Below are 72,089 nucleotides of genomic sequence, written 5' to 3' on the forward strand. Positions count from 1 at the left end.
TTGTTGTCCTGATGATCTTTTTGGCCTTCCTGTGACATCGGGTGCTGTAGGTGTTCTGGAGGGCAGGTAGTTTGCCCCCGGTGATGCGTTGTGCAGACCGCACCACCCTCTGGAGAGCCTTGCGGTTGTGGGTGGTGCAATTGGGTGGGTGGTGCACCCATACCAGGTGTGGGTGGTGCACCATACCAGGTGGTGATACAGCCCGGAAGGATGCTCTCAATTGTGCATCTGTAAAAGTTTGTGAGGGTTTTAGCTGACAAGCCACATTTCTTCAGCCTCCGGAGGTTGAAGAGGCACTGTTGCTCCTTCTTCACCAAACTGTCTGTGTGGGTGGACCATTTCAGTTTGTCAGTGATGTGTACGCCGATGAACTTAACTTTCCACATTCTCCACTGCTGTCCCATCGATGTGGATAGGGGGGTGCTCCCTCTGCCGTTTCCTGAAGTCCACGATCATCTCAAATCAAATCAAATCCAATTTATTTATATAGCCCTTCGTACATCAGCTGATATCTCTAAGTGCTGTACAGAAACCCAGCCTAAAACCCCAAACAGCAAGCAATGCAGGTGTAGAAGCACGGTGGCTCGGAAAAACTCCCTAGAAAGGCCAAAACCTAGGAAGAAACCTAGAGAGGAACCAGGCTATGTGGGGTGGCCAGTCCTCTTCTGGCTGTGCCGGGTGGAGATTATAACAGAACATGGCCAAGATGTTCAAATGTTCATAAATGACCAGCATGGTCGAATAATAATAAGGCAGAACAGTTGAAACTGGAGCAGCAGCACAGTCAGGTGGACTGGGGACAGCAAGGAGTCATCATGTCAGGTAGTCCTGGGGCACGGTCCTAGGGCTCAGGTCCTCCGAGAGAGAAAGAAAGAGAGAATTAGAGAGATCTCCTTTGTTTTGTTGACGTTGAGTGAGAGGTTGTTTTTCTGGCACCACACTCCCAGAGCCCTCACCTCCTCCGTGTAGGCTGTCTCATCGTTGTTGGTAATCAAGCCTACTACTGCTGTCGTCTGCAAACTTAATAGAACATATCTACCGCTTCTTAGACTTGCTTTCAATGAGAATGACAGATCTATAACTCACATTTCTATGTGAATTTGGTCAGGTCTCCCAAAAAGTTACATACTGCAGCTTTAACCTCTTTCAGCTAGGGGGCACTATTTTTATGTTTGGAAAAATAACGTTCCCAATGTAAACGGCCTACTTCTCAGGCCCATATGCTAGAATATGCATATAATTGGATAGGATAGGGATAGAAAACACTCTAAAGTTTCCAAAACTGTCAAAATATTGTCTGTGAGTATAACAGAACTGATATTGCAGGCGAAACCTGAGGAAAATCAAACCAGGAAGTGACTTCTATTTTGAAAGCTCCATATTCCATAGCCTGCCTTCACTCCATTTAAAGGGATTTAAACCAGATTCCTTTTCCTATCGCTTCCTTAAGGTGTCAACAGTCTTTAGACATAGTTTCAGGCTTTTATTTTGAAAAATTAGCGAGAAAGATAACATCGCGTCAGGTGTCCACATGAGTTTTGCTTGCGCGACAGAGCTTGGGCAGCCATCGTCTCTCCCTCTCCTACTGAAAAGGACCGTGCCGGTTGATATATTATCGATTATATATTTTAAAAACAACCTGAGGATTGATTATAAAAAACGTTTGACATGTTTCTGTGGACATTACGGATACTATTTGGAATTTGTCTGCGTTGTCGTGACTGCTCGAGCCTTTGGATTTCTGAACATAACGCACCAAACAAACTGAGGTATTTTGGATATAAAAATAATCTTTATGGAACAAAAGGAACATTTGTGTAACTGGGAGTCTCGTGAGTGAAAACATCCAAAGATCATCAAAGGTAAGCGATTAATTTTATTGCTTTTCTGATTTTCGTGACCAAGCTACTTTGATGCTAGGTGTTCATAATGTTTTGTCTAGTGATCGATAAACTTACACACACGCTTGGATTGCTTTCGCTGTAAAGCATATTTTCAAAATCTGACACGACAGGTGGATTTACAAAATGCTAAGCTGTGTTTTGCTATATTGCACTTGTGATTTCATGAATATAAATATTTTTAGTAATATTATTTGAATGTGGCGCTCTGCAATTAAGCGGTTGTTGATGACAACAGGTAAACTGTGATATAACTAAAGAGTTAATCAGGGTGATTTTTCCACAAATAGACAGGTAAAACACATTATGTTTTAATACACTCTGATAAACAATATGTTACACCAAACAATATTAACACACAAGGCCAAATAAAAGTAATGTTTACTAAATAAATCCACCACATGTCACGACTTCCGCCGAAGTTGGCTCCCTGCCTGTTCGGGCGGTGCTCGGCGGTCGTCGTCACCGTCCTACTAGCCACTACCGATCCCTTTTTCGTTTGTCTGTTGGTTTTGTCTTATTAGTTTCACCTGTGTGTATTTTAGTTTAATTAGCGTCCTTATATATAGTAGGTTGTCCCGCCCTTGTTTTGTGCGGGATTGTTTTTTGTTACTCTGTCGTATGGTGGTTTTCGTGTGAGTATTCACCGGACTATTTGGTCCTGTGTTTGGCTGATAAATAGTATGCGCCCTGTATGTTGGCGTGACCGTTTTGTGCGCCGGAGAATAAATTGAGATCTACTGAACCCTGCTCTCTGCGCCTGATTCCACCCACCACTCCTAGTATCCTGTGACACCCCAGCAACATATTTACAAATAGGAGAGATCAAGAGTCATCATTAACAAGTCATTCACCTCCTCCTGAAGTGCATCAGCTTTCTCATTCAACAGCATCTGAAACAAAGGAAGACCTCAAAAAAGGACAATGATCATAGAGTAAATGCTCGTCACATCTCATCACAATCCCTTTTTCTACGATATTCAATGTTTTTATTTATTCTATATGGATTTAGGACGTAAACAGCGCAATTGTATGTGTGTGTGTGTAAGCATTTGTCAACAGTCATACTTTTGCAGAAGCAACAATCTGATTGGCTTGTTTCTTGAAGAGGTTCTCCAAAGTCTTGGCCAGGTCAGCCAGTGTCTTATATCCAGCGTTGTACAGTTGCTTGGCTCTTCCCTGTCAAAAGCAGATAAAGGGTTACAGCATGCAAAAATATTTCTGGAACAATGCCTGCATACCTTGGCTAGGACAATTGCTCTTATAACTGGATACCTAAGATGTGGATATGTTTTTTGGGGCATTTTGTTGACAGGTAAGTAGGACATTGTCACTATTTTGAGGATGATATAATGCCAATAAAATGAATAGAGATTTTTTAAAAGTCTGACCTCCATGACTCCCGCTACCTCCATGAAAGGGATGAGCTCGGCCTGGACACAGTAGGTCAGCCTGCGAGTCAGCTCAGTCAGGAGAGCGTTGAAGGGCCAGAACTCCTCCAGCTCCTGATAACAGAGAGAGGACACAGTGAGATCAGTGGGGTCAAAATGGAAGGCAAAGAGCAGATAAAACTTAAGAGCTATTCTTAGTACTGATAAGTGTTTGCAGTAACCCCAAACCCTGTTACACTGAGGTGAAATCTCAATGTTCTTATGATAATCATGCATACGATATGGATCCATTTTCAGAGTGCCTCTATGAAACACTGACATGAGGGACAAAGATAGTTATATTTAGCTTGCCTGGTCCCCAATGACATACTCACTGAGTATACCAAACATCAGAATGGCCCCGGAGGGCATGGCTGCCGTTTTACAGGCTCCTAACCAATTGTGCCATTTTGGCTGTTTTTTCGTGTTTGTTTGTAACTTATTTTGTACATAAATGTTTCTGCCACCGTCTCTTATGACCAATTCTTATGACCAAAAAGAGCTTCTGGATATCAGAACAGCGACTACTCGCATCGAGCTGGAGAAAGATTTTTTCTTTAATGAGTCAGAAGCGAAGGATTTACTGCTGATACCAGACCAGGCCCAAATTTGTTGTTCGCAAGAAAAAGAGATGCCGATACAGGGGACGCAGATCCGGGTGCCTTGTGAGAATTTGGCGGCAAGTGGGTAACCCGCCTCTACCACCCGTCCTATTGGCCACCGTGCAAATACTGGAGAATAAACTGGATGAGCACCGTTCAAGACTATCCTACCAACAGGACATTAAAAATGAATATCTTATGTTTCACCGAGTTGTGGCTTTATGACGACATGGATAATATACCGTTGGATGGGTTTTCTGTGCATCGGCAAGACAAAACAGCTACTTCCGGTAAGACAAGGGGTGGTGGTCTGTCTATTTGTCAATAACAGCTGGTGCGCAAAATCTTATATTAATAGAAGTCTCAAAGTTTTGCTTGCCTGAGGTAAGAGTATCTCATGATAAGCTGTAGACCACACTAAATACCAAGAGAGTATTCATCTATATTTTTCGTAGGTGTCCATTTACCATCACAAACCAATGCTGGCAATAAGACCGCACTCAACAAGATGCAAGCACTCCGACGAACCATCAAATAGGCAAAGCGTCAAAACAGGACTAAGATTGAATCCTACAACACAGAGTCAGACACTCATCGGATGTGGCAGGGCTTGCAAATTAAAAACTCAGCACTGTCAACTGCGTTTATTTTCAGCTAACTACCTATTAAAGCGATGGGTCCCTCTCTGGGAATGCCACCCCCCCGTTCAGCTGAAACGGTAACGCAGGGAATGCAAAACTATTCTTAGAAATATTTAACCTCCACACATTAACAAGTCCAATACCTCAAATGAAAGATAAACACCTTGTTCATCTACCCAGCATGTCAGATTTTTTAAATGTTTTACGGCGAAAACACAGCACATATTTATATTAGACCACCACCGAAACAAAGACAAGAGGCAGCCATTTTGTCCCAGAAAATATACAATTATAAAAGCAGGATTAAAAAATAAATAATTGACTAACCTTTTGAAAATCTTCATCAGATGACAGTCATATGACATGTTACACAGGACATTTATGTTTTGTTCAATAATATGCATTTTATATCCATAAATCTCGGTTTACATTGACGCCCTGTTCAGAAAATTCTCCAAAATGTCCGGAGAAATTATAGAAAGCTACGCCAGAAAACAGAAATACTCATCATAAACTTTGACTAAAGATACATGTTCTACATATAGTTAGAAAGATACACTTGTTCTTAATGCAACCGCTGAGTCACATTTTTTTTAAACGTTACGGAATTCGTTTAATATACAATAATCTGAGACGGCGCTCAGACGTAACAATATTTCTCTGCTATGTTGGAGTCAACAGAAATACAAAATTACAACATAAATATTCCCTTACCTTTGATGGTCTTCGATCAGAATGTAGTGGAAGGAGTCATACTTACCCAATACATCGTTTTGTTTCAGTTCGTGTGTCCTTATAGTAGCATCTACTACCACTTTCAGCTGAAATGCACCCAAAATGACTTCTGGTCCCGAACAGTTGCGCATCAAAACTTCAAAATTACATATTATATGTCGACTAAACTGGTCAAACTAAGTGCAGAATCAAGCTTTAGGATGTTATAAACGTACAAAACAATTCGCAATTCAACCGGACAATCATACTTCTTCTCAGGCAAGCTGGAACAGAGGAAGGTCTGTGTCCAATTCGCGCCCTAACGCACATGTATTTTCTCACGACACCCACTCTTTTGCCTCCCAAAGGGTCAAAGCTTGCGGGATTTTCACAATTAAACGCTCTACTGAATGAGGACATCTAGTGGAAGACATAGAAAGTGTCTCCAGATCCATAGCTGGTTGGGAAGGGTGGGGGCGATGACGTCAAAGTTGCCCCAACTTTCAGGATTCCAAAACTAGTTTGGGAGATTGCCTGCCCTGTGAGTTCTGCTATACTTACAGACATAATTCAAACGGTTTTAGAAGCTTTAGAGTGTTTTCTATCCAATAATAATTATACATATATTAGCAATTTTGGACAGATTTCTTTTCAGTTTACTATGGGCACGCAATTCATCCAAAGGGGGCAGTATCATGCCTAGCCTTAACAGGATTTATTAATGTGTAAATATTTGTATGAACATAACAAAATTCAACAACAGACATAAACTAAACAAGTTCCACAGACATGTGACTAACAGAAATTGAATAATGTGTCCCTGAACAAAGGGGTGGTCAAAATCAAAAGTAACAGTCAGTATCTGGCGTGGCCACCAACTGCATTAACTACTGTAGTGCATCTCCTCCTCATGGACTGCACCAGATTTGCCAGTTCTTGCTGTGAGATGTTACCCCACTCTTCCACCAAGGCACCTGCAAGTTCCGAGATATTTCTGGGGGGAATGTCCCTAGCCCTCACCCTCCGATCCAAAAGGTCCCAGACGTGCTCAATGGGATTGAGATCCGGGCTCGTCGCTGGCCATGGCAAGCCACTGACATTCCTGTCTTGCAGGAAATCACGCACAGGACGAGCGGTATGGCTGGTGGCATTGTCATGCTGGAGGGTCAGGTCAGGATGAGCCTGCAAGAAGGGTACCACATGAGGGAGGAGGATGTCTTCCCTGTAATGCACAGTTTTGAGATTGCCTGCAATGACAAAAAGCTCAGTCCGATGATGCTGTGACACACCGCCCCAGACCATAACGGACCCTCCACCTCCAAATCGATTCCGCTCCAGAGTACAGGCCTCGGTGTAACGCTCATTCCGTCGACGATAAACGTGAATCCGACCATCAACCCTGGTGAGACAAAACCATGACTCGTCAGTGAAGAGCACTTTTTGCCAGTCCTGTCTGATCCAGCGACTGTGGGTTTCTGCCCATAGGTGATGTTGACGGTGATGTCTGGTGAGGACCTGCCTTACAACAGGCCAACAAGCCCTGAGTCCAGCCTCTCTCAGCCTATTGCGGACAGTCTGAGCACTGATGGAGGGATTGTGCGTTCCTGGTGTAACTTTGGCAGTTGTTGCCATCCTGTACCTGTCCCGCAGGTGTGACGTTCGGATGTACTGATCCTGCGCAGGCATTGTTACACATGGTCTGCCACTGCGAGGACGATCAGCTGTCCGTCCTGTCTACCTGTAGTGCTGTCTTAGGCGTCTCACAGGACATTGCATTGTATTTCCCTGGCCACATCTGAAGTCCTCATGCCTCCTTGCAGCATGCCTAAGGCACGTTCACGTACATGAGCAAGGACCCTGCGCATCTTTCTTTTGGCGAGTCAGTAGAAAGGCCTCTTCAGTGTCCTACGTTTTCGTAACTGTGACCTTAATTGCATACCGTCTGTAAGCTGTTAGGGTCTTAACAACCGTTCCACAGGTGCATGTTCATTCATTGTTTAAGGTTCATTGAACAAGATTTGGAAACAGTGTTTTAACCCTTTACAGTGAACATATGTGAAGTTATTTGGATTTTTATGAATTATCTTTGAAAGGCAGGGTCCTGAAAAATATGTTTCTTTTTTTGCTGAGTTTATTACAGACTACAAAAGGAAGCCCAGCTGCGAGCTGCTCAGTGACACAAATCTACAAGACGAGCTAAATTGCTTCTATGCACGCTTCGATGCAAGCAACACTGAAACATGCATTAGAGCACCAGCTGTTCCGGACGACTGTGTGATCATGCTCTCCATAGCTCATGTGAGTAAGACCTTTAAACAGGTCAACATTCACAAGGATGAAGGATTACCAGGACGTGTACCCAGTGTTGTCACTGATATTTTCAACCTGTCTGTTATACCTACAGTTGAAGTCAGAAGTTTACATACACCTCAGCCAAACACATTTAAACTCAGTTTCACAATTCCTGACATTTAATCCTAGTAAAAAGTAATTGTCTTAGGTCAGTTAGGATCACCACTTTATTTTAAGAATGTGAAATAGAAGTAGAAAGCTTAAATTTATTTCATCACATTCCCAGTGGGTCAGAAGTTTACACTCAATTAGTATTTGGTAGCATTGCCTTTAAATTGTTTAACTTGGGTCAAATGTTTTGGCTAGCCTTCCACAAGTTTCCCACAATACATTGGGTGAATTTTGGGCCATTCCTCCTCACAGAGCTGGTGTAACCGAGTCAGGTTTGTAGGCCTCCTTGCTCCCACACACTTTTTCAGCTCTGCTCACAAATTTTCTATAGGATTGAGGTCAGGGCTTTGTGATGGCCACTCCAATACCTTGACTTTGTTGTCCTTCAGACATTTTTCCACAACTTTGGAAGTATGCTTGGGGTCATTGTCCATTTGGAAGACCCATTTGCAACCAAGCTTTAACTTCCTGACTGATGTCTGAGATGTTGCTTCAATATATCCACATCATTTTCATCCCTCATGATACCATCTATTTTGTGAAGGGCACCAGTCCCTCCTCCAGCAAAGCACCCCCACAGCATGATGCTGCCACCCCCGTGCTTCACAGTTGGGATGGTGTTCTTCGGCTTGCAAGCCTCCCACTTTTTCCTCCAAACAGAACGATGGTCATTAAGGCCAAACGGTTCCAATTTTGTTGCATCAGACCAGAGGACATTTCTCCAGAAGTACGATCTTTGTCCCCATGTGCAGTTGCAAATCGTAGTCTGGTTTTATTAAGATGGTGTAGGAGCTGTGGCTTCTTCCTTGCTGAGTTGGCATTCAGGTTATGTCGATATAGGACACGTTTTACTGTGGATATAGATACTTTTGTACCTGTTGTTTCCTCCAGCATCTTCACAAGGTCCTTTGCTGTTGTTCTGGGATTATCTCTAGGAGACAGAATGCGTCTCCTTCCTGAGCGGTATGACGGCTACGTGGTCCCATGGTGTTTATACTTGCGTACTATTGTTTGTACAGATGAAAGAGGTACCTTCAGGCGTTTGGAAATTGCTCCCAAGGATGAACCAGACTTGTGGAGGTCTAGAATTATTTTTCCTGAGGTCTTGGCTGATTTCTTTAGATTTTCCCATGATGTCAAGCAGAGGCACTGAGTTTGAAGGTCGGCCTTGAAATACATCCACAGGTACACCTTCAATTGACTCAAATGATGTCAATTACCCTATCAGAAGCTTCTAACGCCATGACATACTTCTGGAATTTTCCAAGTTGTTTAAAGGCATAGTCAACATAGTGTATGTAAACTTCTGACCCACTGGAATTGTGATACAGTGTGATAAGTGAAATAATCTGTCTGTTAACAATTGTTGTAAAAACCACCCCCAGATGGTAAGGGTAGGCAACAACACATATGCCACGCTGATCCTCAACACAGGGGCCCCTCAGGGGTGCGTGCTTAGTTCTCTCCTGTAATCCCTGATCACCCACGACTGGGAGTGTGGTGCCAGGACAACAACCTCTCCCTCAACGTGATCAAGACAAAGGAGATGATCGTGGACTACAGGAAAAAGAGGCCAAAGCACGCCCCCATTTCATTGACGGGATGTAGTGGAGCAGATCAAGAGCTTCAAGTTCCAAGTTGTCCACATCAACAAACTATCATGGTCCAAAACACACCAAGACAGTCGTGAAGAGGGCACGACAACACCTATTCCCCCTCAGGAAACTGAAAATATTTGGCATGGGTCCTCAGATTCTCAAAGATTTCTACAGCTGCACCATCGAGAGCATCCTGACTGGTTGCATCACTGCCTGGTATGGCAACTGCTTGGCATCTGACTGAACGGCGCTACAGAGGGTAGTGCGTATTGCCCAGTACATCACTGGGGCCAAGCTTCCTGCCACCCAGGACTTCTATACCAGGCGGTGTCAGAGAAAGGCCCTAAAAATGCCAAAGCCATTCTAGTCATAGACTGTTCTCTCTGCTACAGCACGGCAAGCGGTGCCGGAGCACCAAGTCTAGGTCTAAAAGGCTCCTTAACAGCTTCTACCCCCAAGACATAAGACTGCTGAACAGCTAATCAAATGGCTACCCGGACAATTTGCATTGACCCCCTTTTTTTAACACTGCTGCTACTCACTGTTTATTATCTATGCATAGTCACTTTACCCCTACATACATGTACATATTACATGGACTAACCTGTACCCCCACACATTGACTCAGTACCGGTACACCCTGTATATACAGTGGCTCGCGAAAGTATTCACCCTCCTTGGCATTTTTCCTATTTTGTTGCCTTTACAACCTGGTATGAAAATAGATTTTTTGGGGGGGGTTTGTATCATTTGATTTACACAACATGCCTACCACTTTGAAGATGCAAATTATTTTGTGAAACAAACAAGAAATAAGACAACAAAAAATAACTATTCACCCCCCAAAGTCAATACTTTGTAGAGCCCCCTTTTGCAGCAATTACAGCTGCATGTCTCTATAAGCTTGGCACATCTAGTCACTGGGATTTTTGCACATTCTTCAAGGCAAAAGTGCTCCAGCTCCTTCAAGTTGGATGGGTTCCGCTGGTGTTCAGCAATCTTTAAGTCCTACCACAGATTCTCAACTGGATTGAGGTCTGGGCTTTGACTAGGCCATTCCAAGCCATTTAAATGTTTCCCCTTAATGTAATCCAAGAAACTGAAGATCTCGTACAACGCTGTGTACTACTCCCTTCACAGAACGCACACTGGCTATAACCAGAATAGAAAGAGCAGTGGGAGGCCCCGGTGCGCAACTGAGCAAGAGGAAAAGTACATTAGAGTGTCTAGTTTGAAAAACAGAATCCTCAACTGACAGCTTCATTAAATAGTACCTACAAAACACCCGTCTCAACATCAACAGTGAAGAGGCGACTCCGGGATGCTTTTTTTATGTTGTGCAACGTGGCCTCCCACTCCTCTTTCTATTCTGGTTAGAGCCAGTTTGCTCTGCTCTGTGAAGGGAGTAGTACACAGCATTGTACAAGATCAAAAGTTTCTTGCCAATTTCTCACATGGAATAGCCTTCATTTCTAAGAACAAGAATAGACTGACGAGTTTCAGAAGAAAGTCCTTTGTTTCTGGCCATTTTGAGCCTGTAATCGAACCCACAAATGCTGACTCTCCAGAGGCCAGTTTTATTTCTTCTTTAAATCAGAACAGTTTTCAGCTGTGCTCATAATTGCAAAAGGGTTTTCTAATGATCAATTAGCCTTTTAAAATGATAAACTTGGATTAGCTAACACAACGTGCCATTGGAACACAGGAGTGATGGTTGCTGATAAATGGGTCTCTGTACACCTATGTAGATATTCCATTAAAAATATATATACAGTGGGGCAAAAAAAGTATTTAGTCACCCACCAATTGTGCAAGTTCTCCCACTTAAAATGATAAGGCCTGTAATTTTCATCATAGGTACACTTCAACTATGACAGACAAAATGAGAGAAAAAATCCAGAAAATCACATTGTAGGATTTTTTATGAATTTATTTGCAAATTATGGTGGAAAATAGGGTCTTTCAGCGTGACAATGATCCCACACACACCGCCCGGGCAACGAAGGAGTGGCTTCGTAAGAAGCATTTCAAGGTCCTGGAGGGGCCTAGCCAGTCTCCAGATCTCAACCCCATAGAAAATCTTTGGAGGGAGTTGAAAGTCTGTGTTGCCCAGCAACAGCCCCAAAACATCACTGCTCTAGAGGAGATCTGCATGGAGGAATGGGCCAAAATACCAGAAACAGTGTGTGAAAACCTTGTGAAGACTTACAGAAAATGTTTGACCTCTGTCATTACCAACAAAGGGTATATAACAAAGTATTGAGAAACTTTTGTTATTGACCAAATACTTATTTTCCACCATAATTTGCAAATAAATTCATTAAAAATCCTACAATGTGATTTTGTCCGTCATAGTTGAAGTGTACCTATGATGAAAATTACAGGCCTCTCTCATCTTTTTAAGTGGGAGAACTTGCACAATTGGTGGCTGACTAAATACTTTTTTGCCCCACTGTATATATTTTTTTTATCTGCCGTTTCCAGCTTCAATAGTAATTTACAACATTAACACTGTCTACACTGTATTTCTGATCAATTTTATGTTATTATTTAAATGGACAAAATAAAAATGCTTTTCTTTCAAAAATAAGGACATTTCTAAGTGACCCTACACTTTTGAACGGTAGTGTATAAATTATTCAAAATAAAGAATTAAGAAGCACATAAAGGCTCTAACCTATCTGAAGTAGATCATCCAATCAGGCTTGCACTGGGAGACCATGTCATAGGGTGTTGCTGGATAGTTTCCTCCACCTGGTCTACCTGGCATCAGGCTCTCCAGGCCTTTAGACAGGTCTCTTTACAGGACCCCAGAGTAGGTCAGATCCACTGAGCCTGAGGAGGAGAGGGCAGACACACTTAAGAGTGTAGGATTGATTCATAGAAAAAACATGTCTCTGTAAAAGGATTGAAGCATTTCTAAGCATGAAATACACTGAGAATCTCACTGTCAAAAGACTGGCGATAGGAACTTATCACACTGGGAGGCTGTTCCTTCTCTTGCTAAAACAAAAGCGGTACCTGCTGCTTGCCGAGTTAAAAAAATATAATTTCTACTTGTAGAATCGCAATGCTCGTCAGTGGAATCCCCACATGGGGGAGCAAATAGCAGTGACAACAAAAAGGAAAAAGAGGGAATTTTCTCCATACATCCATGGATGAGCCAGTCACACTTCATATGTGATGTAGGCTATGGGATGGTAGCTAGCTAAATGCACAGACGCAATGCACGCAACACTAAACACTTCCTCCAAGCTAGCTAACCAATGTAGCTAGTATTGATATTATAATGATTTAAAAATAGCTGTGGCCATCTGGCTAGTATCAACAAGGGCTTTCTACAAAATAGCAAGATTAGCACAGAGAGCTAGCTAGCTAACTAACAATGTCCTGGTATGGGAATAGAAATTAACACCAGCTGGAATGGAATTAACACCAGCTCTGGAGTGTTTGAGAGTAGTTCACCTTTGTAAGTAGCTCTTCCTAGCTTGGTGACCTGCAGAGTCCTATCCTGTGGCTCTGTGGACACAGTGACAAGGCCTTTCTCTTTCAACAGCTCAACACACTCCTGTGTCACCTCCCACAGGCTCCTCTCCAAGCACACCTGTTTCTTCTGGACAGACAACAAAGTCCATGAAGTCCATGACCTGCTCTAAGCTGCTCTAAGCTGTTCGTGATCTGAAACAAACATAAAAAACATATAATTAATTCATTAATAAAGACCAAGTTCTTTGCTAAAAAGACACATTAAAAAAGGAAACTGGATTTTTCTGGAATTCACTTATGGAAATTCTTCAAGAAGTGCTCACATTTAATCCAATGACTGATAGGATGAGACTCAGGACACCCTTTCCGTTATCATGCATGAGGTTGCTTTTACAGATCTCCATTGGCGCAGACACAAGCTTTTTGACCTGAAAATACAAAAAGGTGGACAGGAACAATGCATTAGATGAGTCTGTCAGAACGTGCAAACATAAGGACCCAATGTCATTACATAGTACTACATGCACATGTTTACGGTTGTTGCTCTTTACCATGACTTTGTCTTTGTCCTGTAGGATGAGGATGCTCTCTCCATGAGTGTCTATCCCGGCCCTTCAAGCCCTCCTACCATCTGCTTGTACTGGCTCCTCTTCAGGAAGTCTACTGCCATGTACGGAGAACGCAGAATCACCCTGGTTCAAACACACAATGATGGATCCAATTAAGTCTATAAGAACTGCCATTATCTAACATAGAGATGCAACTTATGTTATGACATGTCGCATGTAAGAACAGCTGTTCCTAGTAGCCTTAGTAACAGTGAAGTAGTCTGAGACAGGTTAGCTTCTTTGCTTTGGCTTACCTCCGAGCAGGTAGGTTGATCCCTGCAGCCAGTGTGGAGGTGCAGGTGAGGAGACAGAGAACCCCAGCAGAGTAAGCCTCTTCCACCAGCTTCCTCTCCTCTCTGGTCATCCCACTGTGGTGATAGTGCCGTATGGCCTGGCCTGTCTTCTTGAGCACCAGACACAGGGAGCTGTTCCCACTGCTCCTTAGCACCCCCAGCAACACAGCCTTCTCTGCCTGCTTGCACTGGATAAAGTCCCTGGAGAATTCAAGAAGAAGTGGCATGTTGGATCAATCACAATCCACACAATCACAGCCACTGGGCAGGCTTACCATGATTTGGAATACAGAGAGGAGGGATACAAAGATATGTCTCTTACTTTTTCAGGTATTTGCAGATCATCTCAGCCAAGTTCTCACAATTTTTCTTGGTGGGAAAGAAAACAAGGCACAACTGGCTGGCTTGGAATGACCTCAGTTACCAAGGCAACAATATGATCCTGATCGATCTTCTGCATTGCACTGGAGTACTGGAAAACAGAAGGATTAGTCAGGTGTTAAGACTTCAAATACAATGTGTCAGCCTTCAACAGCCGACTGCCTGGTACTGAAGACAAGTATATATTTCATTATAAACCGGGTAGTTAGAGCCCTAAATGATGATTGGCTGAAACCGTGGTATATCAGACCGTAATCAACGGGTAAGACAAAGCATTTATTTTTACTGCTCTAATTATGTTGGTAACCAGTTTATAATAGAGATAAGGAACCTGTGTTTGTGGTATATTACCAATATACCACAGCTAAGGGCTGTATCCAGGCACTCCGCGTCATAAGAACAGCCCTTAGCCGTAGTTGGCGACATACCACACCCCCCTCGGGCCATATAGAATATGATGACTCTTCAAAATAAAATGAATGAACATGCCTTAAAGTTTAGGAGCCAAGAAAACCTGAAACACTCCTCCTCTGCTGAACTGAGTCCAGGTTTAGACAGTTCTTCTGCCATTCTGAAATAGAAGAGAGCATTGATTATGATCCTCTGTAATATGAAGCAGGGCAATGAATCCAATTACTCAAGACAACCACACACTTTTAAAAAGTGGTAAAACATGGTCAAATTGACACAGAACTATAGTGAGGACATGCAATTAGACAGGGAAAAGGGGCAGAAAGCTATTCACCATATACAGTGGGGCAAAAAAATGATTTAGTCAGCCACCAATTGTGCAAGTTCTCCCACTTAAAAAGATGAGAGGCTTGTAATTTTCATCATAGGTACACTATGACAGACAAAATGAGAAAAAAAATCCAGAAAATCACATTGTAGGATTTTTAATGAATTTTATGTTAGCAACACATACCTACTGTAATGAATTAGAGTTGGATCCGTTTAGATTTGTCTAATGCTTTACTAGTAAACATGCGTTTATTTAACGGATTAGCCCATCAGAGACGAGTAAATATATAAATCTAACTTCAAATTGAGTCCAGTGGAGTAAATAGACTGTATTTATTCCGACCTATTGACAGTGATACAATTAGTTTAGTTGCAGTACCATATTTTTATATTTTAGATTCATTATATTTGTTATAAGGAAGTATTAAGATGTGTTATATGGAAATTTAACAAACTATCACTTTGAAATCCATTAATTTTGGGAGGAACTACTGATCAGGATGTGATGTCAATGTTGTTTTTAACACAGCAGGTTAAAAATGCTCGCTGTCCGATCTTTATAATGAAACATTTCACGGCTTGAAGGCAAATATAAGAATGCAGTTTTATTATTGTGTATACAATTCATTGCTAGGGACAAAAGCACAATCATACTGACGTTTGTAATGATTAAAATGGCTAACCTCTAACTGTAGCTATGCCATCCATTGCTAGCTAAGGTTAACTAGCCACATGTGTCCTATAAACTAGCTAACTATCTAGCATCCGACCCGTTTACTTACAGCTGCATTGGGGTCGGACATCATTCCTGTGTAGATTAAGAAACCAGAGCCAGTGCTGTAATATTTGGGATAATGAGACATTTCGGAGTACAAAGCATTTGTCATCCCTGGATTGATGTACATTTCCCAAACCATATATTTTGCCAGTTCCGCGGTGTCTTAATCTACACAGGAATGCTGTCCGACCCTATGTAAGCAAACGGGTCGGATCTGCTGGCTAATATACTAGCTAGCTGGCCAGAGTAAACTATTTGATGTAAGCTAATGTCTTCTTTACTCTTATCGCAGAACAATGTCTCAGAAGTATCCCAGGCTCGTCTAATGTAGTCCAGAAGAACGATGAAATTGTAAACGATTTCATCTGCATACGTTACTATTAGCTAGCTATCCATCAAGGAAGAGTGCACAAAGAAAAACTATATGGATGGAATAATTGGGTTTCGGATGACATTTGAAAATGCAAATATAATTAGATTCTTATGTACTCAAGGTGTGACATTCCACATGACGAACATTACTCAGCTTCAAATCCTGTTTAAAACTTGTCTCATTTGTTTACAACGTCTATGGCAACTACATTGTTGGATGGATTCACATAACTTTATGTACATTTTTATCTCCCCAACCATTATGGATGGAGAATCCATATGAACAAACACAGAAGGGCTGCATTCTGTGACATCACAGTGGACTTCAAGAATGTTCAAGTCTGTCAGACTACAGTACATAATACCATACTGATAAGCAGAGATGCAATTGAGCAATGTTTAATTACAAAATGCATATAATCCAAACTTCTTTCCAATAGCTGCTGTCCCTGTATATAAACCCCCACACAGGAAGAATTTACAGTAGGCATGTAACATGTGAGAACTTGGTCAGATAAAGCTAAACATGTTCATATCACATCACCAGAGGCTGTCATGTCATTTTAACAAGGTGTTATTCCTTTCCAGGACTGTGGTAAGAAACAGAGGGAGATTTCCAAAACCATAAAGAAAGCTATGGGTAAGTCATCAAATCACTCACTTTATTATTGACTCATTGACTGGTCTTAGAACAGAATATCATATGATCCAATACTCTTGGGTCAGCAGCATTAAGCCTTGAGGTTGCTTTGTGATAGTTTCTCTTTGCAAATGCACCATCACTACTTACCAGAGGGTAATGATGACATTGTGCGCTACAGACCTATAGCTCAAAATGACCATGTTTTGATCGTTTAGGCCTTTCTATAATAAATACTCATAATATTTTCCTCCGCAGGATTCATGTCTGGACCCACATTATGAAAGATACAAACACCTTCGACAACCAGCACTTGGAGTAACTGTGTCAGCCTGTATTGGGGAACTAGTGTAGCATATATACTGTAATAATTGTATTAAAATAATTCTTAATGTGGAATATTGCTTGTTAATCTAGTCTGAGCTGCTATGCTTGGGTTGAGCCATGAGACCAATAATCGTAACTCTCTACACGTGTAAATTATTTTATGTAATTATGTACAAGTTCAATAACAGCTTGAATATTTAAAAAATTGATAAACTAAAGTTATTATAATCAATAACTTGGACAGTCACTTCTAAATAAAACATGTTGCCCCTAAAAATAAGCTAATTGAAGGCATCCCTGCAAACATATCAAGTTTTCAGTTATTGATGGAGGACTGTTACAAGGGAATGTCACAGAATTTCCTATAATCCATACACAGTGACATTTAATGCAAAGTGACCATTCTTGAGCAGTCCATTTGGTCCTCAGAAGACAGGGGAATTGGACACATCTAAATCATTTCCGTTCTGATTGGCTGGGATCAAATCCTCCTCGGTCTCGGACCCACTGACTGACAAAGACTCCTCAGTCTCCTCCAGCATGCCTTTCCTCCTCTTGGGCACCTCAGATGATTCACGAAGGGGACGTTTTCTCCAGGATGTACCTCCGCCTCTCCCAAGCCTCCCCTTCCTGGCTTTAGGGAGTGTATGACTCAGGATCAAAGGCAGTGTTGTAGCAATGTCTATGCCATGGTCAGTGCTGCAGCAGAACTCAGGCAATGGAAACCCCTGGAAGTTTAGAGCCTGCGTTTGGAGTAGAGATGCCCCAGGAAATAGTGTTTTGATGACCTCACAGAGCAGCACATTCTCCTGGGGCTGTGCCGGGGTGGAGGCTCCATCTGCTGAGACTGGAAACACAAACGTAAATAAAATGTTTAATACACACAAGAGAATAAATCAAGACTGATTCATCAATAGAAACAAAGGTTATACTTTCTCCCAGCTCTTGTTTCCTATCATTGACCATCCTTCTTAGATCAGAAACGTCTGCAAGCAGCTTCTCGACCAATCGTTCACTCTCCTCCACTTTCTTACATGCCATCTGTGAAAAGAAATAAACAAATCCCAGGTGACACCATGTTTACCAAAGGTTGTACTGTACAGTCTTGTGTACATGTTTTTACATTTCTCTTGCCATCAATTCAACTTACCTTGAGTTCACCCTGCAAGGAGTTGTTCATGTCATTAATCTCATCCACCTCATGCAGAGATCCATCGGAGGAGAAGAATTTAGATCTACACAGGGCAAAAAGTGTAAGACTAGTCATACAGGTACCAGACAAACACACATATTACATTTTTCAAAGTCAATAGTGCCCAGTGCTGAGGCCCAGTAGTACCTGTGTTTCCTAACAGCATGGTTGTAGTTGACTGATGAACAAGATGCAGAGAGTCTCCAGTAGTCCTGCTCTTCCAACAAACCCAGGTTGCTGACCAGGACAGGTACACTGCAATACTGACTAATAATAAAAAATAATAAAAAAAGGGATTTCTTGAAAGGTGCTTTAAATCCAAGGACTGTACAGCAAGAGTAAAAAACAAAACTACAGTATACAAGACATTAGGAATACCTGATGATTCCATTTTATTTAACTAGGCAAGTAATTTAAGAGCAAATTCTTATTTACAAGGACAAAACAAAACCTCCCCAAACCCAGATGATGCTGGGCCAATTGTGCGCAGCCCTATGTAACTCCCTATCACAGACGGTTGTGACACAGCCTGGGAATGAACCAGGGTCTATAGTGATGCCTCTAGCACCGTCTTAGACCGCTGTGCCACCCGGGAGGCCAGGTGAAGGCCATGATCCCTTATTGATGTCACTTGTTAAATCCACTTCTATCAGTGTAGATGAAGGGGAGGAGACGTGTTAAAGATGGATTTTTTTTAGCCTTGATACAATTGAGAAATGGATTGTGTATGTGTGCCATTCATGAATAGGCAAGACAAAAGATTGAAGTGCCTTTGAACAGGGTATGGTAGTTGGTGCCAGTCACACCAGTTTGAGTGTCAAGAACTGCAACACTGCTGGGTTTTCCACATAACAGTTTCCTGTGTGTATGAAGAATATGCCACCACCTAAAGGACTTTCAGCCAACTATGTGAAGCATTGGAATCAACATGGGCCAGCATCCCTGTGGAACACTTGACACCTTGTAGAGTCCATGCCCCGACTAATTGAGGTTGTTCCGAGAGCAAAGGGGGTGCAATTCAATATTAGGAAAGTGTTCCAAATGTTTTGTACTCGGTATATATATATATACACACACACACACTTTTTTTACCGCTTAAGCTAGAGGTGACTAAGGGTTGAGCTAAGCAGAAAGCCATACTGAACAAATCTGTTTTTAGTGAAGGCAGTGATAGACTACTCACAGTGCAACACAGTTTGATTCAAAACCGTGTGAAGGCCATCAAAATGTGAATGTACTGACCTGCCATGTGATCTGAAGACTGCATACTCCAGTTTGTGAGTGGAGCCTGATGTTGTGATCTCACTGGGTGTCAGTAGCAGAAAGATCAGCTCGTGATTGGAGAGTGCTCTCTTCAGGTTCTCGTGGACTACTTGCTCTCTGAAGGTAATTTGTTGATCTGTGTTTCTCCGCTGTTTATACCAACCAATCACATTCTCCTGGATAGGAAAGTCAAATAGAAGAGGGTGAATAAAAGTGTGCTTTGTTGTCTATCAAACAAGATAGGAAAGAAATGCAAACAACTTGCCTAATGGCACAGGTTCCTTTACTCCCTGGACTTAGTTGCAATACCACCATCTGTGACATCAATATTACCACGCCATCTTCCACTTACCTCCTTATAGTTGGATAAAATGTGCCTTATTTCATCCTGGTTCACCTCCCCTATTCTATTATAGAAGCTAAGAGAGGTGGAGAGAAAAATAGATTTGTTTAAGTGACATGCTTCCAGAAATAATATATGATAGTAAGTGATATACTGTTGAAATAGTTACACACACAGCTGAATCACAATTTTAAGAAACCTTTAGTCTCTGCAGTTTACCTATTGAGCTTGCGACATGATATGTGTTTCTGAATGTCTGGAACAGAAAGCAGGGTGAGACAACAGTCAGTACACACCAAGATTATATTATAAAATGTAAGTACACAGCTGATGACTCACTTATTGTATGCTCAAACTGTATGTTGTCGATTTGAGAGTCAGTGATGTTGCTTCGCTCTTCAGCTTTGGTCTCCCCGAGAATGAGACCTTCCTGCAAAATGTTGAGGTAACGTTACATACATGTATACGCTCAGTTTAATAAAATAACTAGTATTTGAATGAGTAAGCTATTTTGGTCAGACCTATCTGTTGTGGTGTTAGCCAACTGGCTAACGTAGCTAGTTAGCTAGCGATCTAGCCAACTACTTACCACATCAGAATCACTGTTCAAGTGCTGAAACATCAATGAACCAAGAACAAATCCGGAGACGCGAATATAAGAGTTTGAGTCCTCCATGCTTCTTTTTGTCAGAAAGACAACATCAAAAGTGTTACCACACAAACATAAGGAGTAACCCAGACACGTCACAGGGGCTATAAAGCTGAAGCATCCGTTTAGAACGTTTTCTCACCACCAAATATGGTAGTGAGAGGAAGTTCAGTCGCGGGTAGTGGGAGAGGATGTGACTAGGTGAAACTGGACTGACATTCTGCTAATTTTATCATCGATGAAACATCTGATCACCAATACATTGTTCTGTTCCCAAAACTACAATCTGTTACGAACACAGTGCACTAAATTGAATACACTTGACGCTTTGCCAAAGTTTTAACAAATGGCGTTGTTTAGAAGGAGTGCATTTGTCGAATTGCGTTAATGCACACGCCCATTTCATTGCGAAGACGCCCCCTAACTTAAATATATGCCAATAGGATCTCGCTAGCTCGTGCTTGGCTTTGCCCACCTCCTTGCTTGTTCTGCCCACTAAATGCTTCAATTCCTCCCACTGTAAACGTCACAGATAAACTATCTCGGGTTAGTTATAAATATATTTGGTGTTACGATTGCGTAAAAACAGCCCTACCTGCAATTGCAGACGCATCGCTTTTTCTGCGCAGCTGAATATGCACGAAAGCTGAACTTTTTTCGAGCAACTCGCCAGTGGGGGGAGTGGTTTTATCATTTCCACTAGTTACCATAGCCATAAAGTCAAAATGGCTATATTGTAAAAACTCATATAAACAAAAAATAGCTTTTGGTCTTAATTTATGGTTAGGGTTAGGTCTAAGGTTAGCTGTTTGGTTAATGTTAGAGTTCGGTTTAAAATCACTTTTTAGGGAGATACAGTGGTGTACATTACTTAAGTAAAAACACTTGAAAGTACTACCTAAGTAGTTTTTTTTGTGTATCTGTACTTAAGTTTACTATTTATATTTTTGACAACTTTTACTTTTACTTTACTACATTCCTAAATACAAGTATGCACCTTTTACTCCATACATTTTCCATGACACCCAAAAGTACATTTTGAATGCTTAGCAGGACAGGACAATTGTCTAATTCACACACGAATCAACAACCCTGGTCAACCCTACTGCCTCTGATCTGGCGGACTCACTAACACAAATGCTTAGTTTGTAAATTATGTTTTGGAGAGTGCCCCTGGCTATCCGTAAATAAAATTTAAAAAAACAAGAAAAGTATGCCATCTGGTTTGCTTTATATTAGGAATTTGAAATGTATTTATACTTTTACTTACGTATGTTTTAGCAATGGCATTTACTTTTAATACTTAAGTATTGTAACGACCCTGGGTTTATAAGCGCCGAAATCGACCCTGCCGCATCTGCTCCCGGCTGTTTCATTACAGTATATTTAAAACCAAATACTTTTAGACTTTTACTCAAGTATTATTTTACTGGGTGACTTTCACTGTTACTTGAATTATTTTCTATTAAGCTATCTTTACTTTTACTCAATTATGAAAATGGGGTACTTTTTTCACCACTGAGAAGATGCATTGTGTTGTAGATTACATTGTAGAAATAGGCGCGGTTTCTGATTTTGTGAATTTGGTAACTAGTGACGTCCTGGTTTTATTTTTACAGCAGATCTTGCGCACTGTCCTGTGGCTGAGTACACTGTTGGGTTGCAACCTGCAACCACTACCGCTACAGCGAGGTACAGAAGAATGGAAAACTCGTTAAGACAACGAAGAGGTCTTCAGGTTACTATTTCTCTTTAATACAATTGGAAACATTTCATGTTCTGCAGTCAACCTCGGATATGGTATGCCCAATAATGTAAGCTATTTCTAGTGCTTCTCTTCTCGGCTTGGCTGTATATTAGTTAGCTAGGCTATTTCGGTGTTCATATCCCGTTTCAGATCCTGTTTACCTAGCTAACTTTACATAGCTAACTACCTAGCTAGGCCCAAGTCAAACATATGAATTCAGCCTCCTCTATTATAAAAATATATATAATGCTTATTTGGAATGAATAGCTAATAAACGTTATGTCTCTCTTCTGTAGATAACTTGAACCCTATGTGCCATACCAGTGGATGACAGATCTCTGTGAGGGAGGGATGGATGACCTGTGGAGTATAACGACTTTGTTGCTGCAGGTGTGGTTCTCCGTGATGATTGGGCTTATCATGATACCTGCTATGTTTGGCCTCTCCCTGGGGGTCACTTCGGTCTATATTCAGATTCTGGTCAAGATATTGGAGGTAACTGCTGGAAGTTCTGGAAGAGCTCAAATTCAGAAATTTCGGGAATAGCTCACTATTTCTTATTTTATTCTGAAACATTTTATTGAAGCATAACCTCATATAGCATCTAATATAGCATCTGTTATTCTTTTTGTGAACAGATTATTTATTTCTGAAAAGATAAATATTTTTTGTATAAATGCATTAATCGGTTATTAATTGATTTATATTCACTACTATATGTAGGATATTGTGCTCTGTATACTGTATTCATGTTTCCCCCTGACCCCTTAGAACAGACTGACATAGTTAATGTTCAATGCAGGGAACGCGGGGCAGTTGGTCAAGATGCAGTATGTAGAAAGCATTGTGTGTGAGGTCAGCTGAAAATAACTCTGTTCTATGGGCAGTGGGCCACCCTGCGGATCCAGAGAGGACACAGGGATCGACCCACTCTGCCAGTGCCTGCTCCGCTACCCAATGGTGAGTGACATTACACTCACTACCCATCGATGAATGAGTTCATCCTGAGGTCTGGAGGGACCCTGTCTGTGTAACTTATTGTGGATGACTATCAAACTGTAGCCTAATCTTTATTTTCTTCATTAACTTTTGTACTAAGCAATTATTTTCTGTGGTTCCTATGCTGAATGATACCATTTGAATCAATACTCTTTAGTTTGTATTTGCCCCTAACTGAAATATGAATAGCCCTGTGATAATTATTAGGATAATTACACAGTAATAAGGTAATTATACATTCAGTAAGTTGAGTTGAGTTCTGATGGTCTATAGGAGAAATATTTGAATTCAGCAGAACTGCATTTCAAACATCCCATTGGCATGTAGAGTCCTTGGTTCTGTTCTTAGAGCATATTGTTCTGTAGTATGAGGAGTTGAATTCAGCTCTATCTGGAAGGAGTAGAGTAGACCCTGTACATGTGACTGTGTGTCAGTGTGGTGGCTTATGATTGGTCAGCTTATGATTGGTCAGCTCAGCTGATGTGGGGTTGCGGAGTGGTCATCACGAGCTTCTATACCCACAATATCATAAATAAAGTCTGCCCATTTCTATAATTTATCTTCTTAAAAGTATATTTTAAAAGTAACCTTAACCCTAACCTTAACCACACCGCTAACCTTACACCTAACCCTAACCTTAAATTAAGACCAAAAAGCACATTTTTGTAGCCAAGTTTTACTTTGTGGCTATGGAATCTGACTTTGGGGATATGGAAGCTAGTGGAAACCGTGCGGAGTGGAGCAGCTGTGTCCCACTCTGATGATGCAATAGAGGATTGCATAACTTCAGGCAGAAAACTGACTCTATGTGTAGCTTAACCCTCAACCCATGCTGTGAAATACTGTATGCCCCCTTCATCAGCTCTTCCTGGAAATATACTGTACAACGTTTGAAAGACGTCACGTCACCGTCTTCAGTGGAGCTATGTTGAGTTAAATTTGATACTTACTGGACATGTATTTCATATTCTATTTTGAACTGCCTTGAAGATTCCAGAAGATTGGATATATACTGGGGACTTTTTGTGGTGTCTCTAAGTTGTCTATCTGCAATCCTACCCTATGTTGTTGAATTAACACTCAATCATGTTTTGATCACAGAAACATTGGCATTCTAAATCAGGGTTGACAGGAAACTTAAAAAATAACATTTTTTTTTGTATGCAAGGACAAAAAGGTCAAGTCAACGCAATGTTATTATGCAATAAGATTTAGCAAACCATTCAGCAGCAGAGATGACAAAACCCACCATGCTTTTGTCTAAAACTCTTCTTCTGTGAACATAATACTAAAGCATATATAACTGTATAATCATGACACAAGCAAATTGTTAACCAGTAAGTTATTAGAAAAGTATTCATGTTTTACTGGAACTGGGTAAAATACAGTACATCATTGCTGAGTACAGAGAAAAGGAATGCAAGCTCAGTGCTCTCACTGGTACCTGGTACTGATAGGCTATGCCCCAACAGTCTTCCCATCGCATTCCTCATCGGCATTTCCTTCTCTGGGATCTCTTTATACCAATAGAGGAAGAGCACAGATACAGGTAGATACAGTGCCTCAATTAGTAGGTGTATATTTTACTCTATACATACAATCCTTCTCATACATCCCCCACTCTACAGGCTTTTCCATCATATTTAATGTCCTATATCTGAAAATCTCTGACTATGCTACCAACTCAGTGATTTATCTGTGCTGTTCCTCTCTTCTCTTCCCAGGACTCATCCAGAGGGAGGGTGGCTCTATGGAACAGGAGATGGGGGAGCTGCGTCGGTATCGTACCCAGTCCATATCGAGGGGAGAGTTTGCGCTGAGCGACTCATTCTACTTCTACAGAAAGGGCCTGGAGAGCATCGTGGATGACCAGGTCACTCAGCGCTTCTCCTCTGAGGAGCTGGTCTCCTGGAACCTCCTGACCCGCACCAACCACAACTTTCACTACATCAGCCTGCGCCTCACCGTCATCTGGGGCCTGGGCGTGATCATACGTTACTGTGTCCTTTTCCCTCTCAGGTGGGTCAGACCACATCTCCCCTTAACTCTATCCATCTCAGACCAATCAACAGCCCATTTGTTCACTTCAGTTTCTGTCAACTGATGTGGATTTATTGAATAGAGTGCAATTATTACTACTAATATTATTATTATTAAACACGATTTGAATGTTATTTTATTTTTTACATTTGTTTTGTTCGTACTTTCAGGATAACCCTGGCAATCATAGGGATTAGCTGGCTGGTGATCGGGACAACTTTGGTGGGGTTTCTACCTAACAGGAGGTAACGATGTACACAACAAAGGTTTTAAAGAATGTTTTACAACTTTCATAAACTGTGGTGATAGGAACATTGATAGGAACATTCAATGTTCCTATCTCTTATAACAGCTAGCTAGCTCGAGAGTTGATATACGGCTCGAGAGAATAGAATTTCCCTGGCTGTTACTGTACTTTGCTCTTGTGTTCTAGAGTGAAGAACTGGCTCAGTGAGTTAGTCCATCTGATGTGCTATAGGATTTGTGCCAGAGGCCTCTCTGCCACCATCCAATACCACAACAAGTTAGTATACAGCCCAACCTACCTAAAATAAACATTTAGGAAGTAATATTAGTATCAATGTTTTCAATGTCATGATGTCATTGAAATAAATACTTATTTGTTACAGAAATAATAAACCACAAAAAGGAGGAATATGCGTAGCAAACCACACCTCACCTATTGACATTGTCATTTTGGCCAATGATGGATGCTACGCTATGGTGGGTAACATGAACATGGCTGTGTCAACATATCACTGATTTTTGATATTGTATACATCACTTTTGGTTCTCAGCAGACTAGAGTTGTCATGCTCACTGTGTCCGGGTTTATTCCCAGGTGGGTCAAAGTCACAGTGGGCTGATGGGGGTCATCCAGAGATCAATGGTGAGGTCCTGCCCCCATGTGTGGTTTGAGAGGTCGGAGATGAGAGACCGGCATGCTGTTACCAGTAGGTGAGACAGCAAGTAAATGGGAAAAGATGTCAGGAGATGCATTTAGTATGTCTTTTTCATCTATACATTTACTCAGTTGTCTTTTGTGAAGTGAATAAATTGCTTGCCAATGTCAATTTATTGCTTGTATAACGATATACATTACCATTACTGCCACTCAATCTCCCCATACATTGTATTGTTTTCATCGTGATTAGTTTTGTCCTGGTTATTGATCTCCCTCCCTCCATCCTCTTCTAGATTGAGGGCTCATGTTGCAGCGAAGCGCAATCTACCCATTTTGATTTTCCCAGAGGGTAAGTCTTTATACTTTATTGTAGTCTTTATACTTTATTGTAGTCCTTATACTAGGACTTTATTGTAGTCTTTATATTAGGTGTCTCGTCCACCTTTATCTGCTGTCTGAAAGGTGTAGTTGGGGTCAATTCCATTTAATTTCAGTCGATCCATAAAGTCAACTCGTATACAATTTTTCTGATAAAATGTCAGTCTACTTCCTGTATTGACTTGAATTGAAATGTAATTGACTCCAATGGTCCTGGAAGTTTGTGCTTGTGGTGGTCTCGTGACCTTTTTATCTCCTGCAGGAACCTGCATCAACAACACATCAGTCATGATGTTCAAGAAGGGAAGCTTTGAGATTGGAGGGACAATATACCCAGTTGCAATCAAGGTACTCTCTGCAGTCTTCAGTAAATTGTCCATTGTCTGAAATGCCTCTCGTGTTCTAACCCTGGCTCTGTCATCAATCAGCAGTTACTGTATGACGTTAAACATTGTTACATATTGACCTTCACTTGTTATGTGTTGACCTTGTCGGCTATTTTTTTTATTTCATTTCCATGTAAAAGCCTTTTGATCAGTGGAGCAGCCTTTTGATCAGCCTTTTGATCAATGGAGCAAATGGAATGGCATCAAACACCTGGAAACCATTCCACTAATTCCGCTCCAGTCATTACCACGAGCCCGTTTTCCCCAATTAAGGTGCCACCAATCTCCTGTGCTTTTGATTAATATACGTTTGGATCTCCTTCCCTGTTAGTATGACCCACGCTTTGGAGATGCCTTCTGGAACAGTGCCAAGTACAACATGGTGAGCTACCTACTGAGAATGATGACCAGCTGGGCCATCGTGGTCAATGTGTGGTACCTGCCCCCAATGACCAGACAGGTAGGTTGTCACAGTCTATATACGGTATTACTGCTACTCCCTCCCATGACCAACTGGTCAGACCTTATGTTGTGTTTTATTCCCAAACCTTTATAGAGTGCACACTCCTCTTACCCCCAGGACCATAGACTCCTCTGTATATATATATATTTTTTAATGATATCCTTCTTCATTACCGCTTTGAATAGGAAGGGGAAGATGCTACCAAGTTTGCCAACCGAGTGAAGTCTGCTATTGCACATCAGGGAGGGCTGTTGGACATGGCGTGGTAAGGAAACCCTCAGCAAACTTGATTTTTCACTGCTTTATTCTCACTAAAGATCCTTTAAAACATGTCATTCTGTCATAATAGAGTTCTGTGATCAAAAGAAAATGTGCTGGGAACCATACTGTTCTATAATAATGTGTTACTAGTTAGAAGCTGGAGACTCTTACCTCCCTCACTAGCTTTAAGCACCAGCTGTCAGAGCAGCTCACAGATCACTACACCTGTACATAGCTCATCTGTAAATAGCCCATCCAATCTACCTCATCCCCATACTATATTTATTTATTTATCTTGCTCCTTTGCACCCCAGTATCTCAACTTGCACATTCATCCTCTACACATCCTACCAATCCAGTGTTTAATTGCTATATTGTAATTACTTTGCCACCATGGCCTATTTATTGCCTTACCTCTCTTATCCTACCTCATTTGCACATGCTGTATATAGATTTTCCTAATGTATTATTGATTGTATGTTTGTTTATTCCATGTGTAACTCTGTGTTGTTGTATGTGTCGAGCTGCTTTGCTTTATCTTGGCCAGGTCAGAGTTGTAAATGAGAACTTGTTCTCAACTGGCCTACCTGGTTAAATAAAGGTGAAATAAAAAATAAATGAACAAGTAGGCCGCAGCTAAAGTCTGAATTGCAGTACACAGCACATGGAAGTAAACATATCTCGAGGTGCTTAAAAAGCAAAACAAACATCAATAAGAAAAATTGAATGACATGAGTATAGGTCTGGACTACAAAGTTCTGAGTAGGCTACTTCAATGTTCTGAGTAAGCTACTTCAATGTTCTGAGTAGCGTACTTCAAGTTCTGGGTTAGGCTACTTCAAACCTCCAACAGATGGAGTGACAGTCAATAGCACAAGGCTTGAATAGAGGGAGGTGCAGGTGGTCAACAGGGAGAGCTGAGCAGCCAAATCAGGTCGTCCGGGGGCAGGTACCTGAAGCTGGGTGTCTTGCCTTCCGCGTCTTCTCCGTGCTGTAGGACACTGCCGTTGGTTTTTTATCTTCCCATGCACTCACTCAGGATACAGTATACTCAACTTTGAAGGAATGCTCTTGAGCAATGAATTCCTCACTGCCAACTCAGCACTGCATTGTAGTCTTGGATCAAGGAGACCGTAGAAACATTCCAATTCAAGTCAAAATAGCTGATTTTGAAAAGCTGTTTTGCTGTTCATTCTCGGGCAGGAAACAAGTAAGATGTAATCCAGACTAAATCTATACTCGTTTGGCTATTCAAAAACAAAAATTGAAAAAACATACATTTATGAAATATTTACAAAATATACAGGAGCTCTCTGCCAAAAGGGCGCCATGGCAACTGTAGAACGTCTGACTCTCTCTCTACAGGGATGGGAGCTTGAAGAGAGACAAGGTGAAAGAAGAATTTAAAGAGCATCAACAGAAGATGTACAGCAGTATGGTTGTGGGAAAGAAAGCTAGAAACTCACAAGAGCCTCACACAGAGAGCTCCAAGAGCTAATGGCATTGGAATTAACACTGGACAATCTCTGACAGTGGGCGATAACTTCAAAGTATTTTACATACTACAATGCATAGTCATTCCAAATCAATGGCCTTTGTTATTGAATACACGGATTCATTATAATTGTGTGGTATCAGACTCTGATACCCAACATATAGTTTATCCGTTTTTAATGCATGAAATGCCTTTTTTTTAAAGAATTGTTTTATAGAAACTTAAACATATCAAACTTAACTGCAAGTAGTACTAATCTGTATGATATTAAATTATCTCTGATAATGTTACAGTAATACAACGTTTTCAGATTGCACTAAACTTAACATTATTCAAGAATGTGTTTACGTTGACACAGAATTTGTACTGGTATTAGTATTCATTTGTGCAATTTTCTTTCTTATGTTACGTTATGCTCCTTACAATGCAACTCCTTACCCTAAATAGCCCCCTACAATATACACTGAGTGTACAAAACATTAAGGACATCTGCTCTTTCCATGACATAGACTGACCAGGTGAATCCAGGTGAAAACTATGATCCCTTATTGATGTCACTTGTTAAATCCACTTCAATCTGTGTAGATGAAGTGGAGAAGACAGGTTAAATAAGTATTTTTAATTATTGAGACATGGATTGTGTATGTGTGCCATTCAAAAGGTGAATGGGCAAGACAAAATATTGAAGTGCCTGTGAACAAGGTATGGTAGTAGGTGCCAGGCGCACCGGTTTGTGTCAAGAACTGTGACGCTGCTGGGTTTTTCAACAGTTTCCCGTGTGTATTAAGAATGGTCCACTACCAAAAGGATATCCAGCCAACTTGACACATCTGTGGGAAGCATTGGAGTCAACATGGGCCAGCATCCCTGTAGAACGCTTTTGACATCCTGTAGAGTCCATGCCCCGACAAATTGAGGCTGCTCTAAGGGCAAAAGGGTTGGGGTGGGGGACACAACTCAATATTAGGAAGGTACTCATAATGTTTGTTCACTCAGTGTATACTGTTCACCCATGGTCATGTTTGAAGGTGCTTTGATCAAAGTCCAAAACAAAGACTGGGGGTTTATTGTTAATTATTTACATCATTTAAATGTTATGAAATCTACATTTTGGCCTGGTCCAGAAACAACCACTTGCCCTGCTCTAACCCTTAGCCACTTATGCAGATCTGAGAGGGTAGATGTGTAGGTATAAAGAATATGGAAATGCCTATTTGACATTTACATGTTTGTCATTTAGCAGATGCTCTTATCCAGAGCGACTTACAGGAGCAGTTAAGGTTAAGTGCCTTGCTCAAGGGCACATCGACAGATTTTTCACATATTCGGCTTGGTTACTGGCCAAACACTTTTAATCGCTGGGCTACCTGCTGCCTATAGAGGCTAATTAGCAGTTGTCTCTGGACCTATACTGAACAAAAATATAAACGCAACATGTAAAGTGTTTATGCAACGTTTCATGAGCTGAAATAAAATATTCCAGAAATGTTCCATACACACATTAAGCTTATTTCTCTCAAATTTTGTGCATATATTTGTTTACATTCCCGTTAGTGAGCATTTCTGCTGACAGTTGTGGAATATCAAGAAGCTGATTAATCAGCATTATCATTATACAGGTGCACCTTATGCTGGGGACAATAAAAGGCCACTCTAAAATGTGCTGTTTTGTCAACCAACACAATGCCACAGATGTATCAAGTTTTGAAGGAGCATGCAATTGGCACACCGACTGCAGGAATGTCCACCAGAGCTGTTGCCAGATAATGTAATGGTCATTTCTCTAACATAAGCCGTCTCTAACGTAATTTTAGAGAATTTGGCAGTACGTCCAACCGGCCTCAACCACAGACCACATATATGGAGTCTTGTGGGTAAGCGGTTTGCTGATGTCACGTTGTGAACAGAGTGCCCCATAGTGGCTGTGGGGTTATGGTATGGGTAGGCATAAGCTACAGACAATGAACACAATTGCATTTTATCAATGACAATTTGAATGCACAGTGATACCGTGACAAGATCCTAAGGCCCATTGCTGTGCCATTCATCTGCCACCATCACCTCATGTTTCTGCGTTGTAATGCACATCCCCATGTCACAAGGATCTGTACACAATTCCTAGAAGCTGAAACCTTCCCAGGTCTTTCATTGCCTGCATACTCACCAGACATGTCACCCATTGAGCATGTTTGTGATACTCTGGATCGACGCGTACGACAGCGTGTTCCAGTTCCTGCCAATATCCAGCAACTTCGCACCGCCATTGAAGAGGAATGGGACAACATTCCACAGGCCACAATCAACAGCCTGATCAACTCAATGCAAGGAGATGTGTCGCGCTGCACTGACTGGTTTTCTCTTCCACACCCCTACTTTTTTTTAAAGATATCTGTGACCAACAGATGCATATCTATATTTTCCAGTCATATGAAATCCATAGATTAGTGCCTCATGAATTTATTTAAATTGACTGATTTCATTATATGAATTGTAACTCAGTGAAATTGTTGAAATTGTTGCATGTTACATTTGTAATTTTGTTCAGTAGTTTTCAAATTCTGCTTGTACTGTCGTAAATGAAACACTAGGAGTCAGTGTTTGCAAACAAATAACAATCATGTCGCCAACTTACTCGGTCAACGATCAGAAGGATCCACTCACACAAAAAGATCTCACTACCTTGACTAAATATCAACACCTCATTTACAATCCAAAAGTTTCAATATAAGAAAGAAAGATATGCTATTAAGTTGAATAGTATGGGGTGTGGGGATAATGTTAGACGGTGGCTGATTAAAACTGTAGTTTACCATAAAGCTTTGGTTTTACTCATACAAAACAAACAAACTATATTTGATTTAATTTATTTAAATGTATACAAATGTTATATAATGATGACCTAAATATTTACTAAATAAGCTGAGGTCTTGGTGTGTAAAAGTAATACATTCATGTTCTGTTACTTTGTGAAAGGATGATGGGAATGATGGTTGACCGCGTGATAATATTACTTATTTTACTAATGGCCTGATACATATAACAATATGACACCTATCATCTAACCAGGTTCACTCTTTTGGGACAAGGTTTCTTGTCTGTGAGAACCTGTATGTGCCCTGAGAGTGACACGGTGGGTTAGGGAGGTGGGAAGAGAGAGTGAGGGGGTTAGATGATCCCAAATAAAAAAGGCTGTACAGATAAACGTGGGTAAGACATGTTTACTGTGCCGGTGCTTTAATAAAGAAAGCAGATACTGTGAAATAGCATGGAGTTATTCTTCCACACACAGCGAGCTGGAGCCAGCTTAAATTTCACAGCCTCTCCTCCGTCGCAGACCCACACCGAGACCATCTCCCAGCCCGGCTCAAGCACCCGGCTATAATAACAATCCCACAACTTAAATTGCTTGAACAGAAATGTTTGTTCTCTTCTAACAGGATTGTGAATTATTAATCGGATCTAAAGCCGATTTTATAACCTGATTGTTGAGGTGGGACTCTTGGCAAGTGATGCTGCACCACACCATTTACTGTGATGAATGTGTGTGCACATCTTTATAGCCAATTTAATGTGATTCGGATAGATTTCGAAGGGACATATAGAAAGCATGGGAGTGACCCATGCAGGACCTATATGACTGCAGACTCCATACAACTGCCCAGTATGTCTTAATATGTTGATTAGATTTTCTCCATTTCATTTTTACTTTGAAGTGATCTATACAAATGTAATGCAGGTACACTCAGTAAATATGAATACATTGTCAAATTGAATCATTTCCTCCAGAGAATATAGTTCATGGAGGACATCATTTTAAATCGAAGTTTGTCTGGAACTGAGCATCTTAACCAGTCAGGAGGTTAAATGACTCTAGCTCTGTCTAAGACCTGACATTAGTTAGAGCATAATGTCTTTAAAAACATTGTTCTGCCATCCCTTCTGTGCTTCGAGTGGAACTCCTACGCTAATGTAGGGCTACGTTATGTTGAAGAACAATGTGAGTCACAGAGAGAAATCAATATAGAGGCATTTGTATTTGTATTTATTATGGATCTCCATTAGTTCCTGCCAAGGCAGCAACCTACTCTTACTGGGTTCTGGCAAAATTAAGGCAGTTATACTGTACAATTTCAAAAACATTACAATACATTTATTACAGAATTCATAACACACCGAGAGTAATATCTGGCAAGTCTATTCATTCTAGACCCATGATGCACCTCAATGAAAATAGTCTTCTTCTTTTTTTATCTCTGCCCACAGCCCACTCTAATGTTATTGCATTAAATTCATCACAAACTCCCCCTTAGTGCATTTTGGGTTTAGTCAAAAGACAACCGTCGGGTACATGGATGGGCAGAGTATTCTGATGAGCTGGAGTGTGGGTCCTTCCTCCGGCAGTCATCCGTCACTTAAATCCCACTTCTTCAGACTGTGTTTCTGACTGAGAGAGATCAGTAATTATTCATCAAGACAATTTATTGTTTGCTTATTGTGTGATTTGACTTCATTCTTCATAAGAAAGAATAAGTAAATTACAATATATTCCATACCTGCTTTATTCCATCACATACTTAATCAGACTGATACTTATCAAATATGATATGTTTTGGGGAAAAGTCATTGTTTTTATTATTTTTGTTGCACGGCACCAGTGAAAACCTGACTATAAACCTGACTATATTAAAAAAATAGATTCCTGCTACAATTGGAATGAAGGATGTCTGTCTGTCTGTCTGATAAATAATACAATGTGACAATCCTTCAGTGTTGTGGACAGTGTGTCTGCTGTTCCTAGGCATGGCCCGGACTGGACCCTAGCTCCAGTCACAGGGTGAGTGTGATGCTGTGACATGTCACATTATAGCCAGGACCAAATCAGGCTGAACACAGGTCAAAGCAAGCGTGTCACATACAGACAGACAGTATTTCCAGGGTTTTTGGTTCTTAACAAACAGCACAAAACATAAAGTCTGAAAAAAAAACATCATCAACAAAGTTGTGCAAAGTTTCAAGGATTTCCATCTCCAGTTGTTTTTAGTGTGTGAATGTGTGTGTTCATTCCCTCTATACAGTGACTTGGTGGCCAGGAGGGGGAATATATGATTTGCCTACACTAATGAAACAGGCTATAATTGGTCCACATTGATCTATTTGATTGAGCTGCAATGGAGTCTGAAGTTGTTCAAGTGGAAAGCTGATTGATTTGTGGTTAAATTCAAGATCATTTAGTTTTGAAATAATTATGTTCTTATCTAGTTATCTTCAGATGCTGAAAGGAATCTTTTTGACTAGATTGTATGGTTGACTTGAAGGAATGTTCTCTCCTTTTCCCTCCACTATTTGCAAATCTATTGGTGAAAATGGCATAAAGGAATATTATTTGGGATAAGATAACTTGTACAGTATAGTAATTTAGCAGATGCTCTTATTGCGAGTGCATACTTTTTCATACTTTTTTCATACTGGTCCCCCGTGAGTATCGAGCCCACATCCCTGGCATTGCAAGAGTCATGCTCTACCAACTGAGCCACACAGGACCATAATGTAGCCATATTATATGAGGAAAAGGTGTTGCCTTATGACAATATCATAACCATGAATATAACATTTTAATACATCTAACAGTGAAGCAAAGTTTTGTTATGCCCAGTAATTTTCATCACAATCCTTAAACACAGTTTAGAGAGTCCACAGATTTTTTTTCCTCATTTTGACAAAACATAAATAAATGTATTGTGTTGGGGGGGAAACAGAAAATGGTGAGGTACATGACAAATGTCCTTTGGTGAGGTACATGAAGGTGTGTAATTGCAGACTACACTTTGCCCTCAGCCCTGTGCCTCAAAAGGTATTTCTTCTATTATTGACAGAGTTGGAGCTGGGCTGGCAGTGGCTCCCTGCGTCCACCCCCCTCCCTCTGATTGCTTTTGTTTCCAGGTCACCTCCTATCTATTGCAGCAACTTTTCCAATTTCTTAGGACTTGTTATAGGAGGATAAAATACATGGCCAGTGGTTGCTGAAGGCAGACTGAGACCGCTCTCTGGAAATGTACATAAACCTATAACGAAACAATACCAAAAATAACAGATTCAACACTCCTCACTTTCATGCTCACTGAGCAATGGAGATGATCTAATCTAAGAATGGGATTCAATGAAACTCACTGTGGTGCAAATTTATCAAATAAATAATGTAATACAAATTGTTGTCCATTAATATACAATTATCTTTAGCCTTGATGATTAATTGCATTAAACTTTTGAAAGTGTGTTTTGTACAAATCAAGGGAGGGGGGGAAATGATGGATGAGGAGTAAGGGTATGATGAATGAAGAAAGCAACAGAACTAAATTGAAAGTGTACTCATCCATTCTCTCTTTCACAACTAATGATAAATTGAGCATGTCACATTGAACAATACATGTTCAGGTTTAAACATCGTCTCCTCCATAGAGCAGTAATGTGGACTGACGGCAAGGCAAGCAGGTAGCTCACTCTGACGGAACTCTTCACGCTTCTCAGATGACTTTTCCATTGCAGGCAGGGTGTAGAGTAAGAGAAACGCTACTTTGCTTTGATTTGCAGGGAATAATTGAGTGCCTTTGATGAACGACATATCCTTTGTGTACCTACAAGAGTCATGGCCTGTGGGAGACCAGTATTCAGAAGTAGATTTAGACCTGATTCAGGATCTGATCCTAAACTACATTTAATTAATCAACATGAACAATACGTATTCATATACAGGTAACTGCCAAAATGACAGAAACACTTGAGTAAATGAGGGAAACAAAGTATATTGAAAGCAGGTGTGGTTCCTGAGTTAATTACATCACATCATGCCTATCATTTATAAAACTGCTGGGCAGAATTAGTTTGTCTACCATGGCTAGGATGACAATGCCCCCATCCACAGGGCATGAATGGTCACTGAATGGTTTGATGAGCATGAAAACGATGTCAACCATATGCCATGACGGTCTCAGTCATCAGATCTCAACCCAATTGAGCACATGGGAGATTCTGGAGCAGCAAGTGAGACAGCGTTTTCCAACACCGTCAACAAAACACCAAATTATGGAATGGTGTCACATTCCCCCAATAGAGTTACAGACACCTGTATAATCTATGCCAAGGTCCATTGAAGTGTTCTGGCTTGTGGTGGCCCAACACCCTATTAAAGACATGCTCTGGAACTTTGGCGACTCCTCAGTAATTTTTTAAACATCACGCTTTGGCCTGGATGTGTCAATGTGTAGTTCATACATGCACAATCTATGAGCAGAATTACTGTCTTACCTCAATTAGCGACGAAGTTCCTAGTTTGAAAGCAATTGTTTTTCTGGAAGCTGTGCTGCGCCATTTTCCGCAAATTTTCCCCAATGCGAGCCAGCCCCCTAGGAATTTGAGTTCAACCAATGAGCTTCAGCCCCTTGCAATTTGAGTGACAGCTAGCAAGATGCAAATCATGCACACACATCAGAGTGAGAGAGAGAAGGCAATGACGTGGTGCACATCTCCTCACATATGTGAAGTTGTACAAATTTACGGGGACCACTTTTGGCTCGTGAGCTCTTTCAGAACTACTGGCTAAAAAGTATGCAAGGGTACTGTAGAATCTCTTTCAGACACTTTATGCTGGTGTTTACTTTATTACGGTAGTTACCTGTATCTCTAATGTAAACAAGTAGCATATACTGTGTACTTATTCACTTGATTTATGCAATTCCCGTTTCCTATGGAGATTTTGTATTTGTGCGTGTAACCTTCTCTTGCACAGCCTTTTCACAGAAGTCTCAACCTTTCACGTTGTCTTCCCAGAAAAGTCAAAAGAACTGGGTGCTGCCATATTGTTTGCTTTGCTTTGTTAAAAAACTAACTAATTGACACACAGCCAAAGTTACAGATGATCAAATTCCTATTAAGATTGCATCTGGCTTGGCTCCAGGCGACAGCCTATATTGTAAATAATATTGCCATCTGTGAGATGGCGACAGCTGGGAAATTAAGAAGACACGACGAGGATGGAATTAATAGGGAGAAAATAAGGATGGTTTCTTGGGATCTCTATAAACATGCAGTAATGCAACTTAAATTACACTACTCTTAGTTATTAATTTTCAAATAAACACATTTTAATAACCATTGCTAACCATACACATTGCTGCATAGTATGGATATCTCTGCTACAGATAACAAATGAACAAAAGCTATGTCAAGGCTTAGTCCCCAAAAATGAAAATGTTAATCCTTCCATCCCAGCAATTGTGTGAATAACATTTCCCCCTGCTTTAAACAATTATTATAGTCACAGTAAATAAATATTTTATTGAGCATATGCAGTAGTAAAAACAGGAATGGACTGACATACCGGACCATTTTTGTCTTTGAGGACCATATTTTCCATGATGCCTCCATTGTTTGCACGATAATTATCATTTTTGGGGGAACAATTAGACAGGCCCATTGGGCAAAAAATGGACCAACCCATACAGTGGCGTAAAGCAGTTTCGTGGGGCCCCGCACAAGGATGGAGCAAGCAGCCAGCTCGTGCTAGGGTGTGTACTATGCCAGTGAGCCCATCTGCCATTTATGGCCAGTCCGCCCCTGAGTACAAGTCCAGACTAACATTTCCCATCATTCCTACAGAATGTGACCTAACATACTGTATGTAGCCTTTCCTGATCATAAGGAATCTCTCATAATAGGTCTCTTAGGCATTTGGGGGATTCAGCTCAATTTTTTCTCCAGCAGCGCCATAATCCACAACTCCACTGCTGTAATTTCATTCTCTAAAGCAGCTCTGCAAATATCAGTTAATCGGAGCACTTTGCAACTTCTAAGCGAAATGTATACTTTTTAATTTATCTGCCTGGGATGGCCCGAGGCCCCAGGACAATGTTGATGGTTGATATTTTAATGCTGATGAATGTTATTTGTACTGAACATGGGAAACTATAAATGTTACTTCATTGGCAATGATCGTGCCCTATGCATAAAAGTGTGGCGGGTGTGCGTTGCTCATGAATAATTGCCTTTAGCAGCAGATGTTACTTTGCAGAAACCAATTCCTCGGATAAGATTTGCAAAGATTAATTGTCTACAGCTGTTTCATGGCCCGGTGCAATCTTAATACATTTATGATAAGTTTAAAAGCTCACTAGAGGCAATGGAGGCTCCCATGTGAGACTGCAGAGAGAAACGTCTGCTTTATTCCTGCATCTGGATTCATATCCTCTGTCATATTCATCATTAGCCTTTATGCAAGCCGATCCAAGGCGCTGTGGATCATTATTGTGCAAGGTGCAACAGTGTCCTCCCCCTTCCCCCTCTTTTTTATTTCTTTATCCTTCCTCTCTTTCTCACTCATCATCCCATCATATTTCTTTTTTTTTTGTGAGCGAATTATTCAAATTTGTGCAAATGAGTTGTTTCCATTTTTCTCCTCTCCGAGTGGAAATTGAAAGTGACCTGGAGTGACCCACATCTATTACTGGTTCTAAATTGCAGGGGATGTGCCGTCCGTATCACTCTAATGGCACAGGGCCGCGCCAGAGATTCGTTAACGACTGAGATATGACCCTGCCCATGAATAGCACCTGCAGTAGTTAGGAACAATCAGAGTGTTATGGCCCATACTCCAGGCTTTATAAAGCACCGTTTGAATATTCCACAGAGAACCCCGGCAATCATGTTCACTATGCCAATCGTGTGTCAGGGGTCGCACTCAACAGGACAGTCATTTAAAAAGGAGAGTTTTAAAGAATCATTTCATGTTTAAAAGTTCTTGACATAAGCAGCAGGAACACAGATTGTCTGTGGATTTCATTTGCTCTGTGTTTAACCCTGTGCAGCTAGTCCCTCTAAGTCATTGTGTGCTTTTCATTCCACATTAGCTCATATAATAGCATGGCAGGGTTTTCTCTCCCAGATGACACAGCTGCCGATAGATTGTCTGCATCCATTATTTATATGTGAATCCTCAAAACACTGTGACCTGTGAGTTACATTACTCTCCTGCACTGTGACCTGTGTGTCACATTACTCTCCTGCACTATGCCACTATCTACATGTTTATTTATGCTACAGATATAATTTAATCTCTTGATTTCCTCAAAAATATATAACCTCACCTGTACTATACCATATCTCACCTATAGTGTTATTGTATAATGTGCACATTTTGTCACTGTCTCTAGATAATGTATCACAGTTGTGGTTCAGTTAAATCTAGGGCCTATTGTTGATGACCATTTTCAAATAAGAAATGTTTTTACAGGTGTAAAACAGTTTGAAATGTAATTGAGGCCTATGTCTAAAGCCCTTTTACCTAACCAAAGAGCCAGTGTGATTCCAACCTATCAACCCAATGCTGATATTTCAAGTGAGGACATTGTAATGACCCGGTTGTTGTCCATGCGAGAGTAATCAGTGTGTGTTAGAGGCTATGTGTGGTTAGAGGCTATGTGTAACCTGTAGCGTCTGTCTGTCTGATGATCTTTGTCAATGCCCTCACCTTCCCCTATTGCACATTTAAGTGCAATAAAAGCCAGCTTAGTATTAATTGACAGGTATGCCATGAATAACGCTGGCTAACCTTGAGTATTGCTTCATTTCCACACCAGCACCTACATCGAACATGACTTAATATACTGCAATAAAACGAAACCTTCAATTCATACATTTGCATGATTTATATGTAGGATATTAAATTAATTTAGCGTAATAAATATTCAACAACATGAAAATTATGTAGCTGCATAATGTTAATTTATTCTAATATGATGATGGCCATGGGACTTAATTAGTCATTAGCAGTGGTGGAAAGTAATGTCATACTTGTCATACTTGAGTCAAAGTAAAGATAGCTTAATAGAAAATGACTCAAGTAAAAGTGAGTCACCCAGTAAAATACTACTTGAGTAAAAGTCTAAAAGTATCTGTTCTTAAATATACTTAAGTATCAAAAGTAAAAGTATAATCATTTCAAATTAATATTAAGCAAAGCAGACGGCACAATTTTCTTGTTTTTAAAATGTCTCGATAACCAGGCGCACACTCCAACACTCAGACATCTTATACAAATGAAGCATTTGTGTTTAGTGAGTCCTCCAGATCAGAGGCTATAGGGATGACCAGGGCTGTTCTCTTGATTAGTATGTGAATGGACCATTTTCCTGTCCTGCTAAGCATTCAAAATGTAACAAGTACTTTTGGGTGTCGGGGAAAATGTATGGAGTAAAAGTACATTATTTTCTTTAGAAATGTAGAGAAATTAAAAGTTGTCAAAAATGGAAATAGTAAAGTACAGATACCTCAAAAAACAACATACAGTAAGTAATAATTTAAAGTATATTTTTACTTAAGTACTTTACACCACTGGGAATTGGTTCCTCTTTCTCCGCTTTCTGTTCATTATCTAAAATAATTAACTCAATGCATTTAATATTTGCCTCTACCTTTTATGTTTGCAAGTAAGTAGAACCTGGTGTATGTGCTGAGGATGGATGAAGGTGCTTTACAGTAACTGATGTGTAACATCACGGTAGAGGGCACCATCACCATAATGTGTACACAACAAAGGGTGTGCCAACATGGCCATACTCGTATTCATAAATTGAAAAAAATGAAGTGGTTGCAGGCACCCTAGTGGTTAGAGCGTTGGACTTGTAACTGAAAGGTTGCTAGATCAAATCCCAGAACTGACCAGGTAAAAATCTGTTGTTCTGTCCCTGAACAAGGCAGTTAACCCATTGTTCCTAGGCCATCATTGAAAATAAGAATGTGTTCTTAACTGACTTGCCTAGGAAAATAAAGTTAAAATAAAGAAATATGTCTAAATTGATGTTAGCTAAATTCCTCCCTACACATTCTCACTGTAAAAAAATAACTGCAGATTAGGAGCAGTGTGCAGAGGGATGTGTGTGTCTCCTGAATTTGTAGTGGGCAACCAAGTTTGCTGCCACTCAGTCAGAATGCTCATCAGCATTTCATAATTTTTTCTTACCCTTGCCCCGCTTGTTAGATATCATACACATTGATAGCAAATGTCCTCGCCATGTGATTTATCATAATAGCAGGCAGCAGCAATCTAAATGATCAGACCGAAAACATGCGAGGAAAACTGATCGGGTGAAATTATTAAACAAGTGGACGGATAGATACAGTTTCACTCTATCCATTCAGAACAGCAGGATCAAAGTACAGCCCACCTGTAAGGGTTTTCTTCTGGTGAAAGAGAGGCAGACCAAAATGCAGCGTGGTGGTTATTCATGTTTTTAATAAAGACGACTATACATGAACAGACTATACAAAACAAGAAAAGTGAAAACCTAAACAGCCCTATCTGGTGCAAACACAGAGACAGGAACAATCACCCACAAAACCCAACACAAAACAGGCTACCTAAATATGGTTCCCAATCAGAGACAATGACTAACACCTGCCTCTGATTGAGAACCATATCAGGCCAAACATAGAAATAGACAAACCAGACACACAACATAGAATGCCCACCCAGCTCACGTCCTGACCAACACTAAAACAAGGAAAACACATACGAACGATGGACAGAACGTGACAGAACCCCCAAGGTGCGGACTCCGAACGCACAACCTAAACCTATAGGGGAGGGTCTGGGTGGGCATCTGTCGCGGTGGCGGCTCTGGCGCTGGACGTGGACCCCACTCCATAGTTGTCTTAGTCCACCTCCTTAGTGTCCCTTGAGTGGCAACCCTCACCGCTAACCTTGGCCTAGGAAACCTAACAACGGGCCCCACTGGACTGAGGTAGCTCAGGACCGAGGGGAAGCTCGGGACCGAGGGGAAGCTCGGGACCGAGGGGAAGCTCGGGAGTGAGAGGAAGCTCAGGCAGGTTGATGGATCTACCAGATCCTGGCTGGCTGGTGGTTCCGGCAGATCCTGGCTGACTGGCAGATCCTGGCTGACTGGCGGATCCTGGCTGACTAGCGGATCTGGCAGATCCTGGCTGACTGGCACTTCTGGCGGATCCTGGCTGACTGGTGGATCCTGGCAGACTGGCGGATCCTGGCTGAATGGCGGATCTAACTGATCCTGGCTGACTGGCAGATCCTGGCTGACTGGCAGATCCTGGCTGACTGGCAGATCCTGGCGGATCCTGGCAGACTGGCGGATCCTGGCAGACTGACTGGCAGTTCTGGCAGATCCTGGCTGATCCTGGCAGACTGGCGGATCCTGGCAGACTGGCGGATCCTGGCAGACTGGCGGATCCTGGCAGACTGGCGGATCCTGGCTGAATGGCGGATCCTGGCTGAATGGCGGATCTAACTGATCCTGGCAGATCCTGGCCGACTGGCAGATCCTGGCCGACTGGCGGATCCTGGCAGACTGGCGGATCCTGGCAGACCCTGGCCGACTGGCAGTTCTGGCAGATCCTGGCTTCCTGGCTGACTGGTGGATCCTGGCAGACTGGCGGATCCTGGCGGATCTAACTGATCCTGGCTGACTGGCAGATCCTGGCTGGCACTGGTGGATCCTGGCCGATCCTGGCCGACTGGCGGATCCTGGCTGACTGGCCGACTGGCGGATGGATCCTGGCCGACCTGGCCGACTGGCGGATCCTGGCACTGGCAGATCCTGGCAGACCCTGGCCAGTTCTGGCAGATCCTGGCTTCCTGGCAGACTGGCGGATCCTGGCTGAATGGCGGATCTAACTGATCCTGGCTGACTGGCAGATCCTGGCCGACTGGCAGATCCTGGCCGACTGGCAGTTCTGGCGGATCCTGGGCGACTGGCGGATCCTGGCTGGCGGATCCTGGCAGACTGGCAGTTCTGGCAGATCCTGGCACTGGCAGTTCTGGCGGATCCTGGCAGACTGGCGGATCCTGGCAGACTGGCGGATCCTGGCAGACTGGCGGCACTGGGCAGACTGGCGGCGCTGGGCAGACTGGCGGCGCTGGGCAGACTGGCGGCGCTGGGCAGACTGGCGGCGCTGGGCAGACTGGTAGCTCAGACGGCGCTGGGCAGACTGGCGGTACTGGCGGCGCTGGGCAGACTGGTATCTCAGACGGCGCTGGGCAGACGGGTAGCTCAGACGGCGCTGGGCAGACTGGCGGCACTGGCGGTGCTGGACAGACTGGTAGCTCAGACGGCGCAGGGCTGACGGGTAGCTCAGACGGCGCTGGGCAGACTGGCGGCACTGGCGGCGCTGGGCAGACTGGCGGCACTGCCGGCGCTGGGCAGACTGGTAGCTTAGACGGCGCTGGGCAGACGGGTAGCTCAGACGGCGCTGGGCAGACTGGAGAAAAAGGCTCTGGCAGCGCTGGACTGAGGAGCACTGGTGCCTCTGGAATGAGGGGCTCTGGCGCCTCTGGCATGAGGGGCGGTAGCTCTGACAGCGCCGGACAGGCGGGAGACTCTGGCTGCGCTGGAGAGGAGGAAGGCTCCGGCAGCGCTGGACAGGCGGGACGCACTGTAGGCCTGATGCGTGGTGCTGGCACTGGTATGCCGTGCATACTATGCCAAACCAACAGCTTTCTTTCTACTCTGTCCAATACATCCTCCACACTCTGACTCAGCACTCTGCATCGCCGACAGCTCCAATTCCATCCATGGCTCCTTACGTTAAACAGGGGAGTTGGCTCAGGTCTGACTCCTGACTCTGCCACACTCTCCCTGTGCCACCCCCCAAGAAATGTTTGGGGGTGCCTCTCGGGCTTCCAGCCGCTCTGCCGTGCTAGCTCCTCATAATGCCGCCTCTCTGCTTTCGCTGCCTCCAGCTCGGCTTTGGGGCGGCAATATTCCCCTGGCTCTGCCCAGGGTCCTTTTCCGTCAAGGATCTCCTCCCAAGTCCATTTATCCAAATAGTGCAGCCTCTGCCACTGCTGCTGCTGCCTCTGTTGCTTCTCCTGCTGCTGCCTTTGCTGCTGCTGCTGTTGCTCCTGCTGCACCTGTCGCTTCTCCTGCTGCTGATGTTGCTGCTGCCTCTGTTTACCACGCCACTTGGTCCTTGGTTGGTGGGTGATTCTGTAAGGGTTTTCTTCTGGTGAAAGAGAGGCGGACCAAAATGCAGCGTGGTGGTTATTCATGTTTTTAATAAAGACGACTATACATGAACAGACTAAACAAAACAAGAAAAGTGAAAACCTAAACAGCCCTATCTGGTGCAAACACAGAGACAGGAACAATCACCCACAAAACCCAACACAAAACAGGCTACCTAAATATGGTTCCCAATCAGAGACAATGACTAACACCTGCCTCTGATTGAGAACCATATCAGGCCAAACATTGAAATAGACAAACCAGACACACAACATAGAATGCCCACCCAGCTCACGTCCTGACCAACACTAAAACAAGGAAAACACATACGAAGGATGGACAGAACGTGACACCACCAGACATTCAAACTACCCATTTGATTTATTTAGACCACGTAGAACCTCACACATGACTGACTGACTGACATGTGAAATATGCGTGCTGGCACCTGAATATTTATTTTACGATCATGAAAAAGAATACAAAAATACTTGGATTATAATCAGGGACATGGAGAATACTAACCCTTTGGTAATCTACCAGTAATACCTTGAATGGTTTGACCAGGGACATGGAGAATACTAACCCTTTGGTAATCTACCAGTAATGCCTTGGATGGTTTGACCAGGGACATGGAGAATACTAACCCTTTGGTCCTCTACCAGTAATGCCTTGGCTGGTTTAACCAGGGACCTGGAGAATACTAACCCTTTGGTCCTCTACCAGTAATGCCTTGGATGGTTTGGCCAGGGACCTGGAGAATACTAACCCTTTGGTCCTCTACCAGTAATGCCTTGGATGGTTTGGCCAGGGACCTGGAGAATACTAACCCTTTGGTCCTCTACCAGTAATGCCTTGGATGGTTTGGCCAGGGACATGGAGAATACTAACCCTTTGGTCCTCTACCTACAGTATATGAATAGCAGTGTGCGAAGCCAGAGTAGATCTGGACATGAATGCGTATCCTCTTCCTCTCCCTGGAACAGTTAACATCATCATTCCCCTGTGCCTCCCTTCCTCCCCCGCCTGCTCACCTTCCCGGCGTATAAGAGGAATTGGATGCCTCCTTAACAAATGCCTCATTCTTTGCAGATTATTTACTTTTAATGGATGCGAGGATGAGAAAAGCACTTAATATGTGCTCACACGAGGCGTGATGTATGGGGTCACCGTAACGCTGGTGGCATCGCCCCCACTTTGCTCTTTTCATATAAATCTATCAGAGGAGAGGAGAGGGGTTGAGTGGAAGGTAAACTGTATACTACAGGGACCTGGGAAAGCTGTGTTCTCTCAGGACAGAGAGGATAGTCAACACCTCAGAGGAATAATACATTGTTTATTTTTCCCACTTTTGGGTGCGACCAAAGCATTTGTTTCGTCAGTAGTGGTAACTTTTTTAGTATGTCACATTCTTGAAAAGGGATTTTTGTGAGAACCAAAAATGATCTAAAAGGGGCCATTTATTTGCAATTGGCTAATAATATTCACGTTAAATAGCTGAATATTATCAACAAGACATCATAGAGGCATTAATAGTATCTTATTAATGACTAGGTTCACCTAACCCTTTATAACTACTTGCCCCACTGCTTCCATTCATTCATCTCTGAACTCTTAACGATCAAAAGTATTAATTCCCACAGTATTCTATTATTAATATCCTGAACAGAGATAAAAGTCCTATTAACATAAAGACATAGTCATTACTTTATCCCTGTCACCATTTGTCTTATTTAAATATCAAAAGATAACACTTTATAACAATAAAAAAAGACATTCAATTTATAAATGTTTTTGTGCCAAATAATCAAAATAATGTTTTGCAGAGCGCTAATCAAAACTTGTAAAGTTCTATTATAAATCTTCTGAAAGATATGGATCATTTATACCATGTATGTTTTAAATGAATCTCATTTCTCTTTAGCCCTATCTGAGTGGGCAGAGAAAGCATCCTTAAAACAGTCATCACATTTTATCCAATATGAATATGTACAAGCAATAAAACATGTTTTTACATGAAATCAACCATTTCATTTGTCAACATTTACATTTTTAATCTGACACTTCATTTAGTCATATTTTACAACAAATTACATTTGTTGGAGCTTCTGATACATAAAGGTCAAATATTATAATGTCTTTGAGGTCCCACGGGTAGCTACGTCAAATCAGAAAATAATACAATTTATTTTATCTTTCTGTTTTAGTTCAGATTCAATTGTGAAAATACTCTTGTTTCCTTAGCTGTGTTTGTGTGGAAAGACAACTAGTAAAAATCAAATTTCTTCAAGACAATGCCATCTGAGAGGGAAAAAGCTACCAGTAACACACTCACTCTCAGACTTTGATCAGAGCCTTGGCAAAGACGTAAATCTTGTTCTGCTGTATTCTTCAGCTTTAATGTCTAACACACACACAGACTCTCTGTATTGTATGCGCTTTGCGGTTTCCTTATAAATTCTTCTCTAAACATTTTTGACAATGTATTTTGCTACACTCTCTGCCCTAATCTTGACTGGCTTTATTATAAATTGCAGGGTTGAGGTCAATTGACATAATCATTTAATTAGGAACATCTGCGTAAAGAGTTAACTGTTGATTGCTGATTTTGGAATATTCATGTTTTTCCTTTTTATTCTCAAAATCCCCATTTTGAGTGTGAAATCAAAAAGGCATACAGACAGACTCCAGACAGTGTACTGTACGCTTTATGAGAAGTGTACTGTACTCTCACAGAGGGGACCTCAACTGGATTGAGAGGCATTTTGGCTGGCTGGTTGGCTGACTGGTTCTCTAGCTGGCTGACTAGTTGTCTGTATGGCTGGCTGGTTTACTGGCTGACTGGTTGGTTGTCTGGCTGACCGGCGGGTTTTCTGACTGGCGGGTTTTCTGGCTGGATGACTGGCTGGTTGTCTGGCTGGCCGGCGGGTTGTCTGGCTGGTTGTCTGGTTTTTGTTGTGTGTAGAGTGAGCTGAACAGTGTTTCATCAGCAGGGGGACTAGGGGGTACTGGGGGGCTGCTACACTTGCTGATGGGGAGAGTGAGGATGAAACACTAGATAAGGGATGGGCATCTTTCAAAAAATCTGAACTCAATGTGAGGGGCCTCAGTGGCTCGCAAGTCTGCGTACCCACACCCATGCCCACACATGCAATCAGTTTGCTTCAGTTCTACGTATTTTGCCATGTTTAGAGAAGGTTTCGCAATTTCATAACAAATTTCATGGAATTCTACTCATTTTGCCATGGAGCATAGAGGAAATGTTGCAGTTTTAAAGCAAGTTTGCTTCAATTCTACATATTTTGGAATGGGGAACAGAGAAGATTTTTCAATTTTATAACTCAGTTCATGCAATTCTACTAATATCGCCATTGGGTGGCGAGATAAATGTGCAATTTTACAGCTAATTTCCTGTAATTCTACAAATGTTGCCATAAGGTGCAGAGAAATATGTGCAGGTTTTAATATTATATCTGAGTGAGAGTGACTAACAAAATCAATGTGGGCCCCCCGGTCGGAAATTCAACCATGATTACTACAAGTTTAGAAAGCTGGCTAGACAAATTTACCCATCAAAAAAATTTTTACTGACATGGGCGAGTCACTGATGTAACAAGAGAAACTGCTGATGCACAAACAAATTTCAAAATTGCACCTTGTGTATTCTACTATTCTAACTGTCAACAATAAGTTGAAACCCTGAGTTCCAAAAATGATACACTTTATTTTCTTCAGATTTTTTTTATTTGTCCGCTGGCCTACAAAAGGGCCGCTAGTTGCCCATCCCTGCACAAGATCATGCGCCGAGCCATGCACTCAGAAAATGAGAATAGAGGCCTCAGCCAACACCACCTTCCTATCATCCTTTTATAACCTGTAGTATTGTAGCAGGAGATTTCTGTCTCGCCCAGTCAGATTGATGGGCTTGCCAATGAAACATTACAAGTGCAGAGTAGACTGACCAAACATCTAAACATATATATTTTTTAAACGGGGTTACTCTCTGGACCCCAGGAGGAGAGCAGATAGTCTTTAGTTAAGATGATCCCATTTCCAACAGCAATTTATAGTCTATTGACTGGAGACAGTGTCTTTTCAGATGTACGGAAATTGTCTTACATTGCAGATGAGATGCTTTGCTTGACACCGGATTCTCGGGCCACGGCAGGAGCAAATACTGTATCACATTAGATGTCCGGGAGAGGGAGAGATGATATCACAGTGAGATTCTGGTCTGGACAGACACAGGCTCATATCCGCCCATCTCCAAAACACAATTTGCACCCACCCTCCCTTGCACACACACGCGCGCGCTTGCGCACACACATAAACACGACATACCACTTGAAGCCAGACAATCCCACTGATTGGTAGGAGAAACAATGCCTTTTGTGACACCTATCATATTGTTAAGGGCCGCTGAGACTTTATGCTCAAGTGGCGTTTCTCATTACCTCTCAGGCAGAGCTGTTTTGACAGGGGGATCCTTGACTGCCACTCAAGTCTATCAATGTCAGGAAAGGGCTTAGCGGCATACCCATATATTTGGATTAAATAGTCAGAGTCATTACGCCGAATGTTATTGACCTTTAAGATACAACTTTAATAGCTTTTATTTCCCCTCTCTGTCTGTTTGCTTCTGAAACATGAGAGGCTACAGTGCTTATGAAGTCCCTCTCAGGATTTTGTTGGAATTGGACTCAAATGCTGTAGATCCCCTCTTCCTTGTGGGTCATTCCAAGGGCTTTGTTGCTGAAAAAGGAGAAATTAAACTGCACCACAATGGGAAAGAGGAACAGGCGATCAGGATTACACGACAGGCTACTCATTTTCCAGTAGTTAGCCAAGCTAGACAAAGCCTGGCTAGGACCACATCAATGGGATTTCAATATTGTGCAGTTGAGCCATCTATAAAATAAATATTCAAATGGGAAAGTTGTCAACCTCTTTGATCAGGAAAAATATGATTTTAATTCGGTACTATGCAACACCATGAATTCATTGGATTCAAATGAACTTGTTGCACTGTGGTTTGTTTTACATTCCTAAAAGGGTGTGTGTGCGTGTGTGCATTTGTTTGCGTATGAGAGAGAATGGGTTCTGTGAGGTTAATATCCTGCCCTGTCAGAACTTACATTTTTCATTTTAGGTGTGTTTATCTTAAGTGGATGGTTTTGGAGGATGACTAATATGGGATGGTGATAGTCGCTGTGAACCAAAACACAGAGTACACTATGTGATTTATCTTGGCTGACATGAGCTATGTGCTATTTCATATAGCCTCTCACTACATCACAGTAAAAGATAGATAAACAAAAAACTTTCTCTGAAGTTATTCTGTTCTCAAACTACTCTTACTCCTACAGAATGTTGTTTGATATAATATAATTGATATAATTTACGACTGTTAGACTGTTTGAAACTATTCAGTCCCAACGACATGTATCCCTTTTTCACTATCATTTTACAATCACTTCACCTGTGCTCCATACATTCTCCATTTCACCATCTGTCCATCTGTCCATACCAGAGCAATAATATTCACTTGTCTCTGTCCCTTTTACACCATTTTACCTGTCCTGACTTCTGTCAAAGCCTGTCCTGTTATTGACTGTCACCAGCCATCAGCTTTTTACGATATCAGGCCCAGGGAAGTCGCAGCTCTTTGTACAAGCACCTACAGTAATTGAATTTGCTGCAGAAATAGTGAGCTGGAAAATGTCATTTTCTTCCCCATCGTGGGTGTATGTGAGGGGAGGCAGGAGCAGGCGGGTCATATCCCCTCCTTCTTAACTTATCTATCCTCTCTTCCATGTTCCACTCTCTCTCCTTTCTCACATATACCCATCCCACTCCATCCTACTCTCTCAAAATCTCCTCTGTCCTCTCACTCCATCCTACTATCTCCCAAAACCTCCTCTGTCCTCCCACTCCATCCTACTCTCGCCCAAATCTTCCTCTGTCCTCCCACTCCATTCTACTCTCTCCCAAAACCTCCTATGTCATCCGCAGGTAACCTAGTGGTTAGAGCGTTGGACCAGTAACTGGAAGGCTGCTGGATCAAATCCCCGAGCTGGCAAGGTAAAAACCTGTCGTTCTGCCCCTGAGCAAGGCAGTTAACCCACTGTTCCCTTGCTGCCGAAGACATGGATGTCGATTATGGCAGCCCCCCGCACCTGTCTGATTCAGAGGGGTTGGGTTTAATGCAGAAGACACATTTCAGTTGAATACATTCAGTTGGACAACTGACTAGGTCTCTCCCAAACTCCCTCTGTCCTCATCCTACTCTCTTCTAAAACCTTCTCTGCCATTCTACTCTCTCCCTAAACCCACTCCATCCTACTCTCCTTTCTTCTTCCAACCTCTCTGTCCTCTTGCCTGCCCCCTCTCTGCCTCTCCCATCCCTCTGAACCCCTCTTCCCTGATATAGAAACCTCTCTGGCAATTTTCACCCAAATACATTCCACAAACAATAGTTTTCAGAATGAGCATTAACAGGATTGATCACACGAAATGGCCCTTTTAATTTACAGCGGGATTCTATGGATCACAGGGGGGGCGTAGATTAAAGCGTTCAATGAAGCCAGTGATGAGGTATTAACCAGCTAGAGCCCCTCGGGTGCCTGGGGGAGCAAGACGCTGGCCAGAGCTCTGCCTGCTGTGTACAGTTATTCCCCTGTAATGAAGTGCCTCTATGCGCCGGCATGGAGCAGAGGCAGGAAAAATAGATTGAAGATGATGAGCTCTTCAAAGTCATTTCTCGCTCTCTCATTCCACCTCATGCCCGGCCTGCTCCTCTTGTCCCGAGCTCTCGTCTCCCCAAAATGCCTGGGATTTACTTAGCTAGCTGAACAGACCGATGCAATTTTTATGACCTTATTGCTTTTTTTACCCTGGTAATAGTTTTGAATCAATTTATCAATCTGCAGGAACCATCAGGCATGTTGCCCTCAAAGATCAAGTCCAGGTCATTCCATCAATGCACTCAGGTGCACTGAGATGGAAAGGGAAAGGGGGGAAAATGTGCCTCCCCCACAGACCCCCATCTCTGGTGTCACCCATATGAGAATGTGCTTCAAACGGCTTAGCAAACATGCTCTTACCAGTTTAACCCCTCATCCCAAACCCCCACAATCATGCTGTCTTTAAAATCAGTTGTAGGTGAGGTCGGGAGCACTGGGATTTCTTAATATCTATAGCAGCCTGGGACTGGAAAAGAGGATAGACAAAATAAGGGACCTTCCCACTCCTTCTACTCTATGACAAAGAGCATCTCTTTCAATTCTGTTTTTGTATAAATAAGGTTTACTGTGATACTACTATAATCGCACAAGATAATATTGATTTAAATTAATTCCCATAAATATAGAGAAATATGAGCACTTTCATTCAATTAGGATGAATTATCTGAGGGACTGGCTACTGTACACCAAATAGCTCAATAATGTGATAATTGCAAACTAGCTTTGTTTTTGCATGACTCTAGATTCATACTCCCTCCCACTGCTTCCAAGATACACTGATATGTTACCTGTGACTATGATATATGATATTTTGCTTAACAATATTTTAATGATATTTTAAGTTTTTTTTTTTAAGTTAAAAATACAAACATTTTTTTGGCAATACATTTTGGTCAGATTTTTTGCTAATTCATTTGGTTGTCCACACATCTTATGTCAACTGCGTCTACGAACATTAACTAGCACATGGTGGATATTTATATTTGAAATATTTTATAACTGCTGCAATATGTCCTGCATAAACAAAAACAGTGTGAGCATGTGTGTGACTGTAGCTATATCATGCATGTCTCTGTGCCCTCTACAAGTTCTAGAAGTGTGTTCATACATTGTTGCGCCTGTGGTATGTCTCCATGTGCGTACGTGTGTCCCTGTTTCTCTCTCAGAACCTGTGGAGAGGCTTCTCAGGCGCTCTATATTTAGCCTATCCTGTGAAAGCCATCTGCCCTCCCTGTATCCCTGTCCTTTTGCCTCCCTCACAAAGGACCCATACATCTCAGAACTTCTAGGCAAATCACACACTAATGAGTGTCTTTAAGGCTCTTTGAATTTCTAATGAATAACACTGTGCAGGAAAATAAACATATTGCTATTGATCATGCCTCAAAGATTTAGACTAATTTAATAAGTGGACCAGAGTTTGGCTGGGGCTTTGGCTGGCCTGTTGTCTGGGCACCCTGTTCCTCGCTCCTCAGCCACACCACGGGGTGCTGCTGTCTCTGTTGTTAATGTACTGATCTGATCATCAGGCTAGATGGTTAGAGACCCCAAACCCCACTGTTCAGGAAGACTCTCTCTGTGGGAATTGTGATGTATAGCTACAGTATACTATAATGTAAACAAAATAAACCTGCAAGATTAAATGTTTTCTGTGGCATAATTTCTGCTCTGTATTATCATGGGGTAGCGAGGGGTTGGTGTCCCACCCTCTTGAACTGATCTAATACCGATATACAGTGGGGCAAAAAAGTATTTAGTCAGCCACCAATTGTGCAAGTTCTCCCACTTAAAAAGATGAGAGAGGCCTGTAATTTTCATCATAGCTACACTTCAACTATGACAGAAAAAATGAGAAGAAAAAAATACAGAAAATCACATTGTAGGATTTTTTATGAATTTATTTGCAAATTATGGTGGAAAATAAGTATTTTGTCACCTACAAACAAGCAAGATTTCTGGCTCTCAAAGGAGCCCAACCACCTTGTGGTCCCTATTAATTCTCTCCTAATATATTGAAATATTATGCAACATGTTTAAGTCATAGATGAGAAAGATCGAGGTGGAGGCAGGTGATTGATTATTTGATGACACTTGCTGGTAGTTTTTAACATCCTTTTAAGGCAGTGCTTCTGGGCCACTGGGGTATTGGACAGAGGACAGTGGTCATTCTGTAGGGCAAAGCCTGATGAATATTGAAAATGTATCTTACATGCAACTGTGCCAAGGGTGCTCATAGTAGACCCTGTAGTGGTGAATACTGGAGCTACCAGACATGTAGTTGTAAAGCTGTTTATATTGAAAAATTAAGTAGGCTAGATTTCCAATGGCAACAATCTATTGATAGCGATCAGTTATCAATATATATTTTTCTTGTTACTCCATAGTTACATTTAGACAATTGTATACCATCTCAATTGACTGATAAACATTCTGTATACCTCAGCATATTATCCACAGTCCATATGATGCAACACGTGAAGGAGTGGAATCACTTGTTCACTGAGGTGGTCATATAATTGAATGTCATCTAGTAAATGTGGACCGGCCCTTTGAGGTCCAGTGACTTTGTTGATGGGCTACAGTACATTACAGTATGTCTGATGAGGAGGCTAGTGATGAGTGGGTCTGCATCCTAAGCCCTCTTCCTGACCTACACCATTCCCAGAAAGAGGCCCTGTTCTCTGGCCAATATTAGACTAATCGCCCTTAAAAAGAGCATTAAGCAAAGAGCTAATGGAATTCAGGGTATAATAATATAGGGATATAGTGAGACAATTCTATTAACAAGATATAAATCATGTTGAGTGTGAGGTAAGTGTTTTTTAATTGATTGATGGAAACGGATATCCATAGGTTTTCTGAAGACTAACAGTCATTTACCGTAACCTGCACAGTAAACGAGGCAAAAGGGGAGCAATAAGGAAATTACAGTGGGCTGGGGATAAATTATTCAGAAAATATAATCATTTTGTGCTGACATTACTAATGTGAAGAAGCATTTCATCTCCCTCCTGTGGAATGGGATGGGGACCGAGGTGAAGGTTTTCATAAAGATTAAAACTGCATCCTGAACACTGCTACATGATTATCCACAGAATTACAGAATTCTGCTGTAATCAACAGAGGTTGTAGGGATGGAGAAAAAGTGGATTCCACAAAACAAACACATACTGTAAGCCTACATACATGTCCCTTCCATGTTCAGATAAATTGTTTTAATTAGTATCATTAGTACAGGCGTTGAGAAGTGTACGTTTAGAGTTGACTGACAGGGAGACAAATGTTAAGGCAGCAATAATGATAACATGCAAGTCAACAGAAAGAACAGATCTGTCTGAACATCGACACCAGCCGTCTTGAATCTTGAATCAACAGATGTCCAATATATTCCATCACCGACACCTAGATACTTTCATTAGAATAACACGAGTCACATACAAACACAATTGTGAACACCAAAATACCTCATAAACCGATATGTGGTGTCAGCCCAGACCTGTTGTTTCAGAGATAATGCACATTATTTACAAGTCTTCATGTTCCCCTCCTCTCTCCCCCCCTATATTTCACCATGCTCCTTTTCAGAGGGTGAATTAACAGAGGAACAACACTGGTTGCTCAGAATGACAAGAGAAAGCAGCCCCCTGATAACCATCAAGTGGAACAAATTATAAGTGTTACAAAATAAGATGACAAAGGGGGGTGGGGGGGGAGTTGTAGTGTAAGTTAACAAGGTTGTGATCAATAGCAGACAGCAGGACCCTGTCTCTCTGTGCCTGCCTGCCTAGTGTTATCTCCCCTTCATGTTCATTACAGTCAGCCTCTTGTTCCCTCAGCCCAGGCGCTGACATTGATCGACAGCTCCTATTAAGAGCTTTTCCCTTGCAGCTGGCAAGAGCAGATACATGAAATCAAACAGTTATTGCTTGTCATTGGGCCTGGCAAGTAAAATATGGCCACTAAATAGTTGTTGCCATCAGATGCGGTTTGATACAAGGTTTTAATTTGGGAGACTGCTCCATTACACTGATGCAATTGACACCAGCCTTTTGTTTGGGGGCGATATGATTGTGTACATGATCCCTGGGTTTTGATAGGCTGTTTCCTCAGGGGCTTTGTTTTGCTTTTTATATGTTTTTCTGCTTGTCAGAATACGCTCCCTGTCTGAACAGGGGATGTTATCACCCTCCTTCTCCTCCTCTTTTCTTCTCCTCCTCCTCCCCTCCTCTTTCAGCCCTCTGTCCTTGTCCTCTTATCGGGAGGTGTCTCGGTGTAGCAGCCCTAAGCTCTCGCCTGGCTACAAGATAAGACATTCCTTATGAGCAGTAGGTATGGTGACACAACAATAGCCGAGGTTGTCAGGCTCAAATTACAGCTCTCGTCTCTTCCTGTGCCAGGACGATATCTAACCTCCCCTTCTTTGAATTACAGCCGTGAAATGGGCCCTAAACGCTCATCTAATAAGGATGTATTAGTAACACCCCCCTGCTGTCACACAGACACACACTCCCCCCTAAAACTCTATGCTGAACACGATCACCGTGGCGACGTCAGGCCAGGAACAGGACAGCTGTGAGATGACGGACAGCGGGTGGTGTGGGTGGTGTCCTGTTCCCTGCTTTGTGTGCTGCATATTAAAAGTTTTATGGAGGCAATTAAATGTGTGCTTACTGGCGAGGAGTTGGCGGAATGGATGTACAATTGAATTAGTAGTTATGATGGGCCACATTTCAAGATTAAGTAAATGCAATTACCTCTGACGTTGTCTCCCTCCTCCCAAAAGGTTAGGCTGCACCATGTGACTTAATTACCCTCGTCACATACACTTTTCCACTGATGTCATTTCACAGCAGCTGGAAGGAAGTGAGAGGCTGGCCAGTCTCCTCGGTTCTGTGTGGAGAGTGAAGAGAGCCATTGATATTCTTCTCTGGGCCTGTTTTACAGCGTGAAGCATTGAAGCTGACTCATCCCAATAATAAGAGCTTTGCAAATACACCTCGGCAGAGAGATTCCTGGGCTTGTCTCTGGCTTTTGCAGGTGAACTAAATTGCATTATGGGGATAATGCTAAGTTATAGTATTGGATGTAAACTGGGACTGGACAGGGCAACATGACAGCTGGATGATCTACACAGAGTCAGACTTCAAATCAATTCAAATTGTATTGGTCACATACACATGGTTAGCAGATGTTAATGTGATTGTAGCGAAATGTTTGTGCTTCTAGTCCAACAGTGCAGTAACATCTAAAAAGTAATCTAACAAATTCACAACGACTACCTTATACACACAAATGTAAGGGGATGGAATAAGAATATGTACATTTAAATATATGGATGCACGATGGCCGTGCGGCATTGGCAAGATGCAAAAGATTATAAAAAATACAGTACATACAGTTGAAGTCGGGAAGTTTACATACACTTAGGTTGGACTCATTAAAACACGTGTTTTAACCACTCCACAAATTTCTTGCCAGCAAACTATAGTTTTGGCAAGTCGGTTAGGACATCTACTTCATGCATGAAGTAATTTTTCCAACAATTGTTTACATACAGATTATTTCACTTATAATTCACTGTATCACAATTCCAGTGGGTCAGAAGTTTACATACACTAAGTTGACTGTGCCTTCAAACAGCTTGGAAAATACCAGAAAATGATGTCATGGCTTTAGAAGCCTCTGATAGGCTAATTGACATAATTTGAGTCAATTGGAGGTGTAACTGGATGTAGTTCAAGGCCTACCTTCAAACTCAGTGCCTCTGCTTGACATCATGGGAAAGTCAAAAGATATCAGCCAAGACTTCAGAAAAAAAAACCTCCACAAGTCTGGTTCATCCTTTGGAGCAATTTCCAAATGCCTGTAGGTACCACGTTCACCTGTACAAACAATAGTACACAAGTATAAACACCATGGGACCACCCAGCCGTCATACCACTCAGGAAGGAGACGCGTTCTGTCTCCTAGAGATGAACGTACTTTGGTACGAAAAGTGCAAATCAATCCCAGAACAACAGCAAAGGACCTTGTGAAGATGCTGGAGTAAACAGGTACAAAAGTAGCTATATCCACAGTAAAACGAGTTCTATATCGACATAACCTGAAAGGCCACTCAGCAAGGAAGAAGTCACTGCTCCAAAACCGTCATAAAAAAGCCAGACTACGGTTTGCAACTGCACATGGGAACAAAGATCGTACTTTTTGGAGAAATGTCCTCTGGTCTGATGAAACAAAAATAGAAGTGTTTGGCCAGAATGACTATCATTATGTTTGGAGGGAAAAGGGGGAGGCTTGCAAGCCGAACAACTGTGAAGCACGGGGGTGGCAGCATCATGTTGTGAGGGTGCTTTTCTGCAGGAGGGACTGGTGCCCTTCACAAAATAGTTGGCATCATAAGGGATGAAAATTATGTAGATATATTGAAGCAACATCTCAAGACATCAGTCAGGAAGTTAAAGCTTGGTTGCAAATGGGTCTTCCAAATGGACAATGACCCCAAGCATACTTCCAAAGTTGTGGCAAAATGGCTTAAGGACAACAAAGTCAAGCTATTGGATTGGCCATCACAAAGCCCTGACCTCAATCCCATAGAAAATTTGTGGGCAGAACTGAAAAAGCGTGTGCGAGCAAGGAGGCCTACAAACCTGACTCAGTTACACCAGCTCTGTCAGGGGGAATGGGCCAACATTCACCCAACTTATTGTGGGAAGCTTGTGGAAGGCTACCTGAAACGTTTGACCCAAGTTAAACAATTTAAAGGCAATGCTACCAAGTACTGATTGAGTGTATGTAAACTTCTGACCCACTGGGAATGTGATGAAAGAAATCAAATCTGAAATAAATCATTCTCTCTACTATTATTCTGACATTTCACATTCTTAAAATAAAGTGGTGTTCCTAACTGACCTAAGACAACGAATTTTTACTCGGATTAAATGTCAGGAATTGTGAAAAACTGAGTTTAAATGTATTTGGCTAAGGTGTATGTAAACTTCCGACTTCAACTGTACATATGAGATGAGTAATGTAGGATATGTAAACATTATTAATTAAAGTGGCATTATTTAAAGTGACTAGTGATACCATTATTAAATCCATTTATTAAAGTGGCCAGTGAGTTGAGTCTGTATGTTGGCAGCAGCCTCTCTATGTTAGTGATGGCTGTTTAACAGTCTGATGGCCTTAAGATAGAAGCTGTTTTTCAGTCTCTCGGACCCAGCTTTGATGCACCTGTACTGACCTCACCTTCTGGATGATAACGGGGTGAACAGGCAGTGGCTTGGTAGGTTGTTGTCCTTGATGATATTTTTGGCCTTCTTGTGACATCGGGTGCTGTAGGTGTCCTGTAGGACAGGTAGTTTGCCCCCGGTGATGCGTTGTGCCGACCACACTACCCTCTGGAGAGCTTTGCGATTGAGGGTGGTGCAGTTACCGTGCCAGGCGGTAGTACAGCCTGACAGGATGCTCTCGATTGTGCATCTGTAGAAGTTTGTGAGGGTTTTCGGAGGTTTTCCTGAGGTTTAAGAGGCTCTGTTGCGCCTTTTTCACCACGCTGTCTTTGTGGGTGGACCATTTCAGTTTGTTCGTGATGTGTACGCCGAGTAACTTAAAACTTTCTACCTTCTCCACTACTGTCCCGTCGATGTGGATAGGGGGGTGCTCCCTCTGCTGTCCACGATCATCTCCTGTGTTTTGGTGACGTTGAGCGAGAGGTTATTTTCCTTACACCGCACTCCGAGGGCCCTCACCTCCTCCCTGTAGGCTGTTTCGTCTTTGTTGGTAATCAAGCCTACCACTGTAGAGTCGTCTGCAAACTTGATGATTGAGTTGGAGGCGTGCATGGCCATGCAGTCATGGGTGAACAGGAAGTACAGGAGAGGGCTAAGAACGCACCCTTGTGGGGCAACACTGTTGAGGATCAGCGGGATGGAGATGTTGTTTCCTACCTTCACTACCTGGGGGTGGCCTGTCAGGAAGTCCAGGACCAAGTTGCTTAGGGCAGGGTCGAGACCCAGGGTCCCAAGCTTAATGATAAGTTTGGATTGTACTATGGTGTTAAATGCTGAGCTGTAGTCAATGAACAGCATTCTTACATAGGTATTCCTCTTGTCCAGATGGGATAGGGCAGTGTGATGGCGATTGCATCGTCTGTGGACCTATTGGGGTGGTAAGCAAATTGGAGTGGGTCTAGGCTATCAGGTAGGGTGGAGGTGAAATGATCCTTGACTAGTCTCTCAAAGCTCTTCATGATAACAGAAGTGAGTGCTACGGGGCGATAGTCATTTTGTTCAGTTACCTTAGCTTTCTTGGGAACAGGAAAAGTGGTGGCCATCTTGAAGCATGTGGGGACAGCAGACTGGGATAGGGATTGATTGAATATGTCCGTAAACACACCAGCCAACTGGTCTGCGCATGCCCCGAGGACGCGGCTAGGGATGCCGTCTGGGCAGGCAGCCTTGCGAGGGTTAACACGTTTAAATGTTTTACTCATGTTGGCCATGTTGAAGGAGAGCCCACAGTCTTTGGTAGCGCGATATGTCGTTGGAACTGTATTGTCCTCAAAGCGCACAAAGAAGTTGTTTAATTTGTCTGGGAGCGAGACATCGATGTCCGCGACGGGGCTGGTTTTCTTCTTGTAATCCATGATTGTCTGTAGATCCTGCCACATAGGTCTCGTGTTTGAGCCGTTGAATTGCGACTCTACTTTGTCTCTATTCTGACGCTTTGCTTGTTTGATTGCCTTGCGGAGGGAATAGCTAATAGCTGTTTGTATTTGGTCATGTTTCCAGTCACCTTGCCATGATTAAATGGAGTGGTTCACGCTTTCAGTTTTGTGTGAATGCTGCCCTCAATCCACAGTTTCTGGTTAGGGAAGGTTTTAATAGTCACAATGGGTACAACATCTCCAATGTACTTCCTAATCAACTCACTCACCGAGTCAGCGTATACGTCAATGTTATTGTCTGAGGCTACCCGGAACATATCCCAGTCCACGTGATTGGAGCAATCTTGAAGTGTGGAATCCAATTGGTCAGACTATTGTTGGATAGACCTAAGCACGGGTACGACCTGTTTTAGTTTTTGCCTATAGGAGGGGAGCAACAAGATGGAGTCATGGTCAGATTTGCCAAATGGGGGGCGGGGGAGGGCCTTGTATGCATCACGGAAGTTAGAATAGCAGTGGTCCAATGATTTGCTCGAGCGGGTGCAACAATCAATGTGCTGGTAGAATTTGGGTAACCTTATTCTCAAATTAGCTTTGTTAAAATCCCCAGCTACAATAAATGCGGCCTCAGGGTATATGGTTTCCAGATTACATAGAGTCCAGTGAAGTTCTTTCAGGGCCACCGAGGTATCTGCTTGGGGGGGATATACACGGCTGTGACTATAATCGAAGAGAATTCTCTTGGAACATAATGCGGCCAGCATTTGATTGTAAGGAATTCTAGGTCAGGTGAACAAAAGGACTTGAGTTCCTGTATGTTGTTATGATTACACCATGAGTTGTTAATCATGATGCATACACCACCGCCCTTCTTCTTACCAGAGAGATGTTTGATTCTGTCGGCGCCACGCATGAAGAAACCCGGTGGGTATATCGACTCTGACAACATATCCCGAGTGGGCCATATTTCTGTGAAACAGAGAATGTTACAATCTCTGATGTCTATCTGGAAGACAACTAGTGCCCTAATTTCATCACCTTGTTGTCTAGAGACTGGACATTGGCGAGTAGAATGCTCGGAAGTGGTAGATGGTGTGCTCGCCTTCTATGTCTGACCAGGAGGCCGCTCCGTTTGCCTCTCCTGTGGCGACGTTGTTTTGGGTCGGCCTCTGGGATTATAACCAATGTCCAGGGTGGAGATCCGAACAAATGATCCGCTTCGGGAAAGTCGTATTCCTGGTCGTAATGTTGGTAAGTTGACGTCGCTCTTATATCCAGTAGTTCTTCCCGGCTATATGTAATAACACTTAAGATTTTCTGGGCAAACAATGTAAGAAATAATACATAAAAATAAAAAGAAATACTACATAGCTTCCTAAGGACGTGAAGCGAGGCGACCATCTCTGTGGGCGCCATCTTGCAAGGAAACACCAAGGAAACTGGCCCGGATGTATATGGAACTTTTCACGGCTTACTTTGGCCTTGGTTATGGAGGGTAAAAATTATTCCAGATTGCATTTCTTTCCACAGAAGCCCACTGATAACTAGATCTATATGACTGTTTGACAGAGTGGGAAATATATAAGATGATGAACTTTGTGAATAACAGTTTGTAATTTTCTCTCTGAGAGGTCTGAGGTCACTCTCCAGAGTACTGATGAACGTTGATAAGTACATTTTGTGAGTAACAGTTTGTAAGTTTCTCTCTGAGAAGTCTAAGGTCATTCTCCAGAGTACTGAAGCAATACATCAAAGCAATTCTCTAACTGCCAGGCCGTTGACAGCGATAAGTGACCCTTGTATCAAGGGTCTGCCTCATATGATCTCTCTCTCAAAAGTATTTTTTTCTCCCTCACAGAGCAGTTTACATGGCCTCCCTCCCTCTCCCTTTCCCTCATCTCCACTCCCTCAGAAACAGTTGATTAGTACTGAGCTCTTAGGCATCGTCATTTGCCAGTGATAGAAGCTCAGCAGCCAGTGTGAATCTGGTGTCCTTGCAGATTTAGTGGTCACTTCCCTCAACTTTGGCCATTAACCTGAGTACAGCAGGCAGTTGGCCCCCCTCTGAGCACCATGGGTACATTTATTACCCAGGGACACTCTAATGGATCCCAGTTAAGGTGTGTTAACAATTTTTCTATTGATTAATAGGAGGAGAATGATAGCCAGACTAACATAGCCCAGACGATTTAGTGGCTTTTAAGGTAGTAGCGATGAATATAATGCTTTCGAAAGAGCTTCTGGACATTATATATATGACACCTGCTACATTAAGCTACATTAAGGTTTAATACATCTTCATTACTGGCACTTTGCCCAACCCCTTCAAGGTTGAAATAGAGATCCACCTTTCATTAGACTACCCATCATCGCTCTATGGAGAGATATTAAATAATAATGTAATTGTTGAAACAGTTCTGCCTTAGTTTTTAATGTTAATCGATGTGTTAAATATTAAACAATTCCATAACAGGAGTTTGAGCCGCTCCCACCAGGACGATGCAGGAAAATGCTGCAGCAGCATCAGGCTAATCTACGCTCTCTCTCTCTTCCTGTAATTAGGCAAAGTAGAGGATGATGACAAACCCTGACCCCTGACCCCTGGCCTGCTACTTCTGGCTGCTGCTGCCTGGGAGAACCAGAGAGGAAAGAGCTGTAAAGTAGCTGTTGAATCAGAGGTACTGGAACTCATGTAGAAGCACATTTCAATAGGTCATTTTAGACTTTCCTTATAAGACTTATTTTGAATGGTCACTGTGTTAGCCTCAGTTTGGAGTGCCTGAAAATGTACAGTGACTACAATTTATGGAATGGCTAATAAATTAATCCAGTCTACCTTTTGATAATGTGTTGAAGAGGCAATGAAAATCATGTAACATTTGTATCATGTCATCCCTAAAGCATGCAAGCATCATTATTTTACTCTGTGTTGACATTTGTACTCGTATTTCATATGAATTATAGATTTGCAAATATGTGTTCAACCTCAAACAAACACTCAATTCTATATGGACAGAGGGCAAGAAACTCTCAAAGGGAATAGCTAAAGAGAAAATCCATCCCCAGAACATTAAAAGTAGAAGACCAAACCATCATGGATGAGAGAGTAGTTTTGGCTGCCGCACACAACGCAGCAAAAATAAACGACACAGTGAGCTTACGTCAGACTGGCTAGTGCTGGGAGCGTTCAGCGGTGCCCTGTGTGTAGAAAGAAAACAGCCTGACCTACAGGAGGCTCGGGACCGGCCCAGCCGCCCAGATATTCAACCCCAGAGCACTATTGCTTTTCCCTTCAAAGCACCAAAACGTTTCATGTTTGGTTTGCAAATCTTTTGATGAGTGTCTCCTTCAATTATTTTTTTGGCTCACAAAGTCAGACCAATGAGTATTATTATGTGGTGGTAGATGTTTGATTAACTCACCTGTCTATTATTGGCCAGTTTATTTGGCTTTGGAGTTTTTTTGTTGCGGTGAGGGGATGGGGGGAGAAAAGTAACAAACATGGCAAAAATGTGAAGAGAAAGTTGAAAAATGCCACTACTGACTATGATGGGTTGGAGCAATTATAGAAGGAATAGCATTTAATTCATTTATTGTTCAATGCCACATTAGCAATCTGCAACGTTTGGGAATTGCTGCCAATAGAGGCTGCTCTGGGCAGATGGGCAGGCCCGTAAGAAGGATCCATTGCCACATAAATTCCCTGTTGCCACCAAAAGAGAAAGGAGAAACAACACTAACGGTGGTTTATGGCTGGGCTAGGATGATGCCAAAAGCAACAGTTCATACTTTTTTCCCCCAATCAGCCATGTGAGGGATCAATATAGATGTTCTCTCTTTCCCATTATTAAACAGAGGAAATAGATGGTAAGTGGTATGCATGACCATGATACAAAAAACACTGGTCAAAGGTATGTCTTAACAATTCAGATGATTACATTACTGAGGAACTAGGTGGGTAGGTATGTTGGATTGTCAATTTTGCTGTTGTATTGCTGTTGTCTCTCAAAACAATGAGCATCCAAATTATAATGTTCAATGCTTGACTAGATTAAAAAGCCAACATTTTTTGTAAAGCTTTTTACTGACCCCCATTCTTAACCCTCACCTGTCGGAATAATAGATTGCATTTTAATATCCAAAATAGCCTTAGTTTAAGTTTAAATGTGAATGTTTGTATTTCCACATAATTTGTGTATGTAAATGGTTGCTGGAGTCCTGGCAAACAGATGTTGAGGAGGCCACATTCAGATCTGCAGCACCTGCTTATTTAAACAGAGGCCTGTTGATGCCTGGGTCTCGCCTGTTTTCTTTCCAGAGGCACCTTGCTGCATCGCAGAAGTTGTGGTCCTGTGTGTGGTAGGTCCAGCATGTCCCATTATCTATAGACCCCTGAGGACACTTTGAAGGTATGGCCAAGTTAGTGTTTGTTTTTGGGCGAGAAGTCCAGCTATGAGAACCCTGTGATAGAGATGCAATGAGGGAAAAAAGGGGAAGAGGATTTACTTTTATGGTGGTATGGTATGCTTTCTTATATCTCATAGCTTAGCTTAAACTACACTTGAATCATTTTGTTATTTTACAACTAGAAACTCATAATTCATACCTGTTTAAATTGAAGTATAATGGTGTGGGGGAAAAGATACTCCTTAGCCACATAAACAAATGTACATTGATGTAATAATAATGTCACAGTGAATAGCTGACATGCACCACCTTAAAAAACAAACCATTTAAATAGTTTTGTTCCAAAACGCTATATATCCATTTTCATAAATATTGGTTCATTGACTTTATTCTTTAAAGAAATTATGAAAAAGATTGGTGTGTTTCTTCAGTATCTAATTATGGCATGGGGTTGTTCAATGACAGTATTTGTTTAAAATCAGAGAGACAGATAATCATGATTTTTTTTGCTAAATGGGGTATATATCCTCAGAGAAATACATATCACAGACAAATATACAGGATTCGATCATTCCATTACAGCCAAAACATTTATATACAGTGTTTTGTAAAAAATTAAAAAATAAACATTTTCATGCATATCTAAAATCGTTGAAAAAAACATCTGAGAACAGTAATATTTTACACACACATGAAGGTGCCCATAAGCAATCATTTCTGATGAAAAAACACAGATGTACATTTTTTGTGTGGATATTGCGTTTTGGAAATAAACTCTTCAATTATAGGTTATCCTGATCCCTTTGTTTTCAACAGTGAGATGCTGTGAAAAGCAATCGTTCAACCACAAGTAGCATAATATTATCCAGACCGTTGTCAGACCCCAGCCCAGCAGCATAGCGGCAGCAGCCAGGCACCATAACAAGTGTATCTATTGCAAGCAGACATTTACAGAGACTACGCTTCATTCTCTGTCCTCAATCTTCACAATTGACTTGTCATGTATTTTCCAGCTAATTAGGTCTTTTAAAATGGGGGCTATGTAAAGCCTGCATTGATCAGAGCATGCTGCTAAATTGACCGTAAATGCTGCCATTCAATCTGGGACAATTACCTCCCTATAGCAAGAATTAGGATTCATTAATGATACTTATTGTAAACAGGAGAGTGACGGAAGGGTGACATGTATGTATTCATGTGAGATATCAGCAACCTGTTTCACAGTGGTAAGGTTGACCTTTTCTTCAGGCTCACAGGCTGAGTTAAATAGAGAGAGGTCAAGAGTGAGAGTGCAATGAGAGGGTGTGGGTGGGACAAAGGCTGCCATACATTTGTTTTTCTTTCTCTGCGTTTTCCCCTATACTAGACACATCTGGTATTTAGAACATCCTCCACATTATTTAAGCAATCAGGCTCGTGGATTATCGTAAATAACACTTGCTTAAGTTCTTAGGCATGACTCCAAGCCTAAGAATATCCTTCCAGCCTTAATTTGGAACCCTAGAACACTGGCTTACCCTTTGACTTTTGACTACCTCAGCTCTCCCATGTCTACCTCAGCTCTCCTCCGTCCTACCTCTCCTCTGTCCTACCCCTCCCCTGTCTAGCTCAGCTCTCCCTGTCCTACCTCAGCTCTCCGTCCTACCTCAGATCTCCTCCATCCTACCGCAGCTCTCCTCCGTCCTACCTCAGCCCTCCTCTGTCCTACCTCAGCCCTCCTCTGTCCTACCTCAGCCCTCCTCTGACGTACCTCAGCTCTCCTCTGACGTACCTCAGCTTTTATGGTTTTGATTGAAGTAATTTTGATGAGGAGGTAGTGGTACCTTGTCTACATGGTGCAACTAATTTTCTAATTGAAAAATCAGGTCTCATGACTGGGAATCCCCATTGCCAATTCACAGTCCTATGTCTACGGAGAGATGTATTCTATCACACTGCCTCTCTATCTTACATCAGATATTTATAGACTTCAGTCACACATCGACTGAGAACAGAACTGAGCTCCTCAGAAGGAACCAAATCCTTCATCGTAATTCCCTCTGGGAGTCCCATCCTGTTGCTGAAATGTCTTCTGTCAGAGCCTCTAAAGGTGAGCAATAACAAATCTCCAGCCTAATGGCCAGTGAATTAAGCCTTCAGGCAGTATAGACAGCCAGGGGGAGAATGGAGGAGAATGTAGGCTCTAGCTGAACAGGTAAATCAGGGTAGTCCTATTCCCCCATTCTCTGTTCTCTGTCTCTCTCTCCATCACCAGACAGACCAATCCCCAATCAACAGAGACAAACCCTGTGACAGCAGCAGGAGGAGGAGAAGGGTGCAGCAGCAAAGCCCCACGCTCTCCTGTGGGACTCCTCTGGAGCCTGTCTGATAGTTGTCACTAGTTACATAAGGGGGCTCTACTTGATTAGGGAGAGTGGATCTTAATTGCAAAAAAAACTAGAGAAACAACAAGTAATCAGGGACCCTATGCACAGAGGACAGAGGAGATCTAAGGTAGAACAGAGCAGATCTGAAGTAGGACTGGGGAGAGCTGAAGTAGGACAGGGGTGAGCTGAGGTAGGACAGAGGAGAGCTAAGGTAGGATGGGGGAGAGCTAAGGTAGGACGGGGAGAGCTAAGGTAGGATGGAGGAGAGCTAAGGTAGGACAGAGGAGAGCTAAGGTAGACGGGAGAGCTGAGGTAGGTCAGGTGAAAGCTGTGGTAGGACAGGGGAGAGGTAGGACAGAGGAGAGCTGAGGTAGACAGGTTAGAGGTAGGGCAGAGGAGAGCTGAGGTAGACAGGTTAGAGGTAGGGCAGAGGAGAGCTGAGGTAGACAGGTTAGAGTTAGGGCAGAGGAGAGCTGAGGTAGACAGGTTAGAGGTAGGTAAGAGGAGAGCTGAGGTAGACAGGTTAGAGGTAGGGCAGAGGAGAGCTGAGGTAGACAGGTTAGAATTAGGGCAGAGGAGAGCTGAGGTAGACAGGTTAGAGTTAGGGCAGAGGAGAGCTGAGGTAGACAGGTTAGAGTTAGGGCAGAGGAGAGCTGAGGTAAGAGGGGAGAAGTAGGACAGAGGAGAGCTGAGGTAGGTCAGGGGAGGGCTGAGGTAGGTCAGGGGAGAGCAGGGGTAGGTCAGGGGAGAGCAGGGGTAGGGCAGGGGAGAGCTGAAGTAGGATGGAGGCGAGCTGAGGTAGGATGGAGGAGAGCTGAGGTAGGATGGAGGAAAGCTGAGGTAGACAGGGAACAAGTAGTCAGGGGAGAGCTGAAGTAGTACAGGGGAGAGCTGAGGCAGTACAGGGAGAGCTGAGGTAGTACAGGGGAGAGCTGAGGTAGTACAGGGAGAGCTGAGGTAGTACAGGGGAGAGCTGAGGTAGTACAAGGGAGAGCTGAGGTAGTTCAGGGGAGAGCTGAGGTAGTACAGGGGAGAGCTGAGGTAGTACAGTGGAGAGCTGAGGTAGTACAGGGGAGAGCTGAGGTAGTACAGGGGAGAGCTGAGGTAGTTCAGGGGAGAGCTGAGGTAGTTCAGGGGAGAGCTGAGGTAGTACAGGGGAGATCTAAGGTAGGACAGAGGAGATCTGAGGTAAGGGGAGAGCTGAGGTAGACAGGGAATAGCTGAGGTAGACATGGGGAGGGCTGAGGTAGACAAGGGAGAGCTGAGTACGACAGAAGAGAGGCAGGATATAGGAGATCTGAGGTAAGACATTGGAATACTGAGGTAAGACAGAGGAGAGCTGAGGTAGGACAGAGAGCAGAGCTAGCAGGAATTATCCACTTTTTGGTGTAGAGCAATTAAATTATTTTGAAATATAATGTACTGTAGTTGCCATTATCCATCAAATGGTTTGATTTTATACCAGAACCACTCAAAGGCCAAAATACAGCATGATTCAGTAGGCTAAACCGCACCGGGCAGAGAGGAATGGATACCATACATTGATACTCATTCCTGCAGCCTCAGGGGTATATTAAGACAACTAATTGCCTACCCCTGTCTACCTCAGCCTATATGGGTCATTCTACAGAAGCGGGACAGATTGGGCGTTGGAAAAAATGGAAATGTAATCCTATTTTTCCCAAACTTTCAGTGCACGTCTTCCAACAATGTCAAGTAGAGATAAAGTCGGAAGTTTACATACACTCAGGTTGGAGTCACTAAAACTTGTTTTTCAACCTCTCCACAAATTTCTTGCTAACAAACTATAGTTTTGGCAAGTCGGTTAAGACATCTACTTTGTGCATGACACAAGTCATTTTTCCAACAATTGTTTACAGACAAATTATTTCACTTATAATTCACTGTATCACAATTCCAGTGGGTCAGAAGTTTACATACACTAAGTTGACTATGTCTTCAAACAGCTTGGAAAATTCCAGAAGAAGATGTCATGGCTTCAGAAGCCTCTGGTAGGCTAATTGACATCATTTGAGTCAATTGGAGGTGTACCTGTGGATGTAGTTCAAGGCCTACCTTCAAACTCAGTGCCTCTTTGCTTGGCAACATGGGAAAATCAAACAAAATCAGCCAAGACCTCAGAATTAAAAATTGTAGACCTCCACAAGTCTGGTTCATCCTTGGGAGCAATTTCCAAACGCCTGTAGGTACCATGTTCATCTGTACGAGCAATAGTACGCAAGTACAAACACCATGGGACCACGCAGCCGTCATACCGCTCAGGAAGGAGACATGTTCTGTCTCCTAGAGATGAACGTACTTTGGTGCGAAAAGTGCAAATCAATCCCAGAACAACAGCAAAGGACCTTGTGAAGATGCTGGAGGAAACAGGTACAAAAGTATCCACAGTAAAACGATTCCTATACGGACATAACCTGAAAGGCCTCTCAGCAAGGAAGAAGCCAATGCTCCAAAACTGCCATAAAAAAGCCAGACTACGGTTTGCAACTGCACATGGGTACAAAGATCATACTTTTTGGAGAAATGTCCTATGGTCTGATGAAACAAAAATAGAACTGTTTGGCCATAATGACCATTGTTGTGTTTGGAGGAAAAAGGGGGAGGCTTGTAAACCAAAGAACACCATCCCAACCATGAAGCACGGGGGTGGCAGCGTCATGTTGTGGTGGTGCTTTGCTGCAGGAGGGACTGTTGCCCTTCACAAAATAGATGGCATTATGATAGATTAAAATTATGTGGATATATTGAAGCAACATCTCAGACATCAGTCAGGAAGTTAAAGTTTGGTCACAAATGGGTCTTCCAAATGGACAATGACCCCAAGCATACTTCCAAAGTTGTGGCAAAATGGCTTAAGGACAACAAAGTCAAGGTATTGGAGTGGCCATCACAAAGGCCTGACCTCAATCCTATAGAAAATTTGTGGGCAGAACTGAAAAAGCTTGCGGGATTAAGGAGCCCTAGAGACCTGACTCAGTTACACCAGCTCTGTCAGGAGGATTGGGCCAACATTCACCCAACTTATTGTGGGAAGCTTGTGGAAGGCTACCTGAAACGTTTGACCCAAGTTAAACAATTTAAAGGCAATGCTACCAAATACTTATTGAGTGTATGTAAAATTCTGACCCACTAGGAATGTGATGAAATAAATAAAAGCTGAAATAAATCATTCTCTCTACTATTATGGTGTAGCATGATTATCGGCAGGGTAGCTTAGTGGTTAGAGCGTTGGACTCGTAACAACCGGAATGTTGCAAGTTCAAATCCCTGAGCTGACAAGGTACAAATCTGTCGTTCTGCCCCTGAACAGGCAGTTAACCCACTGTTCCTAGGCTGTCATTGAAAATAAGAATTTGTTCTTAACTGACTTGCCTAGTTAAATAAAGGTAAAAAATATATATATATATTCTGACATTTCATATTCTTAAAATGAAAGTGGTGATCCTAACTGACCTAGACAGGGAATTTTTACTAGGATTAAATGTCAGGAATTGGGAAAAACTGACTTTAAATGTATTTGGCTAGGTGTTTGTAAATTTCCAACTTCAACTGTATATATACCACTCACACACTTTATTTCTATTGCATATTTGAAATATTTAAGAGTTTGTAGTCATACGCACATCCTTAAAAACATAGGTACTGGGCTAATGAAGAATACTAGTATAGAACACGAAGGCCCACACACTGTTAAAGCTCCCAATTCACAGCTTTATTGACAACGTTTCGATTCGAAACGGATCTTCGTCAGGTCTGAAATATTTACCTGAATTCCTTACCACTCCACTAAATGTCACTTCATAAACAGTGAAACAGTTGCATGGTTCTCCCTTTATTGCACAGCAGGGATCATTTTGATTAACGTATTTCAGATTAATTGTACAAATGTTATTTGCATACCAAATTAACAAAAGAGTAAAAACATGATTTTTAACCTGATTTTCTAATCTTTTAAATTTAATTTAGAGAAATATAATTGTATTGTTCTCTGTAAAATTTGCAATGTTGATTGTATGAATCTGAAACTTGTTGATTGATTGAATTACTTATGCATATAATTAATTATGTTGTTCTATGTTTAAATGATCACTTTACTTATGTTTATTTTGGCAAAATAACAGGCGTTTCAATGTCATGTGTTAATCATAGAGACAAATGGAGGACTTTCGATGGATATACCTCGTTTTAATGTTGACATTGCCATTGATGGCTTCAACCATTTCAACTGGGTAGGGATTCCTATTGTTTGGGAGTGATCAGCCAATGATCAGAGAGCATTGTCTTCTTCAAATTGGGGTGCCTATGGTTTGTAAACCAAAGACTATAAAGACCAAGATTTATACCAGGACATTGGTCCAAAGATCCAGACCCAGACCAAGTGAGTTGAGACCATAACAAGTTAAAGACCGAATTTATGTGGTCTTGATCAAGAGTCCTAGGGTGTCATTTCAGCTAAACCTAAGGTATTGCTGTAGCTTCATTCACCTCAGTCTTTAGGGGACTTCTACAAACACATGTCATACAAGAACTAGCTGCTATGCATGAGCTCCATTGGAACTAAAACTCTAGTTTAGTTTCATGTCAAGTCAAACAGCAGTTACCTAGCCAAAGCCATCTACTACAGCCATCTTTAAATCGACGAGGGGGCTACATTTTGGGGGTTCTTGCATTGGAACTATATTGAATTCTGCTTATATAATCACGCTATACCACAATAAATATAAAGTTCAAATGCTGAGACTCAAAGATCATTGAGTGCATTTGAAATCTGTAGCCTATCTCTGCTGCTCTGGATCAGCACAATAGACAGTGCCCCATTTTGGTTATGAATATACGCTACAAGATAGTTAGGGCAATTCACCTATTATAAACAGCTGTAAATGCAGCCGTACACGCAGCTGTTTTACCAAAATAATGTAAACTAAATGCCGAAAGTAGAAGCCTAGTTATTCAAGCATGCAAAGAAAAATACTGAATGGCAGTTTGACTTAGAATACCGACACAACTGCCTAGTAAAGAAGTAGACCTAGTAAACAAAATATCAGATCAATAAAGGCACGACACACTCTATATTTAGGCTAGTTACAGTGGCCTGCGAAAGTATACACCCCCCTTGGCATTTTTCCTACTTTCTTGTTTTGTTGCCTTTACAACCTGGAATTAAAATGGATTTGGTGGGGGGGGGGGTTGTATCATTTGATTTACACAACATGCCTACCACTTTGAAGATGCAAAATATGTTTATTGTGAAACAAAAAAGAAATAAGACAAAAAACAGAAAACTTTAGCCTGCATAACTATACATCCCCCCCCAAAGTCAATACTTTGTAGAGCCACCTTTTGCAGCAATTACAGCTACAAGTCTCTTGGGGTATGTCTCTATAAGCTTGGCACATCTAGCCACTGGGATTTTTTTCATTCTTCAAGACAAAACTGCCCCAGCTCCTTCAAGTTGGATGGGTTCCACTTGTGTACAGCAAATGTTTTAAATTTTTTTATTTTCCTAGGCAAGTCAGTTAAGAACAAATTCTTATTTTCAATGACGGCTTAGGGACAGTGGGTTAACTGCCTTGTTCAGGGGCAGAATGACAGATTTTTACATAGTCAGCTCTGGGATTCAATCTTGCGACCTTTCAGTTACTAGTCCAACACTCTAACCACTAGGCTACCTGCCGCCCTAATATTTAAGTCATACCACAGATTCTCAATTGGATTGAGGTCTGGGCTTTGACTAGGCCATTCCAAGACATATAAATGTTTCCC

General features: G+C 42.1%; 2 protein-coding genes and 1 pseudogene across 7 annotated transcripts; 1 reads left to right on the forward strand and 2 right to left on the reverse strand.

Moving 5' to 3' along the window:
- Positions 1–2,108: 2,108 nt before the first annotated feature.
- LOC112257273 lies at positions 2,109–16,962 on the reverse strand (annotated as a pseudogene).
- A 156-nt stretch (positions 16,963–17,118) lies between these two features.
- On the reverse strand, positions 17,119–20,756 carry abraxas1 (abraxas 1, BRCA1 A complex subunit). The gene is made up of 9 exons (XM_024431143.2): positions 20,363–20,756; positions 20,113–20,203; positions 19,993–20,029; positions 19,783–19,849; positions 19,410–19,606; positions 18,315–18,434; positions 18,126–18,210; positions 17,908–18,016; positions 17,119–17,822 (listed from the first exon to the last, which is right to left on the reverse strand). Exons 1-9 carry the CDS (start codon positions 20,447–20,449, stop codon positions 17,401–17,403), a joined length of 1,215 nt encoding a protein of 404 aa, XP_024286911.1. The 5' UTR covers positions 20,450–20,756; the 3' UTR covers positions 17,119–17,400.
- A 1,276-nt stretch (positions 20,757–22,032) lies between these two features.
- On the forward strand, positions 22,033–29,647 carry gpat3 (glycerol-3-phosphate acyltransferase 3). 6 transcript variants are annotated; one of them, XM_024431146.2, is made up of 13 exons: positions 22,033–22,160; positions 22,466–22,664; positions 23,057–23,129; positions 24,893–25,187; positions 25,379–25,453; positions 25,642–25,731; positions 25,838–25,931; positions 26,050–26,165; positions 26,406–26,461; positions 26,753–26,838; positions 27,208–27,336; positions 27,525–27,604; positions 28,966–29,646. In XM_024431146.2, the coding sequence occupies exons 2-13, from the start codon at positions 22,497–22,499 to the stop codon at positions 29,096–29,098; spliced, it is 1,395 nt and encodes a 464-aa protein (XP_024286914.1). In that variant the 5' UTR covers positions 22,033–22,160; positions 22,466–22,496; the 3' UTR covers positions 29,099–29,646. The 6 variants fall into 6 exon arrangements, with proteins under 6 accessions (XP_024286914.1, XP_024286918.1, XP_024286915.1 ...); XM_024431150.2 differs by having other exon boundaries at positions 22,466–22,559; XM_024431147.2 differs by having other exon boundaries at positions 22,038–22,236; positions 28,966–29,647.
- Positions 29,648–72,089: the final 42,442 nt, after the last annotated feature.

This window comes from Oncorhynchus tshawytscha, linkage group LG09 (assembly GCF_018296145.1).
Source record: "Oncorhynchus tshawytscha isolate Ot180627B linkage group LG09, Otsh_v2.0, whole genome shotgun sequence".
In the NCBI taxonomy this organism is placed as follows: domain Eukaryota; kingdom Metazoa; phylum Chordata; class Actinopteri; order Salmoniformes; family Salmonidae; genus Oncorhynchus; species Oncorhynchus tshawytscha.

Coding starts and splice junctions, on each gene's coding strand:
- gpat3 (XM_024431146.2), top strand. CDS start 22,497: ATGACAGATCTCTGTGAGGGAGGGATGGATGACCTGTGGAGTATAACG. Junction 25,454..25,641: donor GGGTTTCTACCTAACAGGAG/GTAACGATGTAC, acceptor CTTGTGTTCTAG/AGTGAAGAACTGGCTCAGTG. Junction 26,462..26,752: donor CATTTTGATTTTCCCAGAGG/GTAAGTCTTTAT, acceptor TATCTCCTGCAG/GAACCTGCATCAACAACACA.
- abraxas1 (XM_024431143.2), bottom strand. CDS start 20,449: ATGGAGGACTCAAACTCTTATATTCGCGTCTCCGGATTTGTTCTTGGT. Junction 19,607..19,782: donor TTTTATCCAACTATAAGGAG/GTAAGTGGAAGA, acceptor TTTCCTATCCAG/GAGAATGTGATTGGTTGGTA. Junction 17,823..17,907: donor GAAACAAGAGCTGGGAGAAA/GTATAACCTTTG, acceptor TTGTGTTTCCAG/TCTCAGCAGATGGAGCCTCC.